Source organism: Mustela putorius, unplaced genomic scaffold, assembly GCF_011764305.1.
Source record: "Mustela putorius furo isolate JIRA1106 unplaced genomic scaffold, ASM1176430v1.1 tig00003987_pilon_pilon_pilon, whole genome shotgun sequence".
Classification (NCBI taxonomy): Eukaryota; Metazoa; Chordata; class Mammalia; order Carnivora; family Mustelidae; genus Mustela; species Mustela putorius.
This window is the reverse complement of record NW_025422126.1, coordinates 764152-825099: the sequence shown is the minus strand read 5'-3', so window position 1 is coordinate 825099 and position 60948 is coordinate 764152. Positions and strand designations below refer to the sequence as shown.

Sequence of the window (60948 nt, the reverse complement as noted above, 5' to 3'; positions counted from 1 at the left end):
AGAGAACATCCTCATCATGTTAGAAAAATTCAGCTGGACAATTCTGGTCTATATAGTTATCACAACATGTCTGCGAGGTGAGTACTTTCCTCATTTTGAAGATTAATTAACTGAATCTCAGAATTAAAAAAGTTCCAAGTTATCCACCTTTGTAACTGAAACCTAGGATTTGAATCCAACTTTGGTTCAGTGCCTAATTTCCACATTGAGCACATTGTCTGTTTTATCCTTTCTTGAATATACTTATAGCAGGAACATATTATGTCTTGTTTGACACAAATCCACAGTTGGTAGAAAATTTATGAAATGTTTTAGATGAAGTCTCACACCTCCAGCCCTATGAACAATTCACTTGCCAAGCACAAGTTAAAATGGAACTCGTTTGTAGGTGATTCTCTGGAATTCTGTTTAAATGTGTTTCAAAATCAAGAATTATAGACTCTGAGCTAGAGCTCTAATCCCAATAAAATTCATTTTTTGGTATTTTATAGTGCGTGTTAATTGTTGTTGCTGTTTTGTTCTTTAAAAGACCTGAGCATCTCAACATATTTTCAGAGAAAAGAGTCTGAGCATTCTGCTTCGAATCTGCTGGGTCTTGACACTGTAGATGATGGGGTTCATCAAAGGTGGGAAAAGGATGTAGATGTTGCCCATAAGGACATGGATCACAGGGGATAGATGCTTGCCAAAACGGTGCACCATTGTTAGGCTAATGATAGGGATGTAGAACACCAGAACAGCACAAATGTGGGAGATGCAGGTCTGCAGTGATTTATGCCGCTCCTCCTGAGAGGCAATTGCCAGGACTGCCCTAAGAATCAGCACATAGGAGTAGAGGATCAGAGCAGCATCCAACAACAGTGTGAAAATGACCAGCATCAGGGCATAATAGCTATTAAATCTGATGTCTGAGCAAGCTAGGCGGAGAAGGTCCTGGTGCAGGCAGAATGAGTGAGACAGGATGTGGGAACGGCAATAATGGAAAAATTTCAGATTGATGATGGGGGGTATAATAAAGAAGAAACTCCTAGCTACTATGGTGAGCCCAATTTTGAAAATCCTGGAATTAGTCAGAATGGAGGAATAACGCAGTGGATGGCAAATAGCAATATACCTATCAAAGGCCATAGTAAGGAGGACAGAGGACTCCATGAAGGATAGACCATGGATGAAGTAGGACTGGGCAATGCAGGAATCCAGGCTGATTTCTTGAATGAACCCCCACAGGATGCCCAGTACCGTGTGCACTGTGGACAGCCCTATGGATAGGTCAGTGAGGGCCAGCATGGCCAGAAAGTAGAACATGGGCTGGTGCAGGCTGGGCTCCGTCCGGATCACATGCAACACCATGCAATTGCCCCAAAACACCAAGGTGTACGTGGTGAAGAAGGGAATGGAGATCCAGGGATATTGTTGCTCCAGGCCCGAAAATGCAGTGAGAATGAAGGTGGAAGAATTCACGCTAGGGCTTCTCAAAGTGATCATTCTGGCACTGGGATGCTTCTTCCAGGCAGTAAGAAAGTGTTGTGGTGGTGGCTATTAAGGAGGGCACCTATTGCATGGAGCACTGGGTATGGTGCATAAACAATGAATCTTGGAGCACTGAAAAAATTAAACTAAAAAAAAAGGCAAAAAAAAAAAAAAGGAAATGCTCCAATTTCAAATGAGCTAGGTCAAGTTTCTAAGCAAATAAAATTATGCTTAAAGTTAACTAAGTGTAGGAAATATTAGCCAAGCAACTATGTTCTTTAGATATATACGATCTGCTGCCTAGAAGAGAATAGTGTCCTCCCAATATCATTTCAGAGCTGTTATTCATCGTCTGGCAGGTGCACGGATGTCCTTAGAAGCCACAAGTGAAAATGAATAGACTAAAAGAGGAAGCTCTTTTCTAGAGAGGATATATTGCCTGGGATGCTTTCTTGGAGATTCTGGTCAAAAGCACAGCTGTAAAATTGAGAGCTGAGTTTCTCAAAGTAATTATTAGTTTCCTCCCCTCTGATTTATTAAATGAAGAGTGAGATTTAGCATTTAAGTATCCAAAATCTATTTAAATAGTCACTGTGTACCCATAATTTTCTATTTTCTGCTGTCTCCAAGTGAATTTTTCCTCCAAACAGTCCTTAGACATTCCTGTGTTGTTCCATCCCAGATGACACAGCCAACAAGTGCTTTTTTTCCTCTGCAGTGAAAAGCAGAGAGGAATATTTATGCATGAGATCTTTAGTGAGTGATCTCCCATGAGAGCTCTCATGCTGAGATGTTCAGCTTACCTGTGCCCTTGTGACAGCGAGACTTGGGCTGAAGACTCTTGGGTTCTGACATCAGCCTAGTGTTCTCCCCCAACTTATTCACTCACTGAATCAGTACATTTAGTATTTATCTAATATACATTTATTGAAGGGTTGAGCGAGTTTTTTCTCTTCCTTAGAACGTAGCATACTAAAGATCAAAAGGAAGGCCATGTGGTGTATAAACAATGAATTCTGGAACACTAAAATGAAATTAAATTAAATTTAATAATAATAATAATAATAATAATTTTTTTAAGGGAAGGAAAATGTGGCATAGTTAAGTCCAGATTTTTAAATAGCCTCCTTGCAATAGCATTAATTGTCTTCTTCCACACATCGTTTTCCTGCTTGGGGTTCTGGCCCTGGGAGTCATCATAAAAGGGTTAAAGGGTCTAGAGTGTAGGCAGGTGTTTTAAAGTCTACACTGGCTTTTATGTTTCATTTCATCCTTCTAATATGTTCAATTAGCTTCAGATTCTGGCTTCCTCTTGTGACCCGTTCCTCATCTTTGTTATCTTAGCACACCAGGCAGCCCTCAGGCTACCCTTCTTCTGAACGCACCCTCTATCAGACACTGTCACACCCCTTCTAGAATCCTCTCCTCTGTTGTTTCTTGCCCTGAGCCCCTCTCCATGTGAAATAATTTACCCATTATTTTCATTTGCCTCCTTCCTTGAATGATTGGAGTCTTTACCTTTTGAAGAAAAATACATATGCCTTGATCATTTATTTTCTATCTCAATTGAGTTTTCCTCAGAGTCTTTGTTCTTGGTCTTCTCTCTGCCTAGAATTATCTACTCCAAGTACTTTGCACAAAACTTCCTTTCATCATTCATGGTTTTACCACTCAGAATTCCTTTTTCTTCCTTGGTGAAGAAGTTCAAGGTAGCTTCCTCAGAGGAATTCTTGTAACCCCACCATGAGTGCCCCTATCCTCTCCAATAAATTACTCCCCTAAAAATACCCTGCTTTGTGTTTATACCACTTCTTGTATGTTGGTTTCCCATGAGATCTACTGGAAGCTCTAGAAAACCAGGTGCCATGTCTGGTTTTTGCTCATGGAAATGCAAAGTGAGGTTTACCATGGAGTGGGCATTTATCAAATAATTATTGAATTACTGGAATACTCTATGAATTCAAGTTGTACAATTACAGCAGTATAAAACAAGTTAAAGCAAATGCATTATTAAAAAAAAAAAAATACCGTGAAGGGGCACCTGGGTGACTCAGTGGGTTAAACCTCTGCCTTCTGCTCAGGTCATGATCTCAGGGTCCTGGGATCAAGCCCCACATCAGGGTCTCTGCTCTGTGGGGAGCCTGCTTCCCTCTCTCTCTCTGCCTGCCTCTCTGCCTACTTGTGATCTCTTTCTCTGTTGAATAAATAAATAAAATCTTAAAAAAAAATACCATGAAATCTCAGCACTCGTATCTTAAAGTAACACATCTGACCTTTGTTGGCCACATGATACCAAACATTGTCCACCCATAAAAAGTTTACATAATACACAGAACAGATGCTGCCTTAGGCATTCCTCCTGACCTTGGACAAAACACTCGGACTCCAGATATGATTCCTATCATTGCAGTCTGACCCAGACATGGAGTTTTGGCCCTGGAATGATGACAAAAGATTCAAACATTTTGTGAATATAAGCATGATCTCTTACAAGCTTTTTCTCATTCAAGCTTTTTCAGCCTACCCACAAAGGTTACAGGTGCTGCCTCAGAGAATAACAGCCTTTTATCAATAAAAGAGCAACAAATATTGGAGATTGCTTCTAAATTCTGTTTTGAGATAGGATGGGAATCAGGAGAGAATAGTGTCAATGAGAAGAATAAATGACCATTTCAAGAGGGAAGTAGTCACATATGTCAGATGCACAATATGGTCCATTTGTATTGAAAAAGAAAAAACATAAAGCGTCATTTTCCAAAACATCATTTTGTGATGCCCCTGTCAGTGTGCATAGCATTTATTTCTGAATTTCTAGCAACCAGAGGAATGCCTGGCATGACATAGATAAGTAGTGAGGACACACAGCAGTCAGTCGGAGTCCTGGCCGTGATGGGATTCTGGCATTCACTCTCTGTGCTTTGTCTGGAATGCGGATTTGGAAAGCATATCTATGATCAGATTAAACAGATCATTCTTTCGGAGGAATCTTTCCTTACATCCTCCAGTTCAAACTGGCCTCCATGTTCAGGTATCTCTGTCTTTTTCTTCTATTCTTGGGACATGATCCTCTGATTACTTCCTACCTTTTTCAGGTTAGGTAGGGTAATGACCAAGAGTCCTTATCTACTCTAAAAGCCTAAAGGAGGAGTGTTGGAAGCTAAAGTTAGATTTTTTATCATTATATTGAATAAAAAATATTTCTGTTGGCCAGAATAGTCCAGGTTTTTGCTTGTCTACTGGTATCATTATTTAATGACACCTACATGCAACCTGCTTTGGACAATAAATTGGAGGATCTCACTCTTGTCCCAGTAGTTCTGCTAATGGTCCCATCTGGACACCAGCAGGGGGCAGAAGAAGCCCATTGAATTTTCACCTCCTTAAGGGTGCATAAGCGGCTTTTCTTTACAGCTGGTGAGGCCAAGCAGTTCAGAGTCTTGGTACACCTGGAGAGATAAGAACCTTCTATAAAACTAGCACAAAAATTTGGTGTTCAGGTGTTCTCAGCATGTTAGCATTGGTGTCAACTTTTCCACCACAAACCCAGCATGGGTTTAAAACCCCAGATTATAGGAATGGTGACTATTATTAATTTTGTAAATGCTCTCATTATTAAGTATTACTTGTGCATCTATTCTTACTATGTATTTTGCTTATTAGTTTACATAAGATGACTATAAATAATAATCCCACCATGACTGAAATATTGAAAAATGATTACGCATAATTTAGAACCATGATAAAAAGTTCTATTACACGGTACATCTGTTTAACTGTAGTCATGTGGGTGTCTGAGAAGGTTCCATTAGGATTTGTATTGTTGTATTGTTCTATGGCCTAGAGGATCTCCATCAAGGAAATGTATCTCTTTTAATACTTTTTCTACATTTCAGACAAAGTCAGACAACTGATAAAATCCAGACAGAATAAGACGTTAAACCCTGAGTAAAAGATTTAAACTAAGCAGGAAAGTGCAAATGGGAAGCAAATCTAACTTAAATGATATAAGAGTTTTGAGGATAAATACTTGAAGCGTTACACATATTTTAAACTGTGTCCTGGAAGTTACAGGATAGACTAAGAGGATCTAATTAAGTCCCCTCCTTTTCAAGATGAAGAAACTTGCAGGGTCCTTCTAGGAAATGCAGGACAGGAATACACACTGCTAGGCTCCTGCTAGTTCTCCAGGGTATTTGGATGCCTTCAGTGTGGCCACCAGAATCTCCCTCTTCCTTACTGCTCTTGTTCTCTCATCTTCACTTATGGAGAAGAACAGCTTGGTCAGCAATATATATATATATATATATATATATATATATATATATATATATTCTGCCATATTAAATCAGTAGGACCTACAAAACCAGTATTATACAGATTTTATATATAGGTATTATACAGATTTATAGTTAGATCTAAAATTAAGATTTATTAATGGTAATATATATTACCATGATCATCATAAGCTTCCCACTAATTTACCTTCATGTAACCACCAGTTTGTTCTCTATAATTAACAATCTGGTTTCTTTTTCATTTTTGTTTATATTTTCTTCTTTGTTTTGTATCTTAAATTTCACACGTGAGTGAAACCATATAGTATTTTTCTTTCACTGACTGACTTATTTCTTTTAACATTATACCCTCAGGATCCATCATAGTTTTTGCAAATACTAAGAGTTCATTCTTTTTTTTTTTTCTTAAAGGTTTTATTTATTTATTTATTTAAGAGAAAGAACTGGAGAGAGTGAGCAAGCATTATTGGGGAGACAGAGGGAGAGAGAGAAACAGGCTCCTGCTTAGCAGGGAACATAATGTGGAGCTTGATCCCAGGACCTTAAGATCATGATCTGAGCTAGAAGGAGATGTATACCCAACTGAGCCACCCAGGTGCTCCAAGATTTCATTCTTCTTTATGGCTTAGTAATATTCCATTATATGTATGTATATGTGTATATATATATCATATACATGATATATATATAAGAATATGTGAGATATATACTATATATATATATAAGAATATGTGAGATATTGTGAGATATATCTATTTATTTATTTATATCTATTTATCTATTTATGGATACTTGGGTTGCTTCCATAGCTTGACTATTGTAAATATGCTGTGTTCAACATAGAGGTACCTGTATCTTTTTGAATTAGTGTTTTCAAATTCACTGGGTAAATAACAAGTTGTGGAATTATTGGATCATATGGCATTCCTATTTTTAATTTTTTGAGGAATCTCCAACTGTTTTCCACAGTGGCTGTGCCAGTCTGCATTTCCAACAACAGCGCTGGTTCCTATTTCTCCACAGTCTCTTTAATATTTGTTTCTTGTGCTTTCAGTGTTAACCATTCTGACTGAGGTGAGGTGATAATCTCACTCTGGATTTGATTTGTATTTCCCTGATGGTAAGTGATGATGAACATCTTTTCATGTGTCTGTTGGCCATTTGTATATCTTCCTTGGAGAAATGTCTGTCCATTTTATTATTATTATTATTGGAGGGTTTTGGTGTTGAGTTGTGTTAGTTTTTTCTATATTTTCGATATAAACCCTTTATCAGATATGTCCTTTGCAAATTTTCAATATAAACCCTTTATCAGATATGTCCTTTGCAAATATCTTCTCCCATTCCATAGGTTGTTTTTAGTTTTGTTGATTGTTTCCTTTGCTGGACAGAAGCTTTTTATTTTGATGTAGTCAATAGTTTCTTTTTGTTTCTATTTCCCTTGCTTGAGGAGACATTTCTAGAAAACTTTTGTTATGCTTGATGTTACAGAAATTACTGCCTGTGATCTTCTTTTTTTATGGCTTCAGGTCTCACGTTTAAGTCCTTAATCCACTTTAAGATTATTTTTGTGTATGGTGTAAGAAAGTGATCCTTTTTCATCCTTTTGCATACAGATGTCCAGTTTCTCCAATGCCTTTTATTGGAGAGACTGTCTTTTTCCCATTGCATATTCTAATCTCCTTTGTTGAAGATTAATTGAACATATAATCATGGGTTTATGTCTGAGCTTTCTATTCTGTTCCATTGATCTATGTGTTTATTTTTGTGCCAGTAACATACTGATTCTATGATTCTATTACTATGGCTTTGTAGTATATCTTGAAATCTGAGGTTGTTAGACATCTAGTGTTGTTCTTCTTTTTCAAGATTGCTTTAGCTATTTGGGATCTTCTGTAGTTCTATGCAAATTTTATGATTATTTGTTCTAGTTCTGTGAAAAAATGCTGGGTTTGTTTGTTTGTTTGTTTGTTTGTTTTAACAGGGATTTCAGTAAATGTGTAGATTGCTTTGGGTAGTTTGGCGATTTTAACAATATTTTTTTTTTTTTAATCCATAAGCATGAAATGTCTTTCCACTTGTGATCTCTTCTTACTTCTACCTTTTTTTTTTTTTTTGAGGGCAAAGATCTCTTATTTTTTACCTCTAAGACCTAAGACAGAGGTTTATATTTAACAGATAGGAAGTCTATAACTGCTTGCTGAAAAAAAAAAACAAATAAAAAAATAAGTCAAACAGAGAAAGACAATTGTCATATGGTTTCACTCATATGTGGAAAATAAGGAATAACACAGAGGAGCACAGGAGAAGGGAGGGCAAACTGAACGGGAAGAAATCAGAGAAGGAGACAAATCTTGAGTGACTCTGGACTCAGGGAAATAAACCGAGGATTGGAGAAGGGAGGGAGGGTGGGGGAATGGGGTAACCGGGTGATGAGTGTTAAGGAGGGCATGTGTTGTGATGAGCACTGGGTGTTATATGCAGCTAATGAGTCTTTGAACACTACATCAAAAACTTAAAAACAAACAAACAAAACAAAACTAATGATGTACTTGTGTTGGCTAATTGAACATAATAATAATAATAAAAACTAAATCAAAAAAAGAATTGTGAGTCACCAAATTACTTCTGTGATGCACATACAGGAACAATTAAAGACTCACAGTTTGGTGTGTAATTGCGTGTTTTCCAAGGTTGATCTGATATGAGAAAAACAGAAGAAAGAGAAGATAGAGAAGAGATGGGGCAATATAAAACCAACGTACTAGCAGGCCAGATGAAGCTTCTAGCAATTCTTTTAATTATCTTTAGCAAAGAAAGAAGTAGTCATTCTTTATCTGAGAACACTTAGGAAAGAATCCTATCAAACCCTGCTTTTTCACCAACTTCAGTTGACTGATTGTTTCTTTGTTGTTTCCAGAATAGTCCTTGGCTTCCAAAGCCCCTTTGGTGGATGTCTCTTTTGCCTCCTTACACACTGAGTTATAGCTGGATACATGGTTCTGTGTAGTCTTCAAGAGAATAGGTAGTTCATCCGATGTCCAAAGTCTGAAGATGATAAACAAGATCTTTAGGTGTATGTCATTTCAAAATTTGAGAAGTTATGAGAGGCCCAAGAATCCACAGGAAAATATTTCTGGACACTCAGGAAGGTGTAGACGTCTTTTTGATTATTTCAGTAGCATTGCTTCTATGTTCTTACTTCTATTACTATGGCAATACTCAGCAACAGTAAAATATAAAGGAGACCATCAGATGAACTATCCATCTGCCAATTGACTTGCATTTTTATATTGATTAATGATGTCTCTATTTGTTTCTGTTTTGCTTTATTTCAATGGTATTTTTTTCAAACCCCTTCATATTCAATTATTTTTCACTTCTGATTTGATTTACCAGTTCTCAAAACTTTGACATACAAATGACAAATGTTTCCCTACCTTGTTGATTCCAGATGCATGTAACAACCCAACTTTCATCTGGACCTGAATCATGTTAATATTGCTGCCTTGATACTATTCAGATCCCTAAAAATAAGGCTCAATAACTCTCTAGTGCTTCATATTTCTCTCTCAGCCTAAGACCTTTGGTATTTAGGAAGAGACATTAAATGAGTCAACTCACTCTTTGTGAATTATCACCTGGCATGAATTTTTGTGAAAAATAAAAATAGGGAAGTCATATTTTATAACTCTTCTGTGTCAGGTGGTGCCTGATCATGTCTGGTCTTTCATATTCCATGGTAGATCTCCCATGTTCCCACTGACAAGATATCCAGAATTGAAAGGGCCCACTACTGAGTCTCCATCCCTGTTTGCTAGGTATACCTAGAAGCAGTCCTGGGCAAAGCCACTGTCATTTGCATTGTCCACACAGACTCATCTTTGAGCCAGCCAACTTTCTTGTGCTACTTTTTGGTTAAGCTGGCAGGAACTGACTGGGGTCTTTGTTGATCACAGTATTACCCAACAACTGAGACAGCTGTGGCTTAATTTTGTAAGCATAATTGGTGTGTGCTCATGTTTTCCACCTCCATGTTGTCCATATTCTGCTTTCATGGAGTCAGTCATGCCTTTTTCTATGGTATCTGATTGCTTTGTGGCCATCCCTAACCTTCTGAGATACCTCTCAGTGCTCCTCAACAACCAGGTAGTGAAAATTGGAGTGTTTGGTGGATTCCTAGGGCATTCTTCACATTCCTCATGGCTTGCATCTCTTTGGTTTTTCCTACTGCCCTGACAATATCCTTTCTCACTCTTACTGTCAAACCAGGATATGATCCAACTTCCCTGCTGTGTCTCATGGATCAACAGACTCTAGGCTTTGTTGGTCATCTTCCTTTACATGGGCCCAGAATTCCTTTTAATAGTGCTTTCTTATATTCTGATTCTCAGGTCTGCAATGGCCGTTGCCTCCTACAGGGAGCCACTCAAAGCTCTCCCACCAGTGTGTGTCTCACATTCTGACAGCCCTGATACTTTATATCCCTGTGCTAGGCCCTTCCATTATTCACAAGTTTGCAAAGCATTCCTTCTCCTTCATCCATATCATCACAGGAAGGTGTCCATCTTCTTCCTACCACTGATGAACCCCATCATTTATGGCATCAAGACTGACTGGATCCACTGAACCACTATCAAAGTGTTCTATCTGAAATAGATAGAAATCTTGTGTGTTCTCAGCCAGTTAATTCCCCATCAGCTGGATTAGTTGTGACAAAAATCTCAGTTCTTGTTCATTTCTAATGTCTAACCCCTCACATGTATCTGAATAACCCCTTTCTCTTTTAGTTGTAAGAACATAGTAAATGTATTCATTTAATAGCACCCAGAGACAAACAACCAGAAAATAAAAATCAGTTCTAGAAAAGAAATCAGTAACTTTGTAAAGCAAGTTGCAGATGGAAGAATAATTTGGGAACAACTCTGGCTCTTACCCATTTTATGAATGGTATGAATGTGAATACCTGAGATTGTTCTGTACTGTTTGAAGACTGTTAAAGTGAGAGACTACTTTCCATGAGGCTACATGACTTTCAAACAAGAATAGTAATCTCTAAGAATGACATACACAGGCTGTGTAGTCTGTCCCTCTCTTTCATCCTTCTCTAACTCATGCTAATGTTAGTAGTGAAATAGAACAACAGCCAGATAGTACTGAATTTTGCCAGAGGTGGGCATTTACCTCTTGGAGACACTATTCATCTGACCAAATAGCTCTAAAGTGGTGCTTATTGATTTGTCAATTAATAATGTCTACTGACCCTTTCCCAATATTGATGTTACATATTTTATATTGTGGATAATTAAAAGAAGCAAAAGCAGGAAGGGAACACTTGAGAATTTGGATGGTAAGAGGCAAAATCTAGCAATAAAAGTGAAAACTAGAGTTACATATCTGATGGAGTTAGTTTCTATAATAAATCCATCTTTAGCTTAAATAATTTTGCACAATTCTGCTTAAAAAGAGTTCTTTTCTAATAGAATCCTCACCAAATTATAGAATCCGGGCCTTTTAATATTATTAGGGTTTCCCATCCATCTTCAGGTCCTTCATTGACCTACTGGACCATCCTTATTCCTGCCTGCCCACTCCCCCACATCATTCTGATTCCCAGAAGCCATGTGTAGCCTGTTTTCTCTTAGATGCTTACACGACCCTTCTTTCCACTTTACTTTTATGTCTTCATTTATCAATACCAATCCTACTGTATCCAGATCTGCAAGACCTTTGCTCTTCTATGGTTTCTCTGCATATAAAGTCCTAACACTCAGGTCAATATCAAATGTGAAGGCCCCTTCAGCAGATAACCAAAGCTGTCACCAAGGCACACTTCTGGCTCCCCTCTGATCCTGAAAGTTTAGAAAATTCTCATTTATGTATTTATAAGGACACCTTTTGTGCATTTCCAATCTGAGTTTAGATGAAAATTCTATATTAATTTAATTAATCAATTAATTTATTTACTAGTGGCAGTATTTTCATGGTCTTTCTAACTATATTCAGAACTAGAATGTTTGAGGGGACAAAGACCACTTCAAGGTCATTTTATCTCCAGCATCTAGCATCCACATAAGTGGCCTTTGACTGAAGTAATGAAATCAGGGTATGTTGCTGTTGGCAACACTGTACTAGTAACAAGAAAGACAGAGTAGACATCAGAGGCATCAAAAAGAGGTGGAGGTGGGAGCAGGCCTCCAATCATTTCCTGGCTATACATGCTAAAGCATTTTCAGAAGAAGAGGATGCCATTTGGTGTAAACTCATGATGAGATTGCAAGACAGCAGTGAATATCAAGCTGCCAAAAGTTCCTTTTCACATTTGCCTTAGTCATATATAACAAAATATTACCAGTTACTTCAATGCAGACCATGAAAGGCACTAAGGAAGAGCCTCTGAAACTCCCTCTCCTGCTATGTGAGAAATTCATGTTGGTCTCCACTGTAAGAGGATGGAGGGAACCAAGATAAGGGTGATGGGGAGGATGAGTAAGGGGACAGCAAAACTTGTAGGAAAATCAGAGAGCAACAGTGGTGCATTCAGGCAGAAGAGCTTAGTGGATTGAGGGTTATGAGGTTCTGGACAACTGGGGAGAAGAAGGACATATAAAAGCAAAGCTAAATAAAGATTTGATTTAAATAAATGATAGGAAAAATCTAGACCCTAAATCAAGCGTCATCCTGAATCCTTTTCTAAGGGAAAGTCAAAATTGTCTGCAGGGTCTGTTTCCCACATGTTTGACTATTTAAACCTCTCCTTTCATGGAGTCCAAAATATAGATATATTTTCCCAAGATCTGAACTAGCCCCTCATTTCTTTATGTCTTAAACTCCTTGCCCTCCCATGTCCTGAACAATTCCAGTGAGAGACACAGGGATAATTTAAATAAACCATTGCAATGAAAAGAAATGTTCTTTATTAGGCAAGAGCCAGGTGCTCAAAGCACTTTACAATTTCCCCAAGTTCAGGTGTTGGGTTCTGGGGACCAAGGGACTATTCCTGAAAAACAGGAAAGGGAGCTTAGTGATATTTGTGGGCCAGGGCATTGGCCACACCAGCCAGCACCTTCTGAAAGACAGCCTGCACCTGTGGGGTGAATTCCTTGCCAAAGTGGCGGGCCAGCACACACACCATTACGTTGCCCAGGAGCTGTGGGGAGGAGACAAGAGACATGAGCCTGGTTAGCCAATAAACTCAGCTGAGATTCAGCATTTTCCAGCCCCATCCGTAACCCCAAGCTGTGCCCCTAGAATATAAGCAGAAAGAGCTGGATCTCGGATGTTATTCTCTATGTGACTTCAACCATATTAGCCTGATTTTACATTTAGAAATGTTTCTCGCCTTCTGCCTTAATGCCAAGCTTAAATTATTATAGTTATTCTTTCCACCTAGGCAAAGGAGCAATCAGATTTTATCCTCCTTATTTTCAAAGGAAAAGACAATGGAAAAGGTATTAGAAAAAATGATTTGGAATGGATTGAAAGCACTTTGTAAATGAACACTCGAAAGTTTAATCAGAACAAAACCAAAAAAACCACAGTCCTGAAGACTCCATACTAATGCTATTAGAATACCTCCTTCCACTCTAAACAGCACCTAATGCCCATACTCTTTCTGAATACCATCAGCTTGACCGTAAAAAGGAAGAAGGAGAATACTGAGGATCCGCAGACTCACCTTGAAGTTCTCAGGATCCACATGCAGCTTGTCACAGTGCAGCTCACTGAGCTTAGCAAAGGCACCCTTGAGGTTGTCCAGATTCTTCAGGCCATTAATAAGGGAGTTCACTACCTTCTTGCCATGGGCCTTCACCTTGCCGTTGCTCATAATAGCATCAGGAGAGGACAGGTCCCCAAAGGAGTCAAAGAACCTCTGAGTCCAGGGGTAGACGACCAGCAGCCTGAGGGGTGACAACAGCACAGAGGGCAGAGGAGTCAGAGCCTATCAGAAACCCAGGGGACTGAGCCATTTCTGCCAGCCCAGCTTCAATTCATCAGCCTGCTTTGCCACCTGGAGACCAACCTGCCCAGGGTCTCACCACCAACAACATCCACCTTCACCTTGCCCTGAAGGCTGGAAACAGCAGCCTTCTCCTCAGCACTCAGATGCACCATGGTGTCTGTTTGTGATTACTAGGGAACGTGGCTGCGTCAAAAACAAGTGGAAGCAGTAGCTGGCCCTGCTCTTCCATTTGCGCCCAGCCCTGATCTTGCCCTCCCTGTGGCTGTGAGATTGGCCCATGACTGGGTGTGGTTCTGCGACTGCCATTCCTCTTCTTGGCAGTTCTGACACTGGCTTATGAGTCTGAATTCAGACCTGCTGTCGTCTCTCTAGGTCCCTAAGTCCCATCAGCAATACAAATTGCTTAAAAAAAAAAAATCATTCTCCTTGGCAACAATATTCTTACAATTTTGAAAATCACAACCTAGTAATCTAACAGAGGGTGTCTCTTCAATTTACTCATGAATGGCAAAGAGACATTTTTCTCAAGTTAAATTTGAAACTGTACATCCTAGAATCAGAGTGTAGGCTTCAGTCTGGGAGCCTTTACAAATACACAAGGCATTAGTTCATAAGACCAAATGTCCAACGGGCTCCAAACAGAAAGCAAATGTCTGGTCAGTGTTTCCTTTCCTCTTTGTGTACTGGAGCATCAATCAAAAGGACTTCTCTCCGATGGTCCCTGGCTCAGATTGTCCTCTAGTTCCAGTAGTTCCAAGAGAGATTAATCACTCATTTATTCATTCATTCACTCACCAACCACTTCAGTTAGTAAATATTCATCTCCTGCTTATGAAGGAAAGTCACAAGGCATGGTAGTCCCATTGGACAGTATGAAATAGGCAGCAGAGTTTTTACAGCATAGGGTATGAGTGTGAGGGTTAAGAAGAAATGTGAAAAATGGGAAGAGGGGAAGGGTTTGGAAAGATTTTCTTGGACAATGTTGGAAAGTGCATTCAGGCCAGGGTGCAAGGGGTCACAGGTGACAGGTAAGTGTGTAGTTCATCTGGAAAGGGAAGGTGGGGGCAGGCATTATTTATGGACGAGTCTGGGGCAAGTAAAAGAGGGAGGATAATCCTCAGAGCAGGCACACTTGATGGAGCAGGCTATTGCTGGCAACACTGCAGGCAAGGGAAGCAGGGGAAAAGGAAACACATCAATGCCTTGACCACTCATTATGTCTCTATTTGAGCACCAGCTTTTTCACTAATTGTAGGAAACAGGTCAAAGCATTAGCCTGAGGGCTGTGCCTGAGGTTGCAAGTCTTCCACAGAGGCCCTTTAATGCCAGTATTCTCTCTATATTTAAAACCTTCTTGACCATGTCTATGCTCTGCAGGGAGAAGTGTCAACAACCGATGATGTGTATGGTGTATGGTCCCCTTCCATTCCAATTTCCCTGGAGCTTTTGGAACAAGACAGGAAAACATCCTATCTACAGACCCTCAGGGATGTGCAATATACCCAGACAAATAATAACATAAAATAAAATAAGTGAAATGCATCAGAAAGATGAGCTGAAGGTTCTTTATTAGGCAGAAACCCAACCCTTGATGGTGGACTTTATTTCCCCCAGTTCAGAAGACAGAATTTAGGGAAACAGGGTCTTCCAGTGGTCACCAGGAAATAGGCCAGGGTCTCAGTGGTACTTGTGAGCCAGGGCATTGGCCACACCGGCCACCACCTTCTGATAGGCAGCCTGCACCTGAGGGGTGAATTCCTTGCCGAAGTGGTGAGCCAGCACGCACACCAGCACGTTGCCCAGGAGCTGTGGGGAAGGCAGACATAGACACAGATACATGATTAAGAGAGAAATCAAGCCGGGCTTCTGAGAAACTGAGCCAACCATCATTTTTTTTTCTGCCCACACTCCACACTCCAGCCCAAACTGATCTTCAAGTTATCTTCATCAGCATAAACGAGATATATATCTCATATATCTCATATATGTATTTATATATATATACACACATACATATGTGTGTGTATATATAATTATTCATATAATTAATTGATTAATTAGTATGGTGCTGGGATGTCTTTTAGAAACTACTCATGCCCTACTTCTCTACTTCTGGCCCATCATCCTCAGACATTTCCTTTCCTTCCCTTTCCATTGAATCTTGACTCTCTAAAAATGCACTTTTTCTTTTTGGTTTTTTAAATTCAATTAACCAACATATAATACATCATTCATTTTTTATATAATTTCAGTGACGCATTATTGCTTATAACACCCTATGCTCATCACATCACATGCCCAGTTACTCTTTAATTTTGAGATGATTTGTGGCCTCTACTTGGAGGAGCCCTGCCAGTCCCCATATGGAGAGACAGACAGCATTTTCCAAGCATAGAAGGAGAAGATGAGAGCTAGTGTGCGTAACGTGGGTATTGAGTAGGGAAACAAGTTAAGGGGAATAGAGAAGGGCAACAGATGAGTAATTAAGTGAAGAGCTTGATGCAATGAAAGTTTGGGAGAAAGGAAACAATATGGAATACTGAAAGAAAACATACGACATTATGTAAATTTTGACAAGCATTCCATGATGATACCTACTCCAGGAAGGTGGGGGGAGAAGAGGTAGGCAAAAGAAGCAGAGTGAAAGACTAGAAAGCGCCAAGGAAGGAAACAGAGCATATCCTGGACTCACCTTGAAGTTCTCAGGATCCACGTGCAGTTTGTCGCAGTGCAGCTCACTGAGCTTAGCGAAGGTGCCCTTGAGGTTGTCCAGATTCTTCAGGCCCTCGCTAAAGGAGTTCAGCACCTTCTTGCCATGGGCCTTGACCTTGGGGTTGCTCATAACAGCATCAGGAGAGGACAGGTCCCCAAAGGAGTCAAAGAACCTCTGAGTCCAGGGGTAGACGACCAGCAGCCTGAGGGGTGACAACAGCACAGAGGGCAGAGGAGTCAGAGCCTGTCAGAAACCCAGGGGACTGAGCCCTTTCCGCCAGCTCAGCTTCCATTCACTCTCTGTCAGCCTGCTTTGCCACCTGGATACCAACCTGCCCAGGGTCTCACCACCAACTTCGTCCACGTTCACCTTGCCCCACAGGGCGGTGACGGCAGCCTTCTCCTCACCAGTCAGATGCACCATGGTGTCTCCTTGTGGTTGCTAGTGAACACGGTTGTGTCAGAAGCAAGTGTAAGGAGCAACTGGCCCTGTTCTTCCTTTTATATCCAGCCCTGATCTTGCCCTCCCTGAAGCAGTGAGATTGGCCCAGGCCTGGGTGTGGTTCTGCAGGGTGAGGCATGAATGGTGAGTGCCATCCCTCTCCTTGGCAATTCAGACACCTGCTTGTGAGTCTGAATTCAGACCCTCTGTCTTCTCTCTAGGGATCTCTAGGTCCCATCTTAATAATAAATTTTCTGCTAAAATCATTCTCTTTGGCAAACATAATCTTACAATTTTGAGAATCACAACCTGGTAATCTCTTAGAGAGTGCTCTTCAGTTTTATTATTTTAAACATTTTTTAAGACTTTATTTATTTATTTGACAGACAGAGATCACAAATAGGCAGAGAGGCAAGTAGAGAGAGGAGGAAGCTGGCTCCCTGCCAAGCAGACAGCCCGATTCCGGGCTTGATCCCAGGACCCTGAGATCATGATTAGCTGAAGGCAGAGACATAACCCACTGAGCCACCCAGGCACCCCCCCTGTTCTAAGTATGTCTTCCTTCTCTTAGTTCAGATTAAATCATCCTAGGAAGAAAAAAAAAACACACACACACATTCATTCATTCATTCATTTTTCATTTCTTTATTTAGTCATATAGTCAAACAAATGATGATTTGAAAATTGAATTACATATGAATCAAGAGTGTCCTGTGAAATAACAATTCTATCAGTTTTTTGGATCCACAGATGAAAACATAGAGATCTCTTGACATACTAAAAAATAAAATAACACAAAAATCAATTATAAACCAAAATTATTGTTAACACTGAGGAAAGCAATGCTTTTAATTAACTCGAGACATTTAAAAAAAAATGGTTTCTTCCTGGAGTGATAGAGAAACTTCTCTGTAACTTGAAATGAGGGGAAGGAAAGTAGAAAGGTACTCTGGCCTTGGCTCAGATTTTTTTTCCCCCTAGACCACTAAGAATGCTATGTATGTAAGAATTTCTTTTATTCAAATTCAACACCTATAATCTCATTTTCTCTACATATTTTTGTTTGCTTCAATCTTTTTTTACTAGCTTATATCCTTCTATCCCTACAGTTTTTCTAATATCCCTCGCCTATCTTTCTTTCCTGCATGTCATGTGTTTTGAAGACTAACTTCTTAGGCAAAGAAAAACCAGAGAGTTCTGCTCCTTACCAATAAAAGATACCATAAGAAAAGCAAAATAAGTCAAGCAGAGAGAGTCAATTATCATATGGCTTCACTTGCTTGTGGAGCATAAGGAATAACATGGAAGACATTGAGAGATGGAGAGGAGACGTGAGTTGGGGGAAATTGGAGAGGGAGACAAACCATGAGAGACTGTGGCCTCTGAGAAAAAACTGAGGGTTTTGGAGGGGAGGGAGGTGGGGGGTTAGGTGAACCTGGTGGTGGGTACTATGGAGGGCATGTATTGCATGGAACTCTGGGTGTAGTGCATAAAGAATGAATTTTGGAACACTGAAAAAAATTTAATTTAATTTAAGAAAGAAAGAAAGAGGAAGAAAGAAAGAAAGAAAGGAAGGAAGGAAGGAAGGAAGGAAGAAAGAAAGAAAGAAAGAAAGAAAGAAAGAAAGAAAGAAAGAAAGAAAGAAAGAAGGAAAGAAAGAAAGAAAGAGAAAAAGCCAAAACAGTAAGCCTTTCTGAGTTCAGCATAGGATCTCGGAGTTCCTGGAGGGCCCTGCTGGTTCTTCTTCCAACTTCCCATCACCTGTACCTCTTGCAGCTTAGCCTGCTCCTGAATTCCCATTTTCTTTCAGCAAGGAAAGGGCCACGCATTTTTTAACTTACAGTGTTCCTCCCACCTTAGAATCTTATTTTGATCCAGGCACCCCGATGTCTAAAATCACCTTGCTTGTCTTTGTTGGCAACAAACATTTAACAGAAATTTTTCATCCTTTTACCTCTAACACTCAGAAACCCCAACTACAAAAACATTTCTAGGTGAACCAGAAGGGAAGGACTTCTCTATTTCTAGTTGTTTGAAATGAACTCCCTGTGTTCCCACTTCCATTGCTCCATTCCCTAAACTACTTTCTCCATCATTGCTAAGTATGTAAGGATTCCTCTCCCTTTTCACTTGTCCCAAACCCCAGCCAGTATTTGTGAACAACCTCTCCTTGATCATTCTCAGATATGTAGGAAAGACTTGGTTCTTGCCTGGCAATCTGAGGGTTAGGTAAGAATTACATGCCCAGTTCTAGCGTTTTCTCTTTGTATTCATTCTTCTCTAAAACCCTTAACTTAAGCAAAGATGTTCTTACTACTGGTCTATTCCTGGGGCAAGATTCCACATGCTAACTTCCAGGAAAAGGGGAACTTCCAGTGTGTTAAATGTTTAAAAATACAGACAGACAGACACACACACACACACACACACACACATACACATTGAGCTTTGGACTTTGAGTTACATTTTACTAAATTTAAAACTTCATTAGCTTTACCATTGTTTTACATCCAGACTGTTGTTCTCAGGACTCTATTTCACAACTCTGATGTCAGAGTTCAGGTATAAGTGTGCAAAGGGAGGTCTTTTAGGGAAGTTTGGGCATGTGTTTTGCAGGAAACTTTGTCATGAGAAATTCTCAGAGCTTTCTAAATAACAGTATTATATAGGCTTATACTTTCCTGTAAAGGCCCCAGCTTTTCCATCTTGACTGAAAGAAACTGGCATCTACTTGGACTTCCACTACTATTCTCTGTACTCAGAAAGAGAGCCCCTATGTTTTCTTGTCTCTTCCTCTTTCAGCCTTCTTTGCCATGAATGACCTGGGGACCAAGCTTTTGCACTGACCACTGCTGCATCCACCTTGCTCCTGGCGTGAAGACAGGAGTTGCTGTTCTCTCTCCCATCATCGTTGCTACTTAGCATGACTGTAGAGGGAGACATACTTCTCCTTTTCTTAACCCATTACCTGGCAGGGACAGTCTTCAAGTTCTAATAACACATCAAAGGTCAGACATATCAGATGAAAATAAAATAAACTGATAAATATTATTATGTTCTGGGCCTCAGTCTCACATCCAGTTCAACATTCAAATATTCTAGAAAGCTTCTTGACCCACTGCCATCTTTACTACTTTAACCTTACTTCTACCCTGTGAAGGACCTCACAGGATGTGTGCTTTAGGTTGGTCCCAGCCCCAGTGAACACTAAACAGCACACATACACGCATGTGAACATGCCCCCGCGTGTGAACATGCACACAGATGTGCATGCACACACATACACACACACCCTAAGTTCCCAAGAAAGTTACATAAAGAGCTTTTTCCCCTTTTTATCCAGTTTGCCAAATTTTTATACTTTGATGTTTTGAACCAGGACGGACCTGGTGAGTACAATCAAGCCAGGAGATTGATAAAATATGTGCTAATAATTACAGAATGATTAATGTCTCAATCTATAATCACCACACAAATATTTCCTCTATTGGGCTCAGATCACCATTCAGAATTAGATTTTGTTGATACCACTATGTGGGCCAAGGTGTTGATTTTTGGTGAGCAAAGGAGCAATTTTTCTCAAGTTAAATTTGAAACTGTACATCCTAGAATCAGAGTGTAGGCTTCAGTCTGGGAGCCTTTACAAATATACAAGGCATTAGTTCATAAGACCAAATGTCCAACGGGCTCCAAACAGAAAGCAAATGTCTGGTCAGTGTTTCCTTTCCTCTTTGTGTACTGGAGCATCAATCAAAAGGACTTCTCTCCGATGGTCCCTGGCTCAGATTGTCCTCTAGTTCCAGTAGTTCCAAGAGAGATTAATCACTCATTTATTCATTCATTCACTCACCAACCACTTCAGTTAGTAAATATTCATCTCCTGCTTATGAAGGAAAGTCACAAGGCATGGTAGTCCCATTGGACAGTATGAAATAGGCAGCAGAGTTTTTACAGCATAGGGTATGAGTGTGAGGGTTAAGAAGAAATGTGAAAAATGGGAAGAGGGGAAGGGTTTGGAAAGATTTTCTTGGACAATGTTGGAAAGTGCATTCAGGCCAGGGTGCAAGGGGTCACAGGTGACAGGTAAGTGTGTAGTTCGTCTGGAAAGGGAAGGTGGGGGCAGGCATTATTTATGGACGAGTCTGGGGCAAGTAAAAGAGGGAGGATAATCCTCAGAGCAGGCACACTTGATGGAGCAGGCTATTGCTGGCAACACTGCAGGCAAGGGAAGCAGGGGAAAAGGAAACACATCAATGCCTTGACCACTCATTATGTCTCTATTTGAGCACCAGCTTTTTCACTAATTGTAGGAAACAGGTCAAAGCATTAGCCTGAGGGCTGTGCCTGAGGTTGCAAGTCTTCCACAGAGGCCCTTTAATGCCAGTATTCTCTCTATATTTAAAACCTTCTTGACCATGTCTATGCTCTGCAGGGAGAAGTGTCAACAACCGATGATGTGTATGGTGTATGGTCCCCTTCCATTCCAATTTCCCTGGAGCTTTTGGAACAAGACAGGAAAAACATCCTATCTACAGACCCTCAGGGATGTGCAATATACCCAGACAAATAATAACATAAAATAAAATAAGTGAAATGCATCAGAAAGATGAGCTGAAGGTTCTTTATTAGGCAGAAACCCAACCCTTGATGGTGGACTTTATTTCCCCCAGTTCAGAAGACAGAATTTAGGGAAACAGGGTCTTCCAGTGGTCACCAGGAAATAGGCCAGGGTCTCAGTGGTACTTGTGAGCCAGGGCATTGGCCACACCGGTCACCACCTTCTGATAGGCAGCCTGCACCTGAGGGGTGAATTCCTTGCCGAAGTGGTGAGCCAGCACGCACACCAGCACGTTGCCCAGGAGCTGTGGGGAAGGCAGACATAGACACAGATACATGATTAAGAGAGAAATCAAGCCGGGCTTCTGAGAAACTGAGCCAACCATCATTTTTTTTCTGCCCACACTCCACACTCCAGCCCAAACTGATCTTCAGGTTATCACCATCAGCATAAATGTGTGTGTGTGTGTACTATATTTTTATTTTTATTGTACATATACTTAATTATTAATTGATTAATTAGTATGGTGCTGGGATGTCTTTTAGAAACTACTCATGCCCTACTTTACTTCTGGCCCATCATCCTCAGACATTTCCTTTCCTTCCCTTTCCATTGAATCTTGACTCTCTAAAAATGCACTTTTTCTTTTTGGTTTTTTAAATTCAATTAACCAACATATAATACATCATTCATTTTTTATATAATTTCAGTGACGCATTATTGCTTATAACACCCTATGCTCATCACATCACATGCCCAGTTACTCTTTAATTTTGAGATGATTTGTGGCCTCTACTTGGAGGAGCCCTGCCAGTCCCCATATGGAGAGACAGACAGCATTTTCCAAGCATAGAAGGAGAAGATGAGAGCTAGTGTGCGTAACGTGGGTATTGAGTAGGGAAACAAGTTAAGGGGAATAGAGAAGGGCAACAGATGAGTAATTAAGTGAAGAGCTTGATGCAATGAAAGTTTGGGAGAAAGGAAACAATATGGAATACTGAAAGAAAACATACGACATTATGTAAATTTTGACAAGCATTCCATGATGATACCTACTCCAGGAAGGTGGGGGGAGAAGAGGTAGGCAAAAGAAGCAGAGTGAAAGACTAGAAAGCGCCAAGGAAGGAAACAGAGCATATCCTGGACTCACCTTGAAGTTCTCAGGATCCACGTGCAGTTTGTCGCAGTGCAGCTCACTGAGCTTAGCGAAGGTGCCCTTGAGGTTGTCCAGATTCTTCAGGCCCTCGCTAAAGGAGTTCAGCACCTTCTTGCCATGGGCCTTGACCTTGGGGTTGCTCATAACAGCATCAGGAGAGGACAGGTCCCCAAAGGAGTCAAAGAACCTCTGAGTCCAGGGGTAGACGACCAGCAGCCTGAGGGGTGACAACAGCACAGAGGGCAGAGGAGTCAGAGCCTGTCAGAAACCCAGGGGACTGAGCCCTTTCCGCCAGCTCAGCTTCCATTCACTCTCTGTCAGCCTGCTTTGCCACCTGGATACCAACCTGCCCAGGGTCTCACCACCAACTTCGTCCACGTTCACCTTGCCCCACAGGGCGGTGACGGCAGCCTTCTCCTCACCAGTCAGATGCACCATGGTGTCTCCTTGTGGTTGCTAGTGAACACGGTTGTGTCAGAAGCAAGTGTAAGGAGCAACTGGCCCTGTTCTTCCTTTTATATCCAGCCCTGATCTGCCCTCCCTGCTGCTGTGAGCAGATTGGCCCAGGACGGAGCAGAATCTTATTGGTTTGTGAGAATGTAGGTTACATCCTCATTCCTCAGTTCCCGTTAGTTGCCCTGAGGGTGGCGTTCTAGGTATCCTGTCTTGACTCAGAATCCCTGCTTTCTCTCCCCAGTTCATCCCTCTTCAGCTGTGACTTCCATAAGTATACTACCACTCTCATTTATGTGCAAATGCTATAGTCTGATATTGTGGAATGTGTCTCAGCATTTAACTCATCTAGTTCTTCCACTTCATAGATAAGAAAACTAAGGCCTAGAGAACAGAAATGTTATCAATTTTACTCTATGTGGGTCTTCACTTTGTCTCTAGAGATATTTGTAAGTGGTTGGAATGAATAAATGTTTTGCCATACTTTAACTTGTTTTTTTTTTTCCTTCTTTGGATAAATGCTTCTAGTAACAAAACTTTTTCTTTTCATTCCTTCACTGAAATAAATGTCCATTGAAAGAATGAAAAATTATTGCATGTTTTTCTCTACCATCCACTGAAATAGATCGGGGAAGCGTGGATTTAATGGAAAAAATGTAATGAGGGAGAAAGAAAAAAGTATCAGAAACCTATAACATGATTATTTAAAACTATGATATGACCAAAGAAAGAATGCAGAGGATTTGCAATGAAGCTTTATCATTTTCAACCAGGTTAAGTCAGACAGGGTTTCTGGGAAAATGCAGGTGCAGAAATTTCCAACTGTGTCATCAGGAAAAAAGTAGAGTTAGACCTAGAAGTGAAGATTCAAAGGGAATTTTTGTCTTTTCTGAATTCAAGACAGTATTAATCGACCTACAGATACATGCTCCCTAGCACAGCTTGATGGAAGGAGGGAGGTAGAAAAGGTGGGAGGAGGAGAGGGAGGGGCTCACCAACAGAAAGTAAGAGAATGAAATGGGATGGAAGTCAGAAGGCAAAAAAAATATAACGAAGAGGAGGGGAAAGATAAGCAATTTCAAAATTTATGAGGATATAGACCAAGAAAACTCTCAGGCTTTGCTGGTGACAGTGTAAAATGGTATAACTGCTTTAGAAAATATTTGGTAGTAGCTACTAAAGCAGAATATAGGCAAAACCAATAAACTAGCAATTATTCTTCTAGAAATTCAGAAATGCATGCTTGTGTGAGTCCAAAGACTGTAACAACAGTATGCACGAGGATCCCAAGCTTCTAGCAACTTAAATGGTCTTCATTCAGTGGAACAGATAAATTATGATATAGAAAAAGAATGAAATATTACACAATGAAAAGAATCAACTACTGCTTCACTTACAGAAATACAGATGAGTTGTACAACATAACATCAGTTAAATTAATTACAGGGGTTCCTGGATGGCTCAGTCAGTTAAGTGTTCAACTCTTGGTTTTCGCTCAGCTCATGATGTAAGATCAAGTCCCATGGTGGGCTCTGTGCTGAGCATGGAGCCTGCTTGGGATTCTCTCTCTACCTCCCACCAGCCCCCCTCCTGCTGCTTGCCAATCTGCAGGCACAGGCACTCTCTCTTTAAACAACAACAACAACAAAAAGTAACCAGAGTCAATGATTCAGTGTATATGATTTATATGCAAAAATCAGGAAATGTAACTGTAATTCAGCTCACAAGGAGGAGTGTTCTATGATAGAAAGGTGCAGAGGAGCCATGAATGATCTTAAAACTGTTATACGTTATCTGTCTTTAACCTGAAAGCCAAGAAAAACTATAGAAAACTGCAAGGATGTTGGTGACATGAATTGATTTGTATTTTTTTTTAATTATTATGGCTTCCATATATTAATAGATTTAAGGGGTAAGATAAATGGGAGACAAATAAGATGATATGATAATCGGGGTGGGATGGTAAAAAACCATTTTTCAGGCTCATGCAATGGATGATGCGTTATTCCCTAGCTGGGAAATTGATTAGCAGGGATAGATTATGAAACAGCTGGAGGTTTCTTGGACATACTACTGTATTTGATGCACTCTTGAGCAATCAGATATGGACATCACATAGTTAGAAATATGGGTCTTGAACTCATAAAGAATACAGTCAGGTCTAGAATACACAGTGGAACAGAGCACAGAGGAACAGATCAGAGTATATTGTATAAACTGCTACCACTACCTCTCAATAATGACAGACAAAGCACTTTACAGTGATCTTCTTAAAGCCTTGGAACATACTTGTGAGGTAGGGATTTTTATTCCATTTTACAAACAGGAAATTCATTCTGGAAAATGTTAACCAAACTTCTCAAGGTGATGGGGGCTGGTTTCATCTTTCACTGCTATTCCCAAGGCCCTGACTTTTCTATGCCAGGGACTCAGGTGCGGACTTTGAACTGATGGCCACAAAAGTGGATGTGCATAGTTGCCAGCTCCACACAAGAGACCTCTAGGTGTTTTCTGTTCTGAGAATAGACTTTTCCTCTTCTCATTCATGAGACAGGGATCCCGGCTTTCATCAGTGACCTCACCACTCTCTACTGCATTCAGTTCCAAGTCCAGTGGTATCTTGGTCACAATGGCCCCTTATTTGAGTTGTTCTTAGTATCAGTGCTTCTGTGAAGTTTAGTGCTTTGACCTCATTACAATATCAGTACATTCCTGTGGCTAGATGCAAGCTAGATCCTGCCTTGTCAGTTCTACATCTACATGTGGATCAGTTCCCCTAAAATTCGCTATGTTACTCTTGTGTGCAAGAAATTTCACTGGTACTTTGCTTATAATAGCTTCTTTTCCTGCTTTTCTAGGCAGTGGTGTCCCTAATTCTATACCACTGTACTGCTTTTTTTTTTTTTAAGGTTTTATTTATATGTCAGAGAGAGAGAGAGAGCACAATCAGTGGAGGGGCAGGTTTCCTGATGAGCAAGGAGCCAATGCAGGACTGGATGCCAGGACCCTGGTATCCTGACCTGAGCTGAAGGCAGGTACTTGGCAGACTGATCCACCCAGGCATCCCCACTGCATGGCTTTTAAGGGCATAATTTCTCTTCTGTCACTTTGACCCAGCATACTAATTCCTAAATTTGTCATTTTCCCACATAAATGACCTTTTATCTCCACCAAAGGTTTAATGGAATTGGAAATATGTTCCAGGTCACAGGGCTAGCAGATAAGGTACAGATTCAAAGCAAGGCAGTTAGTTCCTATGCTTTAGGGTTTGTTCCTCCATTAATACCACTGAAGACACTAGGGAAAGTTTAGAGCATAGTTCTTACCTGGGTCTCTGGAAAGCTCCCTCACCACTCTCTTACAGCTAATAAAAATGTGTTTCTTATATTATTTAATATAAGTGAAATACAGCATCAAAAACTCTGAGATTATAAAAGTAGAAGCATAGACAGGTCCCCTACTTGAAGTTCTAATGTGCCCCTACTCACTATATCAACCATCTTCTTGCGTTTCCCAAGAGTACCTCCATGCACTCCCTTGTTCTGAAGACACTACCCAGCTCAAGTCAACTTTCCCTTCCTAGAAGTAACTGCCCCTTGAAACCACTCAAATCTGCAGAATCTTCTATTTCCCCAAATAACCCCCTCCCTAAAGAAGTGCTTTCCTTTGTTGAATCAACATAAAAGGTAAAGACAGAGAGAGAAGACAAAGAAATTCATTACAGAGCACAATTTTTATTTTAGTTTTATCATATAGCAGGTGAGTCTGGAGGCAGGGCACTGTGCCTGTCTTCGAGAGACAGACTCTTGAAACTCAGGCCCTCCAGTAGGCACTGAAGTAGTTGGATTGGCGCTTCAGTGGTACTTGTGGGCAAGAGCATTAGCCACAGCTGTTGTCAGTTTCTGCCAAGCAGCCTGCATCTGGGGGGTAAACTCCTTGCTGAAGTGGGTTGCCAAGACAATCAGTATCATGTTGCCTAGAAGCTGGGGAAAGAGTAGGATAAAAATAAAATAGTGCCTAGTGAACAGAAAGCTTCAAGCTGGCCACATTGATTTCCTTCCTGATAAAAGACTGAGCAACTTTCAAGACCCTGATCCCACAAATGTATACCATGATATGCCGGACATTGGCATCAATATGACTCCCAGCCCTGTACCACCCATCGTGATCTATCTTTCTCTCATTTGCGCTCAACTTTTGAGCCCAAAACATTGCCATGGATGGCTTCTCTTTTCTAGAAACTCTGTCTTTTTTAAAAGTAGGAATAGAGGACTGAAAGGAGCCTTACTATAGATAGTCTTAGTCCCCAGATACTATATTCATTCAAATTGTTTGGACCCTCCCGTGACAAAGAATCTTAAACCATGTATACAAGAGCATTTCATCACTGCTAAAAGGGGCAGGGGACAGAATTGTCCATTGAAAAGATTAATCTTATTTTGTCTTGCTTAGTCCTGGTTCTAAACTCAAGAATCATTTAGAAATGTATTCATCATTTTTAGAGAAAACTTCAGTTACCAAAAGTAAGATATTCTTGCTGGAATTGTATTCTCCCGGCCAAAAACATTTAACTCAATTTTGGCCAGTGTTCTTCACACATGTATTTTTTTCAGAAATGTAAGATGACCAGTGGCCTCCACTGGTCACAATAATTACCCTGCTTGGCCTTACCTATGATCTTTGGAACAACCTAACTACCCAAATCAAGCCTTTCCTTGAAATATAATGTCCCAAAGAAATGCTCTTATGGATCAGACTTATCTACCTGTGTTTTATAACATATCTACACTGTAAATATCTAGGATGAAAGAACAAAGCACAGGCATGCCCAGACCTTACCTTGAAGTTCTCAGGATCCACATGCAGCTTGTCACAGTGCAGCTCACTCAGCTCAGCAAAGGTGTCCTTGAGGTCATCCATATGTTTAACAGCATTTCCAAAGGAGGTCAGCACCTTCTTGCCATGGGCCTTGACCTTGGGGTTGCCCATTATTGCAGACTCAGAGGACAAGTTGCCAAAACTGTCGAAGAACCTCTGGGTCCATGGATAAACAACCAGGAGCCTATGGGATGTTCATAGTCACAAACAAGATGGGAAGTCAGAGTAGGTAAGAAAACTGACCAATACCCCTCCAGGAATACTTTCTGCCTTACTTTCCCCCTCCAGTGCCTACCTTCCCAGCACCTCGCCTCCAACCAACTCCACATTCACCCTGGCCCACAGGCTAACAACAGCAGCCTTCTCCTCAGCAGTAAAGAGCACCATGGTGTCTGGGAGCTTACTGGTGACCAGTAATGTGCCAGAAGTGAGTCTGAGGTGTTACTTCTCTGTGTGCCTTTTATTCCTCATTTCTTGTTTCCAAGCCCTTGCTTCTCCCAATGAAATGAGACCATTGGTCAACAGTGGGTTGTCACCACCAGGGGTGGGGTTTGGACAAGGGAGGGTCAGCAGGATGGACATCTGGGTCTCTGATAACGTTGGAAGGCTCTATCAGGGGGATTCTGCTGTCCTTTCCCCACCGTCTACTAGGCATCTCCTATCTCAAGCTCCCAACCCCGTTATCCCTGAGGTGACCTTGTGGGCTGACCATGAGGCATGACTAGAATTAAGAGGGGTAAGAATTATAAATCTGTTGGGCATTATGTCAGATGTTTACAAGATATCATTCAGTCATTCATCTTGGATATAAAAGAAGCCACAGCTTTTCCTGGTCACCATTTTTTCTAAAACTTAGATGGGGCTCATACTTTTATAGTTTTTGTAAGAAGAAAAGACTCCAATGTAGCATCAGTTCAGAAACAGGGCAGGTAAAAACTGGTAATTTAGAGAACTATTATTACACGATTATGGCTGAGTTCTATTAAAATGCATGTACTTGTTTGAGTACCTTTTTTTTCCACTCTGACTATATAGCACTGTGTCTGGCCAATACCATGTATTCACTTCTTGTGTCAGAAAATGCACAGTTGAGTATTGGGAAGAACTGTGTTTTCAATGGAGAGAATATTAGGCTCTGTGGCAATAGCGATTGATTAAGGCAGCTGTCTTTGGCATATGCTGGATCCACTGCCTTGTTGTGCTTAACTATTCCTCATATGTAATGAGGCAGAGGTGATCTTCACTGATAGAATTCCACACACTACTGCCCCTGTCACTTAAGGTACTTTGGCATAGTGCATCTCAAACAAGCATTCATTGGTCTAAACAAGGCACACTTCTGAGGAGAGAGGGACTGACTTATTTATCTTTTTTTTTTCTTTCAGAGTTTATTACTCTCACATTTTGAGCTCCAGGAAGCTGGTTGATTTGTTTCTCACCAATCTCTCTCTCTCACACACACACACACACACACACACAACCAAAAAAAAAAAAAAAAAAAAAGAAAGAAAGAAAGAAAGAAAAGGAAAGGGAAAAAAAACAGTTTAAGAGATAATCTCCCTGCATATTTACAAAGGTACACTAAAATTTAAAGAGTTCAACTCAATAAATTAATGTTGCATTTTTGCTATTAGAAAAGAAATCCTTTGAGATAGTGAAAACTTTTATCAATTCATCTTGGAAAAAAACATTTAAAATGTGGATTGTTCTGCCATTACTATGCTTGGTAGTTTACTGTGGGGCCTCTAAGATGCAGAATTTTTATTATCACAACCTCTGTCATTCATAAAGAGCTAATTGAATTACAGCATTTGGAGAAATGTCTTTGAAAAATATATATTAAAAGTAGCAGAATGATCAAAAGAATAAAATGGAGAAAAACAAAATAAAACAACAACAACAAAAAATATGGATAAGAATTGCTAAGGTGCCAGAATCTAGTTTACCATGACAGACTTGATGATCAATGAGCTCTCAGACCCAAGCTGTGATGATGCGAACATTTGGTACAGAAATATTAAAAAAGAAAAAAAAAACGTGGGGGAGTGCCTGGGTGGCTCAGTGGGTTAAAGCCTCTGCCTTCGGCTCAGGTCATGGTCTCAGGGTCCTGGGATGGAGCCCCGCATCAGGCTCTCTGCTCAGTAGGGAGCCTGCTTCCTCCTCTCTCTCTGCCTGCCTCTCTGCCTACTTGTGATTTCTGTCAAATAAATAAATAAAATCTTAAAAAAAAAAAGTGTGATTCAATCCCCAAAAGATTTATTCAAGAGAGTAAGTAAATGAAAGGAAAGAAAAGCGAGGAAACTTTGACCACAGCCAGCAATCCCACTTCCTTTCAGCTGTGGGCATGGTCTGAGTGAACGGCTCAGGGTCCATACTCTGACGGCATTGGTGCTCGTCTCCCTTGTGTGTTCACACTGCAACCTCTCAGAGTCAGGGACATTTGCAATTTGAATGTTAGCAAACAGCCTTCCATCTTCCCAGCAAACCAGATAGTGATTGCAACAATTACCTCCACTCCTGCCTTTCTCTCATCTTCTCTAGACAATTACTTTCCAAGACTTTTTGATTCCTCTCCTTCATGGCTGTTCCACACTTTCACTTGACCTCCATGCTCACTGTTCCAACTGGTGTCTGGAGACTTATCACATCAGTGCAAGCTCATCATCATGGTCATCTAACAGTTTAACAGTCATTCATCACATATTTAAAGAACACATATCAGGGCACCTGGGTGGCTCAGTTGGTTAAGTGTCTGTCTGCCTTTGGCTCAGGTCATGATGCCAGGGTCCTGGGACTGAGCCATACATCAGGATTCCTGCTCAGCTGGGAGCCTGCTTCTCCCTCTTCTGCTGCCTCTCTTCCCAGGCTCATGCGCTCTCTCTCCCTCTCAAAAAGAAAAAAGGAAAAAAAAAAGGTAAAAAAATAAGAAAATGAATATCTACTGAAGCCAATCATGCCATGCATTCTTCTAAAAACTGGGAATCTTGGAAAAACAAACAGCATATATAGTGTTGTCATGCTCACATTCTAGGGGCGGGGGTGACCAACACTAATAATTAAATCGATGAGGAAGAGAACCTCAGACGGGTGTTACATGACAAGAAAAAAAATGCATCTGATGATGGGGTAGCAAGGGACTAGAGGGAAAAAAAATATATAAGGATAGAAGTCCTAAAGGAAGTTACACTTGAAGAGAGACCTCAAAGACAAGATGGAGCCAGGCATAAGTCATTTGATGAAATAAGTTCCCAGAAGCAGGGAAGGGCAGGTGCAAAACTAGAGACTGGAGAGAAAAGGAAAAAGAAAGAAAGAAAAAAACAAATCTGACATTTTCTTTAGAGAAAGTCATGACATGGTCCAAGAGAGATGTATAGGAGAAGAGTAGGAGGGAACAGAGTTGGAGAGATTGGCCTGGGGCCTCACTGTTTGGGCACATGAAGGTAGAGTGGGTATCTTACACTAAGGCATGGGTAACTAGTAGAGATTTGTAAATGTGGCATCAGCATGATCCCTAATCTACTCAGCACCCACAGCCAGGCTAATCTCCTAACTGCCCTGTTCAACACATTACAGCCTTGCTTATAATCCCGAGTTAACCTCCAGCCCTACCAATATTCCTGTGATCTATCTTCCCCAACTGCTCTATGCAATTTCTTTCATTTTCCTTTTGATCTTGTGGAGTTCATCTGCTGCACTGGGCTGCCTTCTCAGCCTCTCCTCGTCCATCTTCCCCACCCAAATCCCCTCCTCTCTGAGCACTTTATAGGGATGCCCCTTCTCTAAATACTGCAGCAAATCTGCCCTCTGGGACATGGTCTCTCTTGATGGCATGTAAACATTCCTCAGCAGCTCTGACCACTTAAACCATAAAATTCTTCCATAGAGCCCAAGGCTAGTTCTTTGGAGTTCATTTCAAAAAGAGTCATCCCTTGCTTGGATCTCCAACCCCTCCCACCCCTAATCTATCCTCACAAGGTCTTGTGACAAACAAGCAGCTTTTAGAAAATTCTTCCCTCTTATCAGGAGAACAGAATTACAGTCCTTACCTAGACCTTGCCATTTTAAGACTTGGGTTAATTTTCCTTCAAGAAGCCTCACACTGGTACTCGACCTCCATCCAGATCCTATATCTTCGCTGGATTCTTCACCAAGGCCCATATAATCATCTGGTTTGGAGGACTTCTTGTCCCACGACACCATCCTCTCTCTTGTCCCCATGTCTTCAGCTTTAACCTGAAGAGCCCACAAGTTTATGTTCTCTCCAGGTATATGTCCCAGGCACACATGCCTTCCATTGTCCTGTTGTTTTTTATTTTCTTGCCAAAATCTTTACTTCATACAAAAATTGAATGGGGAAATGGTGTAAACACACACACATACACAAACAGTTCAACATATAATTCCTGGGGTTCTCACAAGTATAGAAGCAATGGAAAAGTAGAACTGAAGGCAATTACTGAAGAATTCCTTAGCAGAATACTATTATTACCCTTATTATTGTTGCTACTGCTATTAGTACCACCACTGCCATTGCTATTATTTGAAAATCAAAGCTGTTCCTGGTGACTTGACGCTACCAGATCTCGGTGAGCCAGGGCCTTAGCTGCTCCAGTCACCATCTCCTGCCAGGGAGCCTGCACCTAAGGGAGTGAATTCCTCTCCAAAATGGTCTGGCAAAACATTCAAGAGAATGTTTCCCAGGAGCTGTGGAGGCGGCAAGAGGTAATAGATACCTACAATGAATAGAGTTCCGGGTGGGCCTCCAGGTTCCTGGCTACCCAACTCCCATTCAGAACAACCATGGCCAATGTCGGGTTCCTTCATGTCTGGCATCTTGCTTGGTCACTAAACACAAGTGTGTTCTTCCAAGACTAATATGTGGTCGTGATTTCACTTTTTCTTTCTTCTCACCACCAATAACTTTCCACAGATTTTGTGAGCCCAAAAACAAAAATTCACAGCTTTCTTTCCATGTACACTCTAAGCTCCATGTTCTTGTCATTTCCCTCTCAGAGACACTCTGCCCCACTTCAGGATTTATAAGGTGTAAGGTTGAAATGGGTCTCTGGGAACAATTTTGTACAAATATCCAGCCAGTATATGAATAACCTTAGCATTATATTCATGATCCCTAGGTTCCTTCTTTATATAGAGCCAACATACACCTACATAGATATTTCTCCTTGGCCTTCCTTGTATGTGCTGTCCCCTGTTCAACTCAGTTATGACAAATTTCTTTATTCACCTTTTCTTTTAGCTACTCTTTGTCCACTCCACAAAGGAAAGTTTCAGTGCTCTTTGCCAGTCTTCCCTGAAATTCTTGTCACTCTCCCAGACATGTCCTTCAATGAAAGCTGAAGCATGGGTAAGAATCCGGAAAGTTCAGAGATTTAGGATTTCTTTGGCTACCAGTACAGGAGCTATGATGGTTTCAGTGTAAGTCTCAGTTAGCAGTGACTGCCACAGGCATAGTGAACTATTGAACTTGAGTAGATCTTCTGTGGGTCAGATCTGGCCCATGGTCACTATTGCCCACATTGTCAGAGAGAAATGGTTCCCATAAAACACCAGTTTGATTGCAAGAATAGAATAGTGTTAGGTAATAAAATATAGAACTATGCATCTTATTATCTATGTGCCCATTTAAAGTAAAACATGTCTGCTTGTCTGGGAAAAATGGTTTACCTCTGTGTTTGTGTCTACATCTGACTATGTATATTTTCCACAGCACAAGAGTGTGTTCTGGCTGGGAGCCCAGGGTTTTGGTTTGGTGTAGCTCTTCCGTCTCAGTGAAAACAGTGGTAGAAGATTCACTGGCAGGTCATGTTGATTTTTGAAGAGTCAATTCTCATAAATGCTGGGTCCACTTTTCTGTTGGTTTTAGTCTGAGAATTACATCAGGAAGCACTTCCTTTGCTTTCACTCATGTGTTGTAAAACAGGTCTAGGGGCACCTGGGTGGCTCAATCATTTAAGCATCTGTCTTTGGCTTGGGTCATGATCTGGGGGTCCTGGGATCAAACTCTGCATTGGGCTCCCTGCTCAGCAAGGAGTTTGCATCTCCCTCTCCCTCTGCAGGTCACCCTGCTTATGTTCTCTTGCTCTCTCTCTGTGTCAAACAAACAAACAAACTCTGAAGGGGAAAAGATTCTTTTTCACTGACTAATGGTCTCTATAGTCATAGCGGTTCCATCACTATACTTTAGATCATTTTATCTCCAATTCACTACACTTTTTGACAGGGCACACTTCCAGTGTGACAGAATTAGAGTTCATACTCTGATGTGATACATATACACAGTGGAATATTACTCAGCCATCAGAAAGGATGAATACCCAGTTTTTGCATCAGCATGGAAGGGACTAGAGATTATGCTGAGTGAAATAATTCAAGCAGAGAAAGTCCACTATCATAAGGTTTCACTTACTTGTGGAACATAAGGAATAATATGGATGATATTAAGAGAAGGAAAGGAAAAGTGAATTGGGAGAAACTGGATGGGGAGAAAATCATGAGACTATGGACTCCAAGAAAGAAACTGAGGGTTTTAGAGGGGAGGGAGGGGTGGAGAGATGGGTTAGCCCGGTGATGTGTATTAAGGAGAGTATGTATTGCATGAAGCACTGGGTGTTATACACAATGAATCCTGGAACAATACATCAAAAACTAATGATGTATTGTACAATGGCTAACATAACATAATAATAATAAAAAAGGACGAATTGTAAATGTCTTAGGCATTGAGTGAGGAGTTTGTGACAATGTATCACTCTGTTATTCAGCCAGTTTTATAGGGAGGAAGCCACAGCCTTCTTTGTTCTCCAATCATTTAAGATTGTACTGTATATTGACTAATAGAATTTAAATTAAAAAATAAATTTTAAAATTTAAAAAAGGATTACATAGGACACACAATTTAATATTTCTCAAAATAGTAATAATGCCTCTATCCAACATCACAGGGAAGCAAAATAAGTAAATTAGGGCAGGGTTGGGTGTGCCTCCACTGTTTTTTAATCCATTTAATAGTCAGCACACTTACTGAAGCAAAAGTTACTCCCTCAGAGTCAACAGACAACTGTCTGGCAGATTTCATATATCTACCAATTTGTCTCAAGAAATACAGGTGTTTGAGAGGTTAGGGGGGAAGGGTGCTAGCATGTGTTCCGTGCACAGAGTAGCAGAAGATTCCATGGCATGGGCTTCAGATTCAGGGAGTTGTCTCTGGCATGAATTAGATCTATCTTCCCTTGCTGTTTCACTTCTCTTCATTTCTAATCAGACTGAAGCCATCTTCTTTGAGAATTCCACGTGGATAGGACAGGCAGGATATAGTGCTACAGGAAGCAGAAACCTAATAACGTGGGATTTGTCTTCAATGGTAGAGAGTGAGGAGACACTATAAGGTTTTCATCCTGGTAATGACATCACCTCTAAATCTCCAAGAATGTCCTGGTCATCATGATATTATTTTGCTCACATGGTTCGTATTGTCTATCAATAATAAGTAAGTCTTTTTTTCATCTATTTAAAGTCTGAGGAGCTCCTGGATGCCTCAGCTAGTTAAGATCTGACCCTTGGTTTCAGCTCAGGTCATGATCTCAGGACATTGAGACTGAGCCCTGTGTAGAGCTCTGCACTCAGTGAGGAGTCCGCTTGGAATTCTCTTTCCCTCTCCTTCCACCCCTCCCTCCTGTGCTCACTCTCTCTCTGAAATAAACATATAAATCTTTAAAAAAAAATTAAGCTGAGTCACCCAGACCTGTATCTGGGTGTGCATATGCACATGTGTGTGTCAATTATGAAGTTGTTACCATTTAAATGGTCTTAAACTGGTAACATTGAAATTGAAATCTAGACCCCTAAGGGATAAAGAACATATATCTTCTGTCCACTACTCCATCATCACCATCCTTGACAGGTGTGACAGACATAGTAAGAGTTAAAGGCGAGAAAGAGGAAATGAGACTGATCAATTAAAAATGCATGTTTGTTATTGACTGAGACACAGACTGACTCACAGACTGGGTAAAAGGTGTAGCACCAGGAAGAGCTTCTGTTTCCTTTGCTGAGGGGCATAAAGAGAGGCTGCAGGGCTCAGGGACCAGTGCTGTTGACAACCTGCAACTAAGTAATCATTTGCCTATCATAACTGTGAAACATAAGCCCAAATCAGAAGATAGTTCACAGGACAAATTCTGATCAATGCATGGGGGCAATGAAGTGCCTGAGAGCTAAATTTGCCACGATATGGCACACTAACTTGTAAAATATGAAGGTCTCGAGCCTTGATGTGAAAATTTGACTCAAGGCCTAGAGGTCAGGATTCCCTAAGCAACCTAGCAATGACTCCCTCAAAAGTAATTCCGTTCATGCATTTCCTCACAAGTGTCCCCAAGTCAGTGCAGTGCCTCTTGTTAGATTTTGCCCCTCCCCTTCCCACCCTCAGGCTGGGAGATTTCAGTTATCGACTACCAGCTCCTTTTTTGTCATCCACAGTCAGATGTCATCTTTTTCTCACTCTATTTCTGGTCACCCTTCACATTTTTTGCAGCTATCACTACTTTTCTTGTGTTTAGGCCATTATGTCCGTTGCTCTGATTTAGTCTCTGCAATTTTAATTTCATTTTGTGTGAATTAAGTTGATTACTTCCCCCCGACCACCACCTACCATTCCTTGAGTTACTATAGTTCTAAGGATATTTATTGTTTACTCTTGCCAAAAGCATAATAATAGCTTTTATTTTGGCCTATACATTATCTTGTCTTTCCTAATGCTCTACCGATGTCTCACTGTTGCCTTTTTTTCCAGAAAGCAATTCTCCTGCAAGTCACCAAGCCCTAACTTACTGGTTTTAAACTAGGAGCCTTTATCAGAATCTCATCTGCTATGTGAAGTCTTGGCCATTCTCCCCTATCACAAATTCACACAATATCCTAACTCCGACTTTATTTTCAGCATGTTACATTTTATTATAAAATAAAATGCAATGATTTCATGTGTCTTAGCCTTGGCTCCTCCTTGACACCACAGAATCCTTTGGGAAATAAGAGGTTGTTGTTGGTTCATGGAAATTTTCTGGAAAGCTCCCAGCCATCCCTCAACTCATCCTCTTATGCCCAATTCAGCCTCACAAAATATATGGTAAGTTAGCTCATTCAGTATGTACATTAAAGCAAATTGAAAAAGTAACTCTAGCCTAGACCTTAGGTCCCTGCAACGGTTTTAAAGCTGAGACATGTACCACAAATCTGAGGTAATGCTTAGCACCTCCTTCCTTCCCCATCTACAGTAACTTTTTGCCACACTGTTCTGTAAGTTCCTGACATTTGACTAACCCTCCCCCCAACCCAGAAAACTTCTTCTGAATTCTAGCATCCACCCAGATCCTCTAGAATTCTCCCATAATGTCTGTCTTCCCAAAGGAGCTCTTATTTCTTCTGTCTCCTCCCACCCCTCAGCCAATGAAATTTCTCTCCTTTAACACAAGAGTGAAAGATGGAGAAGACATAACATTAATTTCTGATTATGGAATAGAATGAGCTTTATTAAATGGAAGCTGTGCTTTCAAGGCCAAACCCGAATCCCCATATGCAGGAGAACACTGGGGGCACAGAAGGGTACTGCTGAACTGGAAAGAGGACTCAATGGTACTTGTGGGCCAGAGCAGTGGCAACACCAGCCACCAGCTTCTGCCAAGCAGCCTGCACCTCAGGGGTGAACTCCTTGCCAAAATGAGAAGCCAGAATGATCACCAGTACGTTGCCCAGGAGCTGTTAAGTGAAAGACAAATGACAAATAGGCATGTTGAGTAGAAGTTCTTGAAAACAATTACATAAAAAATGGCTTAATATCTACATTCCCTGCCAACCCCACACCGTAAACTGCTCCAAGGGGTGTGCCTACAAAAAGTCCAGATGAGCTAGTTCCTAAATTCAATGTAACGAGTGTGAGCTTTCCATTCAACTCCTTGCCTCCCTAGATTCCCATCCTCTCTCCCACGCCACCATTTTTATTTATATCTCTCTCTCCCTCCCTCTCTTATCTACCAATTGGCTAATTCCTGTAATAATGGGATTTTAGGGATGCATGGGTTCCCAGACTGAGTTTATTTAAAGCCTCCAATCATTACAGGAACAAGCCTCCATTTGGTAACAATGTTGACAGGTAATTTAATATATTTTAGAGAACCTGTTGTATATTTCTTTGAGACAGTCTGTCTAAAACTTCCCCCCCCCAAATCTTTCCCTAAACTTTTGTCATCAGCACCCACATAAAGTAAGACATGTCTCCTTTCTTGAGATGGGGCCTTTATCTACCAAACACCAAATTCCATTGCTCCTTGAACAAGTCTGCTATTCTCTGATGTTATTCTCTAGGATGAACACTACCAATTCAGACAAAAGTTCTTGAAAAGTTTTAAGCAAACTCTGGCTGCTAATAGCCCTTTATTGCACTAGTCTTGAATCAAGGTGGTTCTGGTTATGCCCTTTGAAGGTCTGTCCTTCTAACACTTAGACCCATAATTTCTGAATTTTTTGTTAGTCATTCCAATCAAAGACTTGACTTGCTTTACTATATCAAAGTGAAAAATAATACGAGAGCACATGAACACTTCCTGACTCACCCTAAAGTTCTCAGGATCCACGTGTAGCTTGTCACAGTGCAGCTCACTCAGCTTAGCAAAGGAGCCCTTGAGATTGTCCATGTTCTTAATAGCTTCTCCAAAAGAAGTCAGCACCTTCTTGCCATGGGCCTTGACCTTGGGGTTACCCATAATGGCAGAGGCAGAGGACAGGTTGCCAAAGTTGTCAAAGAACCTCTGGGTCCAGGGGTAAACAACCAGGAGCCTATGTGATGGGAAATTAGAGACTTTCAAAAATCTTGAGGAATTTCACAATCAATCGGCCAGGCTCATATTCACCACCCTTTCCCATGCATTGAAACCCAGTGCCTACCTGCCCAGGGCCTCGCCTCCAGCCTCTTCCACATGCACCTTGCCCCACAGGCCAGTGATAGCAGCCTTCTCCTCAGCACTAAAATGCACCATGATGTCAGGTCTGGGAGCGTACAGGTGGTCAGAGAGAGAAGCAGGTATGTGCTGTTGCTGGAAGCTGCCACCTTTTATTCTTTACGACTGACCTTCTGGCCCCTTGTTCCTCCTAGTTCTTTGAAGTCATTGGTCAAGACTGAGCTGTGTCCCTCAGGGGTGGAGTCATGTCAGGAAAGGGTCATCAATGAGGAATGTACACTGAACTTGTGATAACGTGTCTTGGTTCCTGAGACAGCCTTCCATTGTTGGCTCCTTCTCTGCCCTCAACACAATTTTGCTTCCATTCTCCTTTTCAGCCTTTTTCCCCCTGACTTGATCCTCCAAGATAACATCCGTCTCTCCCTTTCTTCTTCTCCAAGAAAGACCTGTAGAGAGGAGCTAAGCCCAAGGCAGGGAAAGAGTTTGAGTCAAAACAGTTTTAATACTTGAGTTAAAGATGGTGACAGGGACAAAAACAGAGTCAAGAAGAAAAAAATGTAGTTGCTGACACAGCATCTCAGCCAGTTATAACTCATTTGAGTGGATTAAAACCAAGCCTCTGGTTCTTAGTTTTCCAAAGGAGACAAAACACATGTGTGGTTATTTCAGGAAGCTGAACAGGGTAACAAAGGATTTCCAATAGGACTAAGACCTCAATCCCAAAGTACAATTCCTGAGGGCAATTTCACAGAGAGAACAGAAAGAATAAATTTACGTCCTGTGCTTCCCCAGAACCTTCTCTCTGTCCATTTCTCTCTGACTTCAGGGGAAACTGGCTACTTTGGGGAGATTTCCCTAAGCTCTTGTCTTGATTTTCTGCCCCACTAATACTTCTTTAATCAGTGAGACAGCTCAGGACTCTGCAGTTATTTAAAACCAGAACTTGTGATCAAGCTGAAAAATAAATGAACTGGCAGGTTAATTAGGCTAGAGGTTGAAGTATGTTTAATGTTTGTTGCAGCCATAGGTGCCAGAGACTTCAAATGCCTCTAGTGTCCTTTTGTTGTTTGTTTGTTGATGCCGCTCTTGTCTTTGGGCTTCCCTAAAAGCTCAGCATGAAATAGAGTCTGCATCTTTCAACTTTTTGAACTGTAATCCCCTGTTATTAGTCTGGCGTCCTGTTGATATGTTGGTAAGGAATGTTGGAGGAGAAGCATTCTGTAATTCTGTAATTGCATAATTAAGTTCCAGTCTTTAATGCGCTGTGACTTTCACAGGGTATGTTAGCTTTTCTCCTCGTAAGAAAGTCAGGAAAACCTCCCTGGGCTAGACTGTATATATTACAGATTAAAAGGTAGCACATCTGTAGCTCAGTGTGAGGCTTATGAATTCTGATTCTGAGGTCATTCAGGTTGGTTGAATGTAGTCTCATACTGCTTAGGTGCTTGTTTAGTCAAGCTAAATTATCTTAGCTGCTCATTTTGAAGTATTTTACTTATTTCTTCTATGAAATATCATTATTATCTCCCTTTCCTGGATGAAAAACCCGAAGTTTAGGGATAAGTGTAATGGTTATCCAGATAGATCAGAAAGATTAAATCATCGGAAAAAGCAAACAGTACGAGTATTTATTACATATAGCCAAACTGTGGAAAAAGCTGAGATGCCCTTCAACAGACTAATGGATAAAGAAGATGTAGTTCATATACACAATGGAATATTACTCAGCCATCAGGAAGGATGAAGACTGGGTGTGGTCCATAAACAATGAATTCTGGAACACTGAAAAGAAATTAAAAAAAAAAAAAAGATGAGTACTCAACTTTTGGATCAACATGGGCAGGACTGGAGGAGATTATGCTGAGTGAAGTAAGTCAAGCAGAGAATATCAATTATCATATGGTTTCACTTACTTGTGGAGCATAAGAAATAATGTGGAGGACATTAGAAGAAAAAAAGGAAAAGCGAAGGGGTGGAAATCAAAAGGGGAGATGAACCATGAGAGACTATGGACTCTGAGAAACAAATTGAGGGTTTTAGAGGGGAAGGAGGTGGGGGGATGGGTGAGCATGGTGGTGGGTATTAAGAAAGGCATGGATTGCATGGAGCACTGGGTATGATACATAAACAATGAATCTTGGAACTAAAACTAACGATGTATCGAGACTAACATAACACAATAAAAAAAATTAAATATTAAAAAAAAAAAAAACACTAAACTAAAAGACAGGTTGGGAGCACTTCCAAGTTGGTGAATGGATCAAATTGCTAGGAAGGTGGGGCACCTGGAGGATGCTTAGAACCTCTGTGGCATTCCTATCCCCATATCTTGCCCTATGTACCCCTTCCCTTTGGCTGTTTTTGAGTTGCATTCTTTACAGTAGACCAGTAAGCATTAAAAAAAGAATAATAATAAAATTAAAAATTAACAAGTTAAAAAACATGTTATGTCTTAAGGTATTTAAATTAAAAGGATTTTTACAAAGAAATTCTAAATTTTGATAAACATTAAAACCTGCCTCTCAGGCGTTCTGTAGTCTTTGCACCTTTGTAAGCTCTCTGAAGGATTTTATGAAATTTAAGATGCCTCTTTTCAGCAGGGAAAAATAAAATGTTAAATCTTGCTACTTAACTTATGACAAGTATAAATCCTGTGAGTCAAATATTATATCTTTAGGTGGTTTTCTTATGTATTATATAAGTCACACTGTTGGTAGGTAAACTACATCTTTGGCCCCACTACATGGTTTTCATAGCATTATCTAAAAAAAATTGCTCCAAAAATTATTCTTTACCACAAATGAGTTTTTTCTATTAATTTTTTTAATTTTAAAAGTGGAAAACCTTAGACAGGGTTTATAAACCACTGAAGCTATAAAAAGCTGTGTAGGACACTATATTAGGGAGGCTATCAGTCTGTTTCCATTACACATCTGAATTTAAAGTCTCATTACAGAAAAAGATGGTATCTATCAAGGTCCACGAGGTGTTGCATCCACCTAGAATAAGTTGGTTACCATGAGGAGCAGGAGATTCTTGTGGCTGACATGCAGGAAGCCAGATGAACATCTGTTCACTGAAGGAATGAGAAAACAGACCACACTGGTGTCAGGCGATAGGGCTGCTTTCTGAGTCCTGTGCCGCCTCCTCGACACCATCTCTCACAAACTGTAGGTTAGTCAACCAGAGCTGGGTTTTGGTCTCAGAGTGATTTCTCCCAGTTGGCAGCTCATGACATGGGCATCAATGTTTGACTGGCCTCTGAGATCACTGTGGCTAAAGCATAGCCAGAGTTGTATGTGAATGTTAACTAAGCAAGAGGGAGAGGAATTGAAGAGCCAGAACCAGCCAGTTACTGCACACTGTTCTATGTGATGGACCTGGAGGGTTACAACTTGACTCTGGCAGCTTAGACAGTCATAAATTTCACATTCCCTCAGAAATGTAGCTCTATTTTCTTGCTTTCCTTGATGCTTTCTCACCTTAAGTTTTCTTCATCTGTTTTTGTGATTTGTTTTCAAAAACAGGGAATTCATGGTTTTTTTTCCCTGTTTATTGCAAGTAATATTGCCCAATATACTCTATGAACTAAGAAAAACAGAAAAAAATGCTGTGAAGAAGTGACTCTATTATTAGAGGCAGTGTTTTCTAATCTTCCTTCCCTTCAGTTTACTGCACTACCATGGGTTAGCCATTGGTCCTTATCCCATGGCTCTGACCTGAGATTTAATAAACTATGTTCAAGTAGAGTACCTCTGAGGCATTCATAAACCTAATATTCAGATTTCTTCCTAGGCTTGATTCAAATGGGACTCTTCTAGTTATATACAGGGCTTAGAATCTTGTATACAGAAGTAATGGGAAAAGATCCAGTTTTAGACTAAGCTTCCATGTCTACCTCTAAAAGATTGGGAAGTCTTCAACTTGGTGACTTCTGAAATTCTACAAAACATTTAACAATTTTTTTTTTTTTAACTTAGGCATGCTATCTTCAGCACTTTGGGTATTCAGTATTAAGCTATGGCATAGTATGTTTCTGGAATAGAAAATGCCCATCTCTCTGGAAAAGGCTAAATTTGAGGTTTGGTAAATAAGCAGGGCTTAACTGGAAGCAGTAATGGTTATGGTTGGACCCCATCCATTAACAAGATCATCCACCACGAGGAATTATGAGCAACTAGCACCCTTTGTTTTGTAGTCCTGGTTGGGGTAACCCATGATTGTTCCTCCCCTAAAGACTTTGTAGCCTTTGCTAATTCTAGCCCAGGAGGGTTCTTTCTGAAACCAAGTTCCCAGGACCCTGAGGCATCCGTGAGGGAAAGGAATTTCTCCTAGATTCCTAAGACCAATGAGTTAATGTAGCACTTCTCTGTACTCTAGCAGATTCAGGCCCTAAAGTCACCAATCTTTTCCTGTCCCTGCTTGACTGATTGATTGGTTTTGTTTAGTTTTGTTTTTGTTTCTCTTCATCCCCTTCTCCCCTCCTCCCCTTCCACTTTCTTCTTCTTCCAACTCCTCTTCTTCCTGATCCTCCTTTTCTTCTCCTCCTCCTCCTCCTCCTTCTTCTTCTCCTTCTTCTTCTTCTTCTTCTTATTCTTCTTCTTATTTTTATTCTTATTCAAGTCTGTTAATTCATTTGCCTTCTGGAATTTGAGGGGCTTTTATTTCATTTTGTTTTCTTTTTAATCAACAGAGGCAGGCAGATCCCCTGTTTTTCTCCTTCTAGTGACTTGAGCTGGTGATACCTGGGTGGGGTCAGAACCTGTGGGCATAGATAAGGGCCTAAGACTACACAGAGCTGTGGCAAGGGAGGGAACTAAGACACTGAAGACAGTGGAAGCCAGAGTACTTCTCTTACTGCCTTCAAAGACCCCATCCTTGGTTCCTACACAAGTCAATACATGCAAAAGCTTATGGGCTAGTGTTTGAAGGTCCTGCAAGGTTAACTTCTCAGAAGTACCTGATAAATATGTTCTGGGTAAAATGTGTGTGTGTGTGTGTGTGTGTGTGTGGTCATAAATATCTGAGTATTGTCAGAATATAAAGGCCATAGTAACTAAATAATGTGCAAGACCTAGGAAGCCAGGAGAATAGATCACATTCTCTAAATTCACCTGAGATTAGAAAGATAAATTTAGTGACAAAAAGAGACACTCAACATCATTTGAAAGAGACAGAATGGCTTTCAGGCCAGAAGATCTTATTTATAATCTTACGAAATATTCTGATGTAGAAAGAAAAGATGCCAATCATTACAGAGTTGACCAATAAGGAAAGAGTAGGAAAAGGAAGATCTCTTTTGTTAAGTCTAGAGTCTAGAGATGTTCTGACCCTCACATAACATTCATGTCCACACCATGACTAGACATGCTATGGCAATGGATGAATAAGCCACTTCTGATCCCATTGGCAAGAGAGCTACTTGGCATCATTGCATCCAGCTACCTGCCTTTGCACAATTTGTTCCCTTTCCTTTTATCTGATTATTGTAAGGAAGGGACTTATTATTCAATAGATATGAGTATTCTAGTTGTAAATCTCAATGCAGAAAAATAAACAAGCGCCTTGGTTTCTCTTTTGGTCTGTGTGCTTTTATTTTGGCCAGAATAAGCATTCAAGAGCCTGTCTCAACCTACAACTGGGCCATATCTTGGAACTCAAGAATCAGATCAAGGTCTTGGCTGCTGGGGTCTGACTAGCTCTAGCTGTCCTTCCTACTTCCAGCACTATTCCACCAATTGCTTTGTACATACAGCAGTGGGTATGTGTCTATACTCTTTGTACTTCTAGTTGTGTGTGTGTTTGGCCATTCATTCAACACTGCAAAAGTGTTAAGAACACAGAGATGAGAAAAGCAGAGTCCCTGTTTTCATGGAGGGCATAGTGGGAGGAGTTAGACAAAAGCAATTGAACAAGTAGAACACGGGGAATATGCCAGTGATGCTCAGCGAACAGAGGAAGAGAGGACTGGATTGAAGGGCAGAGTGTAATGGGGACAAGGGTGGAATGCGATTGCTATTTTAACTAGTATGGCAGGAATGTTCTTATATAAAAGGACACGTGAGAAGATAACAATAGATGATGAGGGAGCAATTCATATAGAACCATCATGAAATGTTTAAGGCATAGATAATTGCAAATATAAAGATTCTGAAGTGGGAGGATGCTTAGGATTTTCAAGGAATGAAACTAAGTCCAATGTAGGCACAGATGAAGTGAAGGAGAGGTCATAAGCTAATCTATAGAATTTGCAACAATAATAATTCATGTATCAGAGTCGTAAGAAAATAAATGAAGTGTGTGTGTGTGTGTGTGTGTGTGTGTATATATATATGGGGGGGCAACTGTATAAATACACACACACACATATGCATATGATTAATGTACTCATTATAATTATATCTGCATATATGCATACATATGTGTGTGTATGTGTGCGCCCCTCCCCCTTATTGACCGGTGATGTGTTCCAAGACCCTCAGTGGATGTCTGAAACTGCAGGTAGTTGTGACCCCATGTACTCTGTTTTTCCCTATATGTAGATATTTAATGATAAAGTTTATAAATTAGTCATTTTAAGAGATTTGGTCCATATACACTATGGAGTATTTTGCCTCCATCAGAAAGGATGAATACCCAACTTTTGTAGCAACATGATGGGACTGGAAGAGATTATGCTTAGTGAAATAAGTCAAGCAGAGAGAGTCAATTATCATATGGTTTCACTTATTTGTGGAGCATAACAAATAGCATGGAGGACATGGAGAGATGGAGAGAAGGGAGTTGAGGGCAATTGAAAAGGGAGATGAACCATTAGAGACTATGGACTCTGAAAGAGAACCCGAGGGTTTTGAAGGGGCAAGGGGTGGGAGGTTGGGGGAACCAGGTGGTGGATATTAGGGAGGGCACGTATTGCATGGAGCACTGGGTGTGGTGCAAAAACAATGAATACTGTTACGCTGACAAGAAATAATAATAATAATAAAAGAGTTTAACAACAATAACTCTATTTAATAATAAAATAGGACAATTATAACAATACACTATAATAAAAATTATGTGACCTCAAAGGGATATGAAGTTTCTTTTGGGGATGAATAAATGTTCTAAAACTGATTGTATTGATGGCAATACAACTGTGAGTATACTAAAATCACAAAACTGTATATTTCAAATAAATCAGTATGTGAATTATATCCTAGTAAAGCTGATATACTTACAAGGTTTCAGACCGATAGTTCAGATTGATAAGCTTAGACATTTCCTTGAAGGCAGTAGGAAAATTTTGATTCCCCTTGATGCTTCAGAGAGATATTGCAGGACCATGTCAGCAAGTTAATTCTGGTGTTGGTAGGGACAGACCAATGTAGGCAGGAATAATAGTCAGGAGACTGTTGCTGCAGTTCAGTGAGGAAATCATAGAGTATGAAGGAGCTCAGAGGCCAGGGGTTGGACAGGTAGCCTGGGGAAGGAGGAACACTTTTCAGAGGCAAAAAGGGAGATCTCTATTGGAAGTTTGGGCTGGGTCCAGAACCAAAAACATTCCCTAAGACAGGGAAGAATCAGGAACAATCATACTTGTTTCCCCATCACTTTATCTTTGGGAATCTTCCCTTTTTCAGGCCCCCCAAAAGCATGTGATCTCTTCTTCTGGTTTACTATACTTCCATGTTTATGTCCTAAATAAATGTCAACTTTGCAGACACTGCTGTAAACCACATTCCTCTGATGATTCTAAAGAACTATATAATAAGGTCTACTAGGGAATTGTATAGAACTTTGATCTGAGCCCTTCATTAAAAATCCAGCTGTTCTGGGGCTGCCCTGAGAAAGATGGTCAAGATGGTAGAAGGGTCAAGACTGATCAGAACTTTGATCCGGTGATTCAGCCACAGACAGTGATCTATATACCAAAAGAAGAGGGCAAGTCAAAACCTGTGGTGAGCACAGAACAAAGGTGGTGGGGTTGAGTTCTCAGAAAGTCCTTCCATTTCTATCTTTTACTAAGAGAATAAACGAGGGCTGTATTTCCTCAGACTGTGGTGTAGTTTCTGCCACAACTGGCCAAAGCCATATCCTTAGAGTCCTTCTCTGATAGTATGTCCTCTGTACCAGTCATCTGACAAATATTTGTTGACCACCTACTCTGAACCACTCTTCAAGGATGTGGAGATCCACAGGCAGATAAACACATAAAACATAAACAAACAAATACAAAAACGCTGTGAGTTCTTTTCTACCGAATGGAACCCAAACGTAAAACATGTGTGGTTGGGGGGTTGGGGGTGGGGGTGGGATACCACTGGTTCCTTGGAAAATATAAAATTAATTTATTCTAAGATGGATAAATTTTAGGATCTAAGTTATGTACAGGTTGAGTAACTTCTTTATAAATTTTAGAGCCTGAAGTCCACATAATTTCTGTGAGAAAGACTAGCTTTGCCTGACTTAGAATCCTTAGTCTTGAGGACTTCCTTGTTTCTAAGTCTTGAATTTCCAAGAGCTCTGAACTTTCTGCCTAAGACTGAATTCTAGCTGGTGCCCCCAGTTCCTATATTCTCATCCAATTTTCCACTAGACTATACTAGACCTTCCTTGGGCCTTGATGAAACAGGGTCTCATTCTTTCTCCTGGTTCTGGATCAGAACCCCATCATTTCTAACAGCAGCTATTACAATCACCTACTAATCTCCTCTCTTAACCTCAATAAAAATTGGAAGAATGTCTACTTCTCCATCGCAGCATCTGCTATTTTGCAGTAAAAATCATCTGTTTATCTGAACGATTATCGGTCCACACCAGAAAAGATGAATTCCTTGATCCCAGGGACATTGCTTCATCTACATTTAATCACATTTGTAAACTAGAGTCTAACACAGAGCCTGTTGTAGAGAAACACTCTGGAAATGTTTGCTGAATGAATAAACAAATGACTCTTGTCCAACTCTCATTTTGTGACCCAAATTATCTTCCATTTCCACAGATGTGACCCAATTCTTTGGCTCAAATCTCTAATCCTCATGTCCTCACTCTTCACCTATAGGGTAATACTGAAACACCTTGGTGTGGAATGAAAATGTCTTCTCATAAGCTCCTGATCCATCTGCAGACTCTTTCCTACTGAGTCTACTCACATAACTTACCTGATTACCATAAGGGTTTATGCACAGTTTCTGGTCCTGTGCTATTTCTCTCTGCATCACTATCTCCTACTGTATTGTCTGGCATGGACCAGCAATGATAGCAATAATGATAGCAATAATAGTGGTCATTTCTTCAGTATGTGATCTGCTTCTGGCATTTTTAAAAGAGATTTACCTATTTATTTTAGAGGGAGAGAGGGCACATACATGAGCAGGAGGGAGGGGCAGAAGGAGAAGGGGCTTGAGAATCTCAAGCAGAATCTGATTCTGGCTGAGCACAGAGCCCAATGTGGGGCTCAATCTCACAACTCTGAGATCATGACCTGCATCAAAACCAAGAGTTTAAGGCTTAACCAACTGAGCCACCCAGGTGCCCCTGTTTCAGACATTTTTAAGTAGTTTATTATATGTATTATTCCATAGCCATCAAAAGAAACAAATGACCTAAGTATAATTACTACTCCCATGTTATGTATGATAAATGAAGTTAAGTGATGCTTTAATATTCCCAAAAACATAAACCAAGAATGCCTGACTCCTAAACTCTTTGTCCCCAACCACCAAGCAGCATCTTCTTATTCATACTGTGAATAATGAATGAATCTCTGATGCTTTAGTTAACTTTCAAGTTCAGTCCAATACCACTCTTTTGAGCATGTCTCTCCATCCAAACTATACTATTCTCTTTAATCCCATGCCCCAATTTTTTTGTCACTTTTTTAATGAGTTTTGACTCAAGTGGTTCATATTTCAGCCCTTTTCTCAGTTACTATACACCTTGTGTTCTACTGCCTCCATACACATTCTGTAGGTATATTTCCTTTCTTAATGACTGCCCTTACATTAGGTATGTGTCATGTTGCCTGTCTTTACTTCTGTACTTGAATCAAGAAGAAGATTTTAACAAAGCATCACTAAATCTTTCCGGGTGCTCATATCAGAGCCTGGTAGACTGACAAAGGGTCACTCATTTACCAACAAAGACCAAAAACTATGCCAAGTACGTACCAGGGCTGGTAATGCACCCTGGATGTCTAGAACCAACACAGCTTGAGACCTCAAGAAGTTCAATGTCATAAATGAACCAAATGTTCATCTGAAAATTCTTGATGGGTCAGTGGAATTAACTGATCTGTCTCTCATTTTAAAATTTTTTTCCCAATTGTGTAACCCCTTAAGTCTGACACATTCAGTCCACATTTCTGAAACATCATTTTTCATCAATCTACTTGACCATGCTGCTAACAAAGGTCCAGTGCTTCAAATAACTCTGATAGATTTAGATTAATGGCTATGTTTTTTATGAACTATAAATCCATATGCATGCACTAATAAGGGATTTTTTCCTACTTCTAGGTTTTAAAGACAATATTCAAGATTCATATTTGCTGGCTAATGACTGCTTATTCTATGGCATTTATTGAGACAACCAGAAATAATATTTTAAATCAGAAGGGAACATATTTTAGGAGGTGTCACAATCTGCCTCAGGGTTCCCTTCTTCTTCATGATGCTGGTTGGGGTGGAGTTGCAGTCACTCAGCAACTTCTCCTTTTCTTACCATCTGTCTTGTAAGCCTCCTGCTGGGGGTCCAGATAGCGGTCATCACTCAAGGCTGAAAACATCTGTCTACACACCCTAAGAATCGATATGACTCAGCATGACTCAGCATGGCTGTCCTGGGGCTAGATCCTACCCTAGAAGGCTATGCAGACCAAGAAGATAGGGACCAAGGCACTGACTCAGACTGGGGCCCTGGCAGAAATGTATATGTTTGCACTATGGGAAGGCAGCAGTGGAGGCTAAGACAAAAATGGAATATGAATTAATGAAAAATTGGTTTATTTAATGAAAAACAAGGAGGAAGAAGGGGTTGGAGGAGGCTGGGCTTATAGAAAGTACAGCCATCCAGTACTGGAGTACCTGCTATGTGCTAGACATTAATTTCAGTCCTTTAATTATAAATAAGACATGCATCTTGCTTTTTACGAGTCCTAGTTGGACACAATAGTTAAACATACTACAATACTACACCGCTTTCTATGCTTAATAGAGTATATATGTAGGGGTTTTGATTTTCTTGGTGTGGTTCCTTTCAGGGAATAAGTAATGGACTAAAAGATTTTATAAAATTAAGGAGATGTAAAATGGGCCTTGAGAGATGAACATGGATTTTTTTTTTTTTTTTTTTGATGGTGAATGCCTGCCCCCATCTCCGTTTAGACAAAGTGCCTGGAACTAGCTAAAATATAATGAGACAGAGTAATTTCATCTTAGAAAGGAGTCCCAGTAATGCATGGTCAGGAAAGAAGACTTCATCACTCATTATAAGGTCTCTCCCTTCCTCCTCTGTTCTATATCATAAGCTTAAGTTTACTTGGCTCAGGAAACCACATAAAGGAACTAGGTGTCATCCCTAATAAAAACAGGACTGTTAATGTTTTAGCTAGATGTTGCCATGAAGAATTGAGAAGAACTCAGTGACATCAATACCTCCTACTTCTTAGATAGCCTTGGGCAATTTGCTTAATGTCTCCATGTCTCTGAACTATAAGATAATAATACAACTAGCTCATAAGGCTGTTATGAGAATTAATTTAGTTCATGGTGTAGAGATAGGAACATACTAGATGCTCAGTTACTATTTTCTATGTTATAAAAAGTATATACATACATTAAACCATTAAGGTCACATCTTACTTTCAAAGGATGATTGGAAATACAGATATTATGAAGCTATTTTCTTTCTTTCTTATTCCTTTCTTCCTTTCTTTTACTTTTTAATTTTTAAATAAAAATATACATATTTTAAATAAAATTGTATTTATTTATTATAAAATTGTGTATATATAAGATGATTTGATATGTACATATGTTCATATTTGATATGTATATATTAAATGAATGATTACTACAGTGAAGCTAATTAACATCTTTTCCTCAGAGTTACCTTTTTTTTGGGGGGGGTGATAAGAACACCTGAAATCTACTCTGAGCAAATTTCCAGTATTCAATATTGTATCACTAACTGTATACAGCATGATGAACATTAGATTTCCAGCCGTCTTCATCTTATGTAACTGCAACTTTGTACCCTTTGTCCAACATTTCCCCATCTCCTTCCCCTCCCCCAGCCCAGTAACCACTATTCTACCCCCTACTTCTATATTTTCAACTGTTTTTCGATTCTACATATAAGTGAAATGATGTAATTTCTTCCTTTATCTCTGGCATTTCTTGATTTTCGATGTTGGCAACAGATTTAGTTTATTTTAAAACACTCTTCAGACCTCCCCCAAACAATTCTGTTGGGATATTTAGACAATAGGTCATCATGTTGCAACTTCTGGTATACCTTCTCCCTCTCTGACCCTCCCATTCACCCATTCCCTTTACTTTCTGTCCCCATCACACTCTTTCTTGGATCAGTGAGTGTCTCCCCAGGTAATGGAAGACCTTAAGTGACAAAACACTGATGGCTGATTTTTGAGAGAGAGAAAAAGCAGGATGGCTTATCCCAACACAAATGCTATAGGGATTTCTAAAGGACTAATGCTGACTAAAGAACTAAAGTTCTTCTCTCCTGCTTGCAGATGAGAAAAACAATGGGCAGCCCAAACTGATTTTGGAGAGGTTAACATAGAGAACAGGGTCTTGCTCTGGTAACATTGGGGAAGATGCTTATCAGACTCTGCAGAAGGTCTCATTGTATTCTTAACTCATCGACACAGCACTACTCCTAGCATGGTTTAGTGTCCTCAGTGCCTGGCTCTAGTTAGAATGTCACAGAATTGTTTGGGGCTGTAAGTTTCCAGGTTACTGCAGGGCATAGAGAGAAGCGGTGGGTTAGGCCTGAGGAGAAATGGAAGAATATAATACATGAATGCTGTCTTCCTTAACAAACTTGCAGCTCAGCCAAGGGGTCAAGGAGTCATTTGGGCAGATACAGTCCAGCTTTCTCGGGATCTACCTATAACCTATAATCTGACAATCTCTAATCCAAACTAGGTCCTCTTTTTATTCTCAACTTGTTTCTAAATTTTTCTTTATTTTTCTCTTTCAAACTTTCCAAAGGAGATGCAACCATATTGGGGACGTATGGTATAAAGCCTTGGCTTAAACCCTGTTTTCTAATCTCCGAGTTGTGGAAGTGGGAAGCAGGGGTCAGGAGTACTCTCTTGTATTTCTTGAGTCCATAGTAAATGTCTGTGTAAGTATTCTTCTATGGAAGGGGCACTGTCTTCCACAGCAGCAGAAATGGGCCGATAGCTAGCCTCATCTCTTACTGGCCCTTTGTGTTGGGACAATTATTTTATCTCTTTGTCTGTCAATCCCCCACACCAGAGAGAGGCAGTGTAATGTAGACAGTAGGAGAGGCCTGACCACCTGGGTTAAAAATCACAAACTGGCTACTTATTTATTAACTAAGCACCTTCAAGACATTTTCTTACATTTTCTGTGCTTTTTTTTTAACTTTTTTTTATTTTACTTTTTAAAAAAAAATTATTTCTTTTCAGCGTAACAGAGTTCATTGTTTATGCACCACACTCAGTGTTCCATGCAATATGTGGCCTCCCTAATACCCACCACCTGGCTCCCCCAACCTCCCACCCCCCCCCCTTAAAAACCCTCAGATGGTTTTTCAGAGTCCATAGTCTCTCATGGTTCACCCTCCCTTCCAATTTCCCTCAACTCCCTTCTCCTCTCCATCTCCCCTTGTCCTCCATGCTTTTTCTTATGCTCCACAAATAAGTGAAACCATATGATAATTGACTCTTTCTGCTTGACTGATTTCACTCAACATAATCTCTTCCAGTCCCATCCATGTTGCTACAGAAGTTGGGTATTCATCCTTTCTGATGGAGCCATAATACTCCATAGTGTATATGGACCACATCTTCCTTATCCATTCCTCCGTTGAAGGGCATCTTGGTTCTTTCCACAGTTTGGTGACCATGGCCATTGCTGCTATAAACATTGGGGTACAGATGGCCCTTCTTTTCACTACATCTGTATCTTTGGGGTAAATACCCAGTAGTGCAATTGCAGGGTCATAGGGAAGCTCTGGTTTTAATTTCTTTTTTTTTTTTTTTAAAGATTTTATTTATTTATTTGACAGAGAGACATCACAAGTAGGCAGAAAGGCAGGCAGAGAGAGAGAGAGGGAAGCAGGCCCCCTGCTGAGCAGAGAGCCCGATGCGGGACTTGATCCCAGGACCCTGAGATCACGACCTGGGCCAAAGGCAACAGCTTAACCCACCGAGCCATCCAGGCGCCCTAATTTCTCTTTTTTTTTAAGATTTTATTTATTTATTTGACAGAGAGAGAGATCACAAGTAGGCAGAGAGATAGGCAGAGAGAGAGGAAGGGAAGCAGGCTCCCTGCCTAGCAGAGAGCCCGATGTGAGGCTCGATCCCAGGACCCTGGGATCATGACCTGAGCCGAAGGCAGAGGCTTTAACCCACTGAGCTACCCAGGTGCCCCTAGTTTTAATTTCTTGAGGAATCTCCACACTGTTCTCCAAAGTGGCTGCACCATCTTGCATTCCCACCAACAGTGGAAGAGGGTTCCCCTTTCTCCACATCCCCTCCAACACATGGTGTTTCCTGTATTGCTAATTTTGGCCATTCTAACTGGTGTAAGGTGATATCTCAATGTGGTTTTAATTTGAATCTCCCTGAGGGCTAATGAATTTGAATATTTTTTCATGTGTCTGATAGCCATTTGTATGTCTTCATTGGAGAAGTGTCTGTGCCTTTTAATTAGACATTAACTCAATTCTGAGTACTGGTGTAAAGATAAACTATATTAATCTATATCAGGCACTTCAATATATCTTAATATACACTAAATGCTCAAGAAATATTACCTATCATTAACATGAATTATAATATGTTTTCTATATTTTGCATAACTATCATACTAAGTGAGACCATTTAAATATCCTAGGATGGCACCTGTCATAGAGAAAGATTTCAGGGAAGTATTAATTCCCATTCTCTTTTCATTTTGCTCTAGTCTACATGTCCTCTATATTTTTTATGTGTCTCTCCTCTGGTTTTTGGTCCCTTAATCAACCTATTTCCTGCTTAACTTCTGGTCAGTTTCTTAGTGGACTTTTTATGCTTCAGAATCTTGAGTTGTATGTACTCCTAGTGAAGTGAGTGTTTCTTAAACTGCAAAGTTGCTGTCAGCTGGTTTCCTCTGTGTCCTTAGGCTTCAGGTATTCATCCCTTAAAGTGAAGCTCTGCACTTGGACTTGGACTGCCATGTCTGGGAGGATGGTCTTACTGAAAAAGGGGTAGGCTTCTGTTGTACATCTCAGATCATTGCTAAAAATTAAATATCAGGCTTTGAGAGTGTCTCTACATCTTTACGAGTGGTTGGTGTTATTTTCTAGAACTTCCCTTTTGCTTTGAGACATCTGTTCCTAGGGAACCCATAGCGCTGGCCTGAATCTCTGGCACTGGTCCAGATGGTGCGTATCTCTATTAATCTTCATAATAACCCCATAGGATAGATATCATTATTACCCTTATTTTATAGATGTCAAAACTAAGCTCAGAAGTGTCAAGGCATTTGTGTCTAGTTGAAGAGATAGGGAATTTTATGTGGTAGTAGAATTTAAAATGCTGCCATGCTGTGCCTCCCTACCCCATCCCATGCTTGCCCCTAAACTTGCAGTATATCTCCCCTGAGAGTCCTGGGCTCCACCCAGAGGCACCAACCTGAGCTGTCCACCTATCTAAGCCCACAGACTTGTAGCCCTTCTGGTCCCTGATAACTGGAAGCTAATCCTGCCCTCTCTGCAACCTCTGATAGACACATTTTGCACACCAGCTCTCAAAGCCCTTACGGGGACCTTGAGTTTGCTGAGTCAAAGTTCACTGAAGTCTAAACCTAAGAGACTCCTGCTCCCAAATTTATAGTCACTGAACTCTCCATCCTTCCTCCTTCCCCTTCATCCACAGGCCATTTCCCTGCTCTCCTGAACCCATCTATCTCATGGCCTTCAGCAGTTCAGCAAAGGGGTTATGAACAGTAGATTGAGTCTGACTTGAGTCCTTGCCTCGTACATGTCTGACCTCAAGAAAATGCCTTAACTTTTTTGAGCTTAGTCTCATCATCTAAAAACAGGGATAATAATTGCATCACCTTAGAGAGTTGATATGAGAATAGAAGGAAATTTGACACACTGTCTGCAAAGCAGTAACTTCTTTGATTAAACTTTAGAACATAAAAGATCTCAATAAGTTACAATGGATTGTGTCACCCACTAGTCCTGTCCTTCTTTTCCCATGACTCTCCTACCTACTCTCCATCACCTAACTCTGCTTCATTCCCCTTCTTGCTCTGTTTGTTATCATGATTCCTTTTATTACTTACAGTGATTCCATATTTAGAGGGGGACTTGGGGATAGGCAATTAACAAAAGAAGTATTTCTTGGAGAGCTATTCTTACCAAATGGACCATCTAAGTAGGCTTTGTTGGAGGAGGTCAAGGTCAATGACATGAGCCAAGGAAGGAACACTGAACAACTGCATTCAGGGCCTCCTGGATGCTGAGGGTAGGAATTTGCTGTCGAGCTTCTAGGTGCTCAGAGGGTCCCTTCATAGGGAACTCCTTGAGCTAACAGGTGCATAGACTGTGGAAAACAGCTCCTGGATGGAGGTGAGGAGATTCTGATAAGAGAGAGTGAAGAGAGGGGCTCTGGAGGTTGGGATAGAGAGCTCCCTATCCCATGAAGAAACCTTGCTTAGTGTGGACGCTGCGTCTCTGTCTTCTTTCTATCCTCTGGGGCTTCTGATTTTTATGCCAGGCTTCACAAAGCCCTAAATTCCCATCTCCTGGAGCACTGTGGGGCTTTTAGTCCATTCAGAACACTTTCTTCCTCTGCTTCCCCATTTACCTCAACCCATACAATTGGTCATTTGATTCATCCAGTCAAGAAGTATGGGGAGTTTCCTTTCATGTGTGTTCATCACTGTTTATATGACAGGGGAGTGGAGAATAAACTGTAACAGCATAGGCCTCCACAAGGCTATGTGAATGGAGGAATTCATTAGGACCAGCCTTCTGCATAGGGCAGGAAACACCTCTGTCATATCCATGCAGTCATGGGTGAAAAACTTTCTATCATGGGGAGGGGCCCATGGCTCTGTCTATTCCCCTGAGCACTTGTTGTTGTTAGATGACTTCATATTTACAAAGTTCTTACATGAATAAAAATCCTTTCATCCTATGTCACTTAGGATAACTCAAATCTGTATTCCAAAAGGTAATTTTTCCATATCGGGGCATTCATACATTTGGTGAACACAAATTGCATGTACCATAGCAAGTGTTGGAGGCATCTTGGGAACCAGAGAACCACAGTCCTTGAATTCACAAAGCCAACAATTTACCTGAAAACAGTGACCACAGCCACCACTTCTCCCCTTGGTCTACGCATTTCTGACCTCAGAGAAATGAACTAAATGATGGGCCATTCCAAGTACAATGCCTGGCACAAAAGTAAGTCTTCAATTAATGTCAGTTTTTAAATTATTAAATTATTGTTATTGTGATAAGTGAACTGATGTGCAGATAAAAATGGCCTTTGGCTGTAGAAGGAATGATTCTAGTTAGAAACAATTAAAAAAGCAAACATTTTAGAGTACTTAGCATATATAAGACAGCACTTAAAGCTCTTTGCATATATATGCTTTCTGTTACAGCAGTCTTATGAAGGTGTTAAAACCCCATTTTACAGATGGAAGAACTGAGCCATACAGTGAGTACAAATGCTGCGTTGCCAGCCTACCTGCGTGGTAGCCCAGCTGGTAGTCTGGCCTGAGTCCTTGTTCCTAACAACTACTCTTCTCTGCCTAGGACATCACTGCAGCAAAGAGTTTGAATCTCTGAAATGGGTTAGTGGGAATGACTATGTAGGGAGGGTGTCGTGTTCTTTCCTAGAGGTGTATGGGAACAGGTAGAAGAGGGGCATCCTCTCTTCTTCACACATGAGCCAGCCCACACACACAGCTGGTACTCAGTGGGCCTGTTAAAGAAGAGAGTGTCACTGCTGAATGAAAAGCCCTGAGGGCATCCTGCCCCTCGAACAGTATTGGGTTCAATGACACACCCGGTTTGGAAGTTAAGGAAACTTATGAATTTAATCTGCAGAAATTCTGTGTTGGAAGAAGGGCTATTTACCTAGCCTGCTACTTACAGAAGAGAAAACTGAAGCTCAGGGAAGGATAGAGCTTTCTCACTATGATTTAATTTGCCATGTACATGTCTAGGCTAGGACTCAAAGCTCCTGACTTTGAGCACTGAACAGCACTGACATGCTGTTCAGTGACTTGCGCTGAGCCCCTTTTCTCACTCAGGGAGAAGGAACAGGTGGAATCTAAAACATCTAAAGCAGTTTCCATGCCAAAGCCAGGGCTAGGCGGGCTTCTGGCTATTTCTTTTAAAAATAAATATATAATTTAAATACATAAATAAGCAAACCCCACTCCAGGACTGGAAGGGAGAGGCTGCCCCTCCTGGGCCCTGGCCCTACAGATAATACTATCGGAGCCTGGGCAGGGCCCCCTGCCATGACTGAGTCAGCCTAACACAGGGGCTGACAAGCCATGTCATTCTGACCTGGATGCTGCGGGGGAGAGAGGACAAAGCCTTCACAGTCCATATACTCAGGCCATATACTCTTTGCTTCTATGCAAAGAAGCAACACTCAGAGGTCTATGTACATCCTGCAGCCCCTTTTGTGTGAGCTCAAAGAGCTCTCTTGCTCTACAAGTGATGGCAAGGCCGTCACACTGTATTCCATCCCATCCGACCTTCATCCCACCCCACACAGCCTCCTCCCGGGTCCACAAACCTGTGTTTGCATAATAGCCAGGAATCAAAGAAAAATTTTCTTTTCTTTTCTTTTCTTTTTTTCTCTTTCTCCTGATTCAATGGTTCAGTGGGAGAAATGTGTATGGGTTTTCATTGCTCCCCCGCCATAAACTGGCTTAATTTCAGAACTCCGTTGTATTTGTGTAAATTCCCAATAGTTTTTAATTGGTAGTGTCTAGAAAATTACATTATGGCAAAAAAAAAAAAAAAAAAAGAGGGAGGCCACTCAGGGTGCAGAAAATAAAAGCTATTATCTCTAAACCTCAGGTTTTTGATCTATAATAAAAACATTATAAAACTAACCAAATGTTCTGACATACATGCATAGAGAAATAGATAGTTAGCACCTAGTCCTGTTCCTGATACATGAGAAAAAATCAAGGAAAGACATAATAGAGTATTTTAATGAATAATTCCTGACCATGCTTGAAGGAGAGTAAGGAGTAGATTTAAAGAGCTAATGTTCCAATGCCTACGGTGGGCTGGGATGGAGGTGAGAATTCAATTATTTTATAACCAAAAAGAGCTTAAATCACAAACAGGAGCTTTGATCTTTGCAACAGTGGAGACTGGGTTGAGAGAGTATAGTCAGAGGCCCTCTAGTTGCTGGTTAGCTGTCCTCAGGTAGGAATCTCTGTAAAGAACTAGTAGTGCCAAAATGGCACTGCCTGGCGGTCGATATGGCCTGGGGAGAAAAGTGCAGGCTAGTCCTTATCCCTTTCTCTAAAACTAGCAGAGAAGTGACCCCTGCCTACCTGCAGGGTCAGTGAAGACTTGAGAAGCTTGGGGCTGTGTCTTTGGGGAGTTAGCATACTTCTCTCCTTGGTCTATCAAAGCTGTTGTGAATAACTGCCAGGCGTGTTGAAGTAAGAGAGGCTCTGAGGACTAAGACACTAGGATTAGATTCAGGGAAAAGAGAAGATATGAGTGCTCATTTCCTATTTACACGCTTCTCAACTCTTTCAGTCCAATCATTCGTGAAACGTAAGTTATGGTCAGAAACTGATTTTCCCCTCTTTTGACTGTTTTCTTTCTTTATTTAGTTAGCAGAGAGAACACACACACAAGCAGGGGAAGGGCAGAAGCAGAGGGAGAAACAGGCTCTGCACTGAGCAGGGAGCCCTATTCAGAACTCCATCCCAGGACTCTGGGATCATGACCTGAGCGTAAGGCACATACGTAACTGACTGAGCCATCCAGATGTCCCTGACTAATTGTGAACATCAGAATCTAACCTATGTACTGAGGAAATAAACAAAGCTGGGAATCCCATCTGGGACAGGCACATATAAACAAAAAGGATAGAGTGTAGTATTTAAATGCCCAGGGTTGTGTTTATGTGTGTCTGTATGTCTGTTTGAGGGTGGAACTAAAGTAGAAGTACAACTCTGCCACCCTCTGTGGCCCCAGACTAGCCTGGAAGTCTCTGTCACCTCTTAGCATAATTTGAGACTGTCTGGGGGAAAGAGACTCTGTCTTCTCTGTGTTTCAATATCCTCATAACCCAAAAATAATAATTTATTTTTAAATATAAGAATAATGCCATGTGTAAGAGGATGGTATCTAAACTAAGACAAACCACATGACCTCAGTCTTTGGAACTATATGACATCGAGCAACTTAATTAACTTCTATGAGTCTGGAGGTCTCTAGTATGAAATTGAGATACTAGTGTCTGCCTACTAGTATTTAAATTAGTTCTTAATGATTGAATGAATCAGTGGACTTACTATAGGGCCTAGCATCAACTAAGAGCTCTATAAATGTCACTTTTGAAAAAAAATTATTTAAATTCAATTTCATTAACATATACTGTATTATTAGCTTCAGAAGTAGGATTCAGTGATTCATCAGTTTCATACAACACCCAGTGCTTATTACATCAAATGCCTGCCTTAATGCCCATCACCCAATTACCCCATCAAACCAGCCCTCAGTTTGTTTCTTATTATGGTTTGCCTCCCTCTCTCTTCTCATTTTATTTTCCCTTCCCTTCCCCCATATTCATCCGTTTTGTTTCTTAAATTCCACATATGAGTGAAATAATGTGATATTTATCTTTCTCTGGTTGGCTTATTTCACTTAGCATAATACCGTCTAGTTACATCCACATTGTTGCAAATGGCAAGATTTCATTCTTTTTAAAAAAGATTTTATTATTTATTTGACAGAGAGAGAGGGAGGAAGAGAGAAGTAGAGCACAAACAAGGGCAGCAGCTGGTAGAGGAAAAGAGAGAAGCAGGCTCTTGTGAGCAGGAAGTTCAATGCAGGGCTTGATTCCAGAGCCCTGAGATCATGACCCAAGCCAAAGGCAAACACTTAACTGACTGAGCCACCCAGGGGCCCCAAAATTTCATTCTTTTTAGTAGATGAGTAATTATACACACACACGTGTGTGTGTGTGTGTGTGTGTGTGTGTGTGTACCACTGCTTCTTTGTCCATTCATCTGTTGATGGACATCTGGGCTCTTCCAATAGTTTGGCTATTACGGACATTGCTGCTATAAGCATTGGGGCACATGTGCCCTTTTCCAATCATTATAGTTGTATACTTTGGATAAATACCTAAGAATTCAATTGCTGGGTTGCAGAGTAGCTCTATTTTTAACTTTCTGAGAAAACTCCATGCTGTTTTCCAGAGTTACTGCACCAGCTTGCATTCCCACCTGTAGTGTAGGAGGGTTCCCTTTTTCCCGCATCCTCTCCAACATCTGTTGTTTCCTGACTTGTTAATTTTAGCCATTCTGACTGGTATGAGGTGGCACTTCATTGTGGTTTTGATTTGTATTTCCCTGATGCCAAGTGATGTTGAATATTTTTTCATGTATCTGTTGGCTATTTGTATGTCTTCTTCGGATAAATGTCTGTTCATGTCTTCTGCCATTTCTTGACTCTATTTTTTTTTTTTTTTTTTTTTTGAGGAGGGATGTTGAGTTTGATAAGTTCTTTATACACTTTGGATACTAGCCCTTTTTCTGACAAGACATTTGCAAATATCTTCTCCCATTCTGTAGGT

General features: G+C 40.6%; 6 protein-coding genes across 6 annotated transcripts; all 6 read right to left on the bottom strand.

Annotated features, from left to right (window-relative positions):
- Nucleotides 1–522: 522 nt before the first annotated feature.
- On the bottom strand, nucleotides 523–1611 carry LOC101671842 (olfactory receptor 51V1). Its single transcript, XM_013049233.2, is given in 1 exon segment — nucleotides 523–1611. A coding segment is annotated over 1 exon segment (963 nt). The 5' UTR covers nucleotides 1486–1611.
- An 11048-nt stretch (nucleotides 1612–12659) lies between these two features.
- Nucleotides 12660–13944, bottom strand: LOC101683378 (hemoglobin subunit beta-like). The gene is made up of 3 exons (XM_004779026.2): nucleotides 13789–13944; nucleotides 13444–13666; nucleotides 12660–12915 (listed from the first exon to the last, which is right to left on the bottom strand). Exons 1-3 carry the CDS (start codon nucleotides 13878–13880, stop codon nucleotides 12787–12789), a joined length of 444 nt encoding a protein of 147 aa, XP_004779083.1. The 5' UTR covers nucleotides 13881–13944; the 3' UTR covers nucleotides 12660–12786.
- A 1335-nt stretch (nucleotides 13945–15279) lies between these two features.
- On the bottom strand, nucleotides 15280–16934 carry LOC123389580 (hemoglobin subunit beta). The gene is made up of 3 exons (XM_045071441.1): nucleotides 16773–16934; nucleotides 16421–16643; nucleotides 15280–15534 (listed from the first exon to the last, which is right to left on the bottom strand). Exons 1-3 carry the CDS (start codon nucleotides 16862–16864, stop codon nucleotides 15406–15408), a joined length of 444 nt encoding a protein of 147 aa, XP_044927376.1. The 5' UTR covers nucleotides 16865–16934; the 3' UTR covers nucleotides 15280–15405.
- A 4555-nt stretch (nucleotides 16935–21489) lies between these two features.
- On the bottom strand, nucleotides 21490–23104 carry LOC101682893 (hemoglobin subunit beta-like). The gene is made up of 3 exons (XM_004779025.3): nucleotides 22943–23104; nucleotides 22591–22813; nucleotides 21490–21744 (listed from the first exon to the last, which is right to left on the bottom strand). The coding sequence occupies exons 1-3, from the start codon at nucleotides 23032–23034 to the stop codon at nucleotides 21616–21618; spliced, it is 444 nt and encodes a 147-aa protein (XP_004779082.2). The 5' UTR covers nucleotides 23035–23104; the 3' UTR covers nucleotides 21490–21615.
- Nucleotides 23105–26763: 3659 nt separating this feature from the next.
- Nucleotides 26764–28401, bottom strand: LOC101682595 (hemoglobin subunit epsilon-2). Its single transcript, XM_004779023.1, has 3 exons — nucleotides 28223–28401; nucleotides 27889–28111; nucleotides 26764–27032 (listed from the first exon to the last, which is right to left on the bottom strand). The coding sequence occupies exons 1-3, from the start codon at nucleotides 28312–28314 to the stop codon at nucleotides 26904–26906; spliced, it is 444 nt and encodes a 147-aa protein (XP_004779080.1). The 5' UTR covers nucleotides 28315–28401; the 3' UTR covers nucleotides 26764–26903.
- A 9046-nt stretch (nucleotides 28402–37447) lies between these two features.
- Nucleotides 37448–39101, bottom strand: HBE1 (hemoglobin subunit epsilon 1). Its single transcript, XM_004779022.2, has 3 exons — nucleotides 38887–39101; nucleotides 38556–38778; nucleotides 37448–37701 (listed from the first exon to the last, which is right to left on the bottom strand). Exons 1-3 carry the CDS (start codon nucleotides 38976–38978, stop codon nucleotides 37573–37575), a joined length of 444 nt encoding a protein of 147 aa, XP_004779079.1. The 5' UTR covers nucleotides 38979–39101; the 3' UTR covers nucleotides 37448–37572.
- Between the last annotated feature and the right edge of the window lie 21847 nt (nucleotides 39102–60948).

Excerpts from the sequence above, each read along its gene's own strand:
- LOC101683378 (XM_004779026.2), bottom strand. The coding sequence starts at position 13,880 with ATGGTGCATCTGAGTGCTGAGGAGAAGGCTGCTGTTTCCAGCCTTCAG. Across the intron at positions 13,667-13,788 it reads GGTGGTGAGACCCTGGGCAG|GCTGCTGGTCGTCTACCCCT; the intron begins GTTGGTCTCCAG and ends GTCACCCCTCAG. Across the intron at positions 12,916-13,443 it reads TGGATCCTGAGAACTTCAAG|CTCCTGGGCAACGTAATGGT; the intron begins GTGAGTCTGCGG and ends TCCTCCCCACAG.
- LOC123389580 (XM_045071441.1), bottom strand. The coding sequence starts at position 16,864 with ATGGTGCATCTGACTGGTGAGGAGAAGGCTGCCGTCACCGCCCTGTGG. Across the intron at positions 16,644-16,772 it reads GGTGGTGAGACCCTGGGCAG|GCTGCTGGTCGTCTACCCCT; the intron begins GTTGGTATCCAG and ends GTCACCCCTCAG. Across the intron at positions 15,535-16,420 it reads TGGATCCTGAGAACTTCAAG|CTCCTGGGCAACGTGCTGGT; the intron begins GTGAGTCCAGGA and ends CCTTCCCCACAG.
- LOC101682893 (XM_004779025.3), bottom strand. The coding sequence starts at position 23,034 with ATGGTGCATCTGACTGGTGAGGAGAAGGCTGCCGTCACCGCCCTGTGG. Across the intron at positions 22,814-22,942 it reads GGTGGTGAGACCCTGGGCAG|GCTGCTGGTCGTCTACCCCT; the intron begins GTTGGTATCCAG and ends GTCACCCCTCAG. Across the intron at positions 21,745-22,590 it reads TGGATCCTGAGAACTTCAAG|CTCCTGGGCAACGTGCTGGT; the intron begins GTGAGTCCAGGA and ends CCTTCCCCACAG.
- HBE1 (XM_004779022.2), bottom strand. The coding sequence starts at position 38,978 with ATGGTGCATTTTAGTGCTGAGGAGAAGGCTGCTATCACTGGCCTGTGG. Across the intron at positions 38,779-38,886 it reads GGAGGCGAGGCCCTGGGCAG|GCTCCTGGTTGTTTACCCCT; the intron begins GTAGGCACTGGG and ends CCCATCACATAG. Across the intron at positions 37,702-38,555 it reads TGGATCCTGAGAACTTTAGG|CTCCTGGGCAACGTACTGGT; the intron begins GTGAGTCAGGAA and ends TTCACTTAACAG.
- LOC101682595 (XM_004779023.1), bottom strand. The coding sequence starts at position 28,314 with ATGGTGCTCTTTACTGCTGAGGAGAAGGCTGCTGTTGTTAGCCTGTGG. Across the intron at positions 28,112-28,222 it reads GGAGGCGAGGTGCTGGGAAG|GCTCCTGGTTGTTTATCCAT; the intron begins GTAGGCACTGGA and ends AACATCCCATAG. Across the intron at positions 27,033-27,888 it reads TGGATCCTGAGAACTTCAAG|CTTCTAGGCAACATGATACT; the intron begins GTAAGGTCTGGG and ends CTCTTTCCCCAG.